A 70,903-nucleotide genomic window follows, 5' to 3' on the forward strand; every position below is an offset into this window, starting at 1 on the left:
TGAGTGAAGGGAAGACCCTCAGCTGATAGTGGCAACAGGGTAGAAACACACAGAGAGGCCAAATCACAGAGCCTTCTGGCCTTCACAAACCGCCAAGGCATTTTAGGACTTGAAAATCCTCACCTCTCAAGTCTCAGCTGCGAACCTAGAAGATGAATGAGCAGGCAAACCCACACACAGAGGTGAACAGCCTACAGACATCATGCAGCTGGTTTGTTTTCCTTCCTAAAGGACTGGGTACTAGGCACCATCCTGAGATGGATCACAGAATGTGGCTGTCTCTTAATTAGCCAGCAGCTGAGGCAAACTCCTTAGGGATGCTTCTGGGAGGCAGGGTGGGTGGGCCTCCTCGATCCCATCCCCACGTGGCCAGAATTTTGTAATTCCCACATGACGTCCACTGTGCTGGGAAGTTCCCTCACAGCAGAATGAACAATACTAAGGTCCCTTAGAAACCCTTGCTGTCTCTCCCTTGACTGTCATTTGAGTTAGCAGGTCAGCATTCTCACCCATGTTAACCATCAGTGGCTATTATCTTCACTATTTATTTCATCCTAAAAGCAACCTTCCCTAGGGTTTGAAAATGGAAAGGCTGTGGTTGTCTTTTGTATAACAGGGGAGGAAATATCTGCAAGGAAATAATTTAATTTTTGCAAATTCTAGATACCTGATTGTGTCCCTTTATGCAATTTTCTGCCATCTCTTAAGCATCATTTCCTGCAAAGACAGTCAATAGCTGACAGTCACCAGAAGTGCACAGAGAACAGCTCCCAAAGCAGGGTCAACATCAAGGAAAAAGCAAAAACCTAACAGACTCAGCCCTGAACCCCTCTCTGCCCTCAAATTTCACCCCAGTATGGCTGCATGTACACTCCAGCACCAGAGCAGATGATCTCTGTTGGAAACTGTGCAGAAACAATTATGCTTTGCCCTTGATGAAGCTGCTTAAACTATTTTCTGCTTTACAACATCATATACAGAAAACATTTTTCATGCCTCAGCCATGGCCTGAGGCAGTTTTTGCATCCTCCATCAAGAGGAAATTGATTAACGTGAATGTTTTAGCTGTGGTTGTTGTTTGTGTATAAACTTTTGTTAAAACAAGTATGGCAGAAGAAATGACCTTTATGTAGACACCTATTAAGGCACTAAAAGGCTTGGCTACATTCATCTGAGACGCATACACATAACGAGGGGGACAATAAGGGGATCAGCAGCTGCAGGGGTTGAATTGAATTCTTTAACAATAGAAAAGTTTTTCAGACCCAAATACCAGCAATCAAAGAGAATTTTTGCAGATAATCCAAAAGAAAGAAAAAAAATGCTAGCCAACTTTGCACAGTTAGCGTAAGGTTGCCATCTGAAACATGTCAGCTTAAGAGCAGTCCCTACCTCCATTCTTTAGCCCAACTGCAGTATTCAGAACTGTTTCCCCAAATAATCCCAGATGGCATGCCACAAAATTTCAATTCATTTTAAAAGCTTTCTTTGCTGTTATTATGTGATTGAAAGTGCAAAAGCAAGTTGCCATTCTCATGGCACTATTTGCATTGGCTATTATCCCCTAAAATCCCCTTTAAACAGCTACATTGTCAGCCCATAGGCCTCATTTAGAACTACAAAAAGGCCCAGATTAATTCGATCAAAGAAAGAGCCAAGTACAAAATGCACTTTTCAAACTGTATCAGAGTAGGTTCGCTTTACAGATCGCTTCGGGGCAAGAACCGCAGGGGAAAGAAAGCCCTGAAATAAAGCTTGGTTACCAAGCGAAATAACTCGGTTTGGCTCCCTATCTGATTTATCGGACCATCTCAAGGCAAAATCGCCAATTAAAAATTCTTGGAGGGAAATATATTTAAATATAAATGCTAAAACAGACTCCCACAAATTGCAGAATCCCATTTGTACCTTTGGCTCTTAGCCACCATTCTTAGATAGTTTGATCCTTGCAGGAGTAACCTGGCTAGTAGGAAGCATTTCGGAAGACTCACACTGAACTAAGCTACTTCTAAAAATTTATACCTGTTTTCTTTCACACCACCCCAGAGGAAATGTTTAATGTTACCACCAGAAAAAGTGCTGGTAAACAGGAAAACAGTGATGACCACAATTCTTCCCACAAAACAAAACATGCTAAGATTCAGGTAGAAGTCTGGGACTGTCATCATCGAGCAAATCCACGTTCTTACAGGGAGCAACTGTGCTGTCTGCTATTTGCAGGGTTTGTTGGTTTGCTTTAGTCTCACCTGAGGGTCTGGAGGTGAGGGAGAAAGCTGGGATGAGCCAAGCTGGAGTTTGGGGTTCTTAGGAATGCTCCATTACTTTCCTAGGCAGGGTTAGCAGCGAGATCCCCCTGGAGAAGGGGCGGTGGAGCCCTGCAGCCTGCAAGCTGCCCTTACTCTCAGTCCTGAGCCATTCTCTTCAGCATCTGCTTTTGTGCACCAAGAACGTTTTAACTGAGAAGGAAATGGCTGCACAAAGGTAGGCTGGCTGTGTGCAGTAAGATGTGCAATTCAGGGACTAAACAGGGCCAGGAGAGTGCTGAAAACACAGGCAGCTGCAGCAGATACCAGTCACCTGCAGGAGGGAGCAGCCAGGAATGATTTTAGTCAGTTGTTTGGAATCGATCTTTTGCTCCAGGAGAGAGGAACTCAAAAGACCTGGGCAATCTGCTACTCAAAGCCACCCTGGAAACAAAAGACCATCATGCTGCTCTAATCACATCACATGTAAAGTTTTAAAAGGGCATGCCTTCCAAGGGGCTCCAGTCATAATATACTGGTCGTGGGCTTCTTGGTCACATGCTTACCTAGAAATTTATAGAGCTAATAAGTTATGCAAATTGTGTATAGGTGTTCACCAGCAACAACCAAACCTCATAACCATTCTGAGGATTATCTAAAGAAAACAAATAGGATAGCAAAACTCTGTAACTTGGAAGTGTTATCCCACCTCCCATGGCTGAAGTCAGGAAGACAGTAAGAGAAGTAAATGGCGAACACACACACAGGAAAGGGAATATAATATCCAATTGTTTCCAGGGAAAGAAACATGTAATTGTCCCCCTTATATTCCAAACAATTTATTTGGAGTCTTCCCCTGGTGGTCCTATTTATTACAGCAACACTGTACAAAGAAAAATGGTTCTGATATTTTAAGACCTGTATTAACTATCTGAAATTCTGCAAACCTGTTCCCATCAAGGAAAGGGGAAAAACAACCATGTTTGTTGATTCATTAGGAGAAAAACTATTTCACTGCAAGAAAACACACCCATCATTGATTTCTAGTGAATCTCAATAGATTTAACTAGCTGAAATGAAAATGTTTTGGTGACTTTTTATGTAGATCTCACTGGGGCCCCAGATGAAAGTACAATGACCCCTTTGATGATAAATATTCGTTTGATGGGGAGTCAAGAATGTTTTAAGCAAAATTAGGAAGATTACTGTCTTCATCATTGTCCCCGCCATAGGATCCAGAGACCTATCGTGATTCCACCAGAAGTCACAAGGACAATCAGAACAATACATATAAACAGCTAAGAACAAACACAATTGATCCCCTGTAACAGCTCTGCTGACAGGAATTGAAGACTATAGTATCCTACATCAGCATCATCAAGGTCCCAGGAACTTGTTAGAAATGTAAAATTCTCAGGCCCCACTCCAGATGTACCAGAATCAGAAACTCTTCAGGGGTCTCTAATGTACATGCGATTCTGAAAACCACTGTCTTAGAGAACAGTTTAATAACTGAGAGCACACACGAAATAGTTACGGTTGGTCACTACTAAGGCAGTGGAAAGTGATGGCAATTTAATAAGTTCATTTATTGGAGTCAATTAAATAGCTTCTACGGGGCTAGGGATGTGGCTCAAGCAGTAACGCGCTCGCCTGGCATGCGCGGGACACTGGGTTCTATCCTCAGCACCACATAAAAATAAAATAAAGATGTGTCCACCGAAAACTGGAAAATAAAAATAAATATTAAAAAATTCTCTTCTCTCTCTCTCTCTCTCTCAAATAAATAAATAAATATTTTTTAAAAAGAGCTTCTACTATGTTTTAGTTAGGATAAGATTTGGTTTTGTAAAATCAAAAAAACTCAAAACCACATAGTTAATGCTACTAATCTATACACTTAAAAATACTTAAGATGGTAAATTTTATTATGTGTTTTTATCATAATAAAAATAAAATTTAAAAATAAATTTTAAAACAGTGGCTAAGAGGAGAAGGAGAGGGAAAAAGAAGGTACTGGGGAATGAAATTGACCAAATTATCTTAGGGACACATGAATGTAGCAGAATAAATCCCACTATTATGTGCAATTATAATGTACCAATAAAAATTTTTCAAAATAGTGGCCTAGGACTGGGGTTATGGCTCAATGACAGAATGCTTACTTGCACATGTGAGGCACTGAGTTTAATGCTTAGCACCACATAAAAATAAATAAGCAAACAATAAAGATATAAAAAAAAATGGCCCAAACAAATTAGAAATTTATCTCTCTTAAATCTAGAAGAAATCCAGAAGTAGATAGTCCACGACTTATATGATACTCCCTGAAGTAACCAAGGACCCCAGGCACCTTCTGGCTTACTATCCAACATCCTGAAAGGATGCTCTTATCCTCATGGCCCAAGAGGGCTGCTAGAGCTTTGGCTACTGCATCCATATCTCAGACAACAGAATGCAGCAAAGGAAAAGACAGAGGTACCTCCTGCTTGAAGAGAAGTCTTCACAGAAATCCTACACATTTCCTTTTAACATCTTATTGTCTATTAGTCATATGATGATGCACAGCTGCAAGGCAGCATGGCCAATGCCTTTTAGATTGAGATAGCAATTTGCCCACTTAAATACTGAGATGCTATTACCAAGATAGAAGAGGAGAATAAATATTTGGAGATGACTGGCAGACCTATCAAATATGGTAACTATAAAATCTTACCTACTCTGACTCAACCCTAAAATGAAGAAATCTTTTGTGTAAACATTTCTATATGTTGCTATATTAAAAATACACACAGATTTCACTTTCTCCTGCAAGATAAGAATTCACATTTCTCATGAGATTTTAAAAGGAAAAGGGAGAATAAAAAATACTCTTTGCCAAGTCCTGTTATGCACCAATTGCTGTGCTTCTGCATCTATCATCTCCTTCCTTGTCCACCACCAGGTGAGATGGGAAGTCTATGTTCCGTAATAGGTAGGATGGGCTAGATTCAATACAGTAGAAGGAAAACTCACTAGTCTCTTGTTAGAAAGGGGAAAAGAAAAAGAGAGGAATACCACCAGGATCACTGTCTGCTATAACTGATTAGTTTAGCCTGAGTGGCTTAAACAAAAAAAGATTTACTGTTCATAGTTCAGGAGGCTAGATGTCTGATATCAAGGCACTGGCAGATCTGATGCCTTCTGAGGACTTTCTTTCTGGTTTGGAGACAACCCCTTCCTGATGGTATTGTCACATGGCAGAAAGAGATGGAAGGTGAGGGAACAAGCTCTTTGTGTCTCTTCTTATAAGGGCACTTATACCATTCATAAAGGTCCCACCCTCGTGACCTAATGACCTCCCAAAGACCCCCACCTCCTAACACCGTCACATGTCAACATGGGAATCTGGTGAAGACACAACATTCATCCATAACAGTTCCTATAGGTTAAAGCAAAGGACATGGTCAGACCTAACTCCAAACAGGTGACCAAGTGCCCAGGAGGAAAACGGAAGACATCAGTGACTAATGGTCCAGGGTTACAAAGAAGTTCCTTAAAGCTAGCAGCAGAATCTCCCTACCTTTGTGTCTAGCATCCAGCCCACATCTTCACACAACCAAGGAGCCCAGTAAATTTTGAATTGTTTGCTGAATGAAAAATTTAAAATCCTTTCAAATCTCTCAGATGAACTTTAATTATCTTTCTAAAACCACTCTTCCCCCAAAAGAATTAACTTATGCAGCTCGAATTCATCCAACTGGTGAAGAAAGAACTTGCTGAAGTTAGATCTGATCCGCTGCCATCAGGGGAAGGACTCCTGGTGCGGGCAGCAGGTACCAGCCCCCTAGTGGAGGAAACACTTATTTTGGCTTTTGTGCAGCAGTGCAATTTCATGTGTCAAAATTCTGTCTTTAATCTGCCCTTTAACAAGGCAGTAATAACAAATGTTGTTATGGGAATTACATTTTTCAGATGATTAGGTTATATAGCAGACTAATCACTTTCGCTTTTATGAAGAATAAAATGCCCCACACTGCTGCTGCTGTTATTAGAGATTGTCGACTAAATAATGTAAGCTGGGCTGTTTACGTAAGTCCCTAATTACTGCTGGGACTTGTACAGTAAGAGAGAGTTAATGGTCTTTTCTGTCATATCTCTTTTGTAATGTGATGACTTTTGTGAGCTTCTTCCCTCTAATTGCATAAAACAACCAAATACTCTGTTAAGGAAAAATGAGTAACTAAATAATGATGAGTCAAAAACCCATCTAATTAAGACCAAAGTACCAGAAATAAGCCCAGAGCTGCTGAGGGCACATCTTGAATCCTTACTGGGTGTCTCTAAAACAAGCTGTGTGCTAAGGTACCAAGGGAAATAGCTAGTATTATTCAGCCACATATCTTTATCAGTATATTCTAGATCCTCAAGCATTAAGCCTTCAAGATCTTTAGCAATGGAATACTAAAATTAGATAATTATACCACATGAGGAGATAGATCTTATCACGTGGGTTCTAATCCACCCCTCAATTCCCCAGCTTACTTCTGGGCCCTTAGATCATTGCAGACTTAGGAGCTTCCTTATGATTTCATGGACATACTTACTGGTCTGGACTCTGAAGTAAGGGGATGGACATGGAAGTGGGATGGCCTTAAGGTACAGTACTCAGAACCAGTGGACCAGATAATAGGCTCTAAACAATGCATTATCTGCCTCCTAGAAGGTACCAAGAGCAATGTCAAGAGGAGAGGGGAAGGGAAGGGAAGGGAAAAGAAGAGAGAAAAAGAGAAAGGGGATGGAGACAGAGACAAGATACAGTCCCCAAGGGCATGCCCCAATGACCTGCTTCCTCCAATTATGCCCCACCTGCCAACAGTTTCTATCTCCCCCCAGTAGTCCATTCAGCTAAAATGGATTAATCTACTAATGAGGTCAGAGCCCTTGGGATCGAATCACTCCCAAAAGTCCCACCTCTAGACATTGTTAAATTGGGGCCAAGCCTTTAACACATGAACTTTTGGAGACATTACAGATCCAAGACATAATAATGTTGCTGCCAAGGAGAGAAGTTTCAAGAAAGATGGTTAATAGTGTCAGAGGCCACTGTGATCAAGCAGGTCAAGGATCTGAGAAGAGAGGGGCTGGAAAGGGAACCACTAGAGAAGAAGAGACAATGGGCACAAACCATGGAACCACGGGATGCTCTCTGTAGGAGAGATTGATGCCTTCTCTTTCCTTTAGATAATGATATAAGAATTTCACAAAGAAATCCCCCTGAGGAAGCCTTCATTGTGCAGAGTGAAAGGTGGGATAATCTATTTTATTTGATCAATTTCACTTTCCAGTAATTTGATGGGTTTTAGTGTTTTATTATATCCATAGAGCTGTTCGACCTTCACTACTATCTAATTCCAGAATATCTTCATCACTCCAAAAGTAGACCCTGTACCCATTAGCAGTCATTCCCTATTCTCCTTCCTGCATCCCCAGGCCCTTGCAAAGACTAATCTGATTTCTGTATCAATCAATTTGCATTTCTTATAAATGAAATGGTAAAATCATACAACATCTTGTGACTGGCTTCTTTTACTTCATGTAGTATTTTCAAGGTTTATCTATGTTGTAGCATGTATAAATATTTCATTCTTTTTTATGATTGAATAATATTCCATTGTATGGATATACCACATTTGCTTACCTGATGATTAAATTGATGGGTTGTTTCCACTCTGTGTACAAGTTTTTTTGTGTGGAAATATGTCTTCAATTATCTTGGATATAAGCCTAGGAGTAGAATAGCTAGGTCATATGATAACTATACTTAACTTTATAAGAAAATTGTCAAATTGCTATCCAAAGTAGCTGCATCATTTATTTCATGAAAGAATGAAATAAGCTTCTCTGCTATTTAACTCACAGTTCTTAAGGTTTTGTGTTTGTGCAATGGATCCTAATTATAATTGGTATAGTTGGCCCTTAAGTCTTCAGTGTTTTGTGAGTACATTTGGTTTCATCGCCCTCGTGTATCTTATCTGCCCTGTAAATCTAAAAGCAATTTAAGAACAGGGATCACATTCCTATCCTTCTGCATCTACCAGAGTTCAGTATGGTGTCATGCTCCAGGAAGAATTAACTTCAATACTTCTGGATGAATAAGCAACTGTAGGGGTTCAGAATAAATCTAAAGAACGTGTAGAAAAAAATCACCAGCCTTCTCTCTCTTTCAGCAGTCAGGATCTCCTTTTTTCATCAGTCACTAAGCTTAATTACAGAAAACCTTTAAGTTTTCAGTTGAAATTTATTTGGAGAGACACTAGGTGTTGCTGGTTTCCCACGAAAAAGAATACTGCTAGGATTCATTGAGTAGTACCTGAAGCAAGTAAAGGAGAATTTTAATTTTCCATTTTCACTTTTGCCAAAGTTCTTTCAAATGGAAAACTGACACAACATATGCTGTGGTAAGCAGAGAAATAGCCCCCACCACAGACACAAATGTTGGTGTCCCCATCTCCAGAACCTGTGACTATGACAGGTTACAAGGCAAAGGAGAATAAAAGTTGTTAATTGGATGATTTTAAAATAAGGAGATTATCCTGGATTACCCGGTGGGCCTAATGCAATCACAAGGGTCCTTGTGAGTGGAAGAAAGAGGCAGAAGAGATGGGAAGGGGTGACAATGGAAGAAAGGCACAGCCTTAAGGATAGAGGAAAGGACTGCGAGAAAAGAAATGTGAGTAGCCTCCAGAGACTGGAAAAGGCAAGGAATCAGATTCTCCCCCTTGAACTCCAGGATGGAACACAGCATGGCCAATACCTTGATTCTAGCCGTGAGACCCCTTTACACATCTGACTTCCAGAACTCTTAAGTCAGTAGATTTGTATGGTTTGAAGGTCACTAGGTTTTTGGTAATTTGCTATGGCTGCAATAGAAAATTAATGCATATACTAAGAATGTTTTTCACACTTCTTTTGAAAGTCTTAACCTACTTCTTTAGGAAGATAATGGGACGGAGGAACAAGAGGTGAAGGTGGGGGTTAGGTGACAGTGCACTCATGTACAATTTATTTGTCATTGGATTATTTGACCCAATATACATGATGGCAGGCATTAATAATCATTACATTTTATTACACTTTGCACTTCTCCAAGGACTTTAAATACATTGTTTGTTTGATTCACAATAACTCTGAGAAGCTATGTAAATACATTGCTCCCTTTTTTAACAGATTAAAACAATAAGTCACAATGATGATTCCAGAGACAAGTAATGACAGAAAGAGTCCTCACCTTTTTTTTGTTTTACTCTTTCAAAGAACTTGGGTCCCACAGTGCTAGAAACAAAAAGCCCGCTTTGCTAAGGAGAGCTGCATGTTTGCAGGTCTTCTCCTGCTTCACCATGGAAAGAGATCCAAGATACCAGGTTAGTGGAAACTTCCCACCATTAGGCTTTTAGAAAGTGACCTGCAGGGTTGGGGATGTGGCTCAAGCAGTAGCGCGCTCGCCTGGCATGCGTGCGGCCCGGGTTCGATCCTCAGCACCACATACAAACAAAGATGTTGTGTCTGCTGAAAACTAAAAAAAATAAATATTAAAATTCTCTCTCTCTCCCTCTCTCTCTCTCTCACTCTCTCTTTATTAAAAAAAAAAAAAAAGTGACCTGCAGTCTGGTAGGCAGCCAGGTCCCCTGTACTCTAGACATACCCTTGACCCACACATGCTTCTCAGGGGACAAGGGAACTCTCAGGAGCTGAAGGCTCTTTCCTGGGGGATTTACTCCTAACTTGCTCTCCCCTCCCACCCAACTTCTACCCTCTCCTAAACTCTGGCCAAGCCCTGTAGGTCAGGGGTTCACCACTTGATCGACACTAACGCTCACTGGCTTGAGCTCATTCCTCTGGTGCACACACTCTGAACTCCTGAAATACAGGATCCTACCCTGTGTGCAGCTCCTCAAAGCCAACCCTCCCTGCCATTTTACACATTCTATAATTTATCATCAGTCTTCCCAGTCTCCAATATATGTCCCATGTCCCACCCTCCCTTTCTTCCCTTTTTTTCTTCAATTAAATATAGAAGGGCATATTCATTTTATGCCCTATACAAGGCATAGGGATGTCATGGTGAAAATAGGCTCCCTCCCCAGCCTCCAGGCCCTAACAATCTACTGGTAAATACACATATACATTAAATAATTAATCCTAGAAGAGGAACACAGGGCACTGGTGCAGTAGGGAAGCTGGTTCCCACTTCCTTTACAACATTGGCTTGGTTATTTTAAGCTTAGCCATGAGAAGCATTGCAGCATAATAGTTAAGAATGCGTGATCTCCAAAACCAGACTCCCTGGGCTCAAATCCTGCATCTACCTTTGCTAACTGTGTGATCTTGGATGAGGTATAAGGTATTTAACTGTTTCTTGCCTCGGTTTCCTCAGATGTCAATGGGGATAATGATACTAATACTTACCCCATTAGGTTATTTTGATGATTAAATGAGTTTATACATGTATATACAGTACCTGGCATATATTAAATTGGAAATCAGATGGCATTACTATTGTCATTGGTTGATATAAGCAACATCATGTTTCCCTCTTAGCAATCACTTTATAAGTGTTTGTCACTGTCTTTTCAGCAGGGTGGAGGGGGAGTAAGCAGATGTGAGGGGCAAAAGAGGGAGTGGCTAGTGAAGACATAGAGACAGGACAGAGAAGCCTGCTTCACTCTCTTTAACCAGTATAGCCTTTAAACAGGCCAGAATGAGGGAATACAGACATGGAAAACAAACACGTATTACAAGATAATCTCAACTAAGAGCCATAATACTAAGTTATGATGTATAGTTTCACATTTAGGCAGCACAAGGAAAAGTGTCCCTGTAGACAGACATCCAAAGGGAGCATCAAAATCAAAACTGTTGCTGAATTAGACATCAGGAATCATGGTGGGTTTAAAAGATTTTTAAAACACTATTATAAAGTGGTTTTAAAATTTGCTTTTTAAAAGAAGATGCATGTTTGTGAAAGGAATTTGAATGTAGACTGAGGAATTGGGTCTATTTAAGCTCCACATAGACAAAAACCAGGATTCATAATTCTGAAGTGAGATAGCCTGAGTGCAAGTGTCAGCTCTGAGATCTGATGTCTTGCGACCTTAGACAAGTCACCTAACCCTCAGTATCTTGGTTTCCTCTTCTTTAAAAGGAAATAATAATAGAAACTACCACTACCACTCTCCAAAGTACCAACTGAAGTACTGTGACACACCTAGAGCAGTGCTGCCATCTGATGTAAACTCTTAGTGTCACCATTCCCAGAAGCTAGCCAAAGAGCAAAGGAAGTCTCAGAGCACATCACAGGGGTGATGGTTTAGTGCCAGAGACAAACAGGTGGTAATAACAGTATTAGTGTTATGACCTGAATACGAGGTGTCACCACAAAGCTCCTGTGTTAATCCAGGAGGTAAAATAATTAGATTATGAAGTTCTGTAACTTAATCAGTGGATTAGTCCACTTGGTGGGTTATTTGAAGGGATTACTAGGCAGGCAGGTAGACCGTGGATAGAGGAAATGAGTAACTGGGGACATGCCTTGGGGATTTTGTATATTTTGTTTCTGGCTCTTACCACTCTCTCTGCTTCCAGTTGCCATGAGCTGAGCAGCTTCCACCCACCACACCTTTCTGCCATGATGTTCTGCTATCACCTCAGGCCCAGAGCAATGGAGTTGGCCAACTATTGACTGAACCTCTGAAACCACGAGCCTGAAATAAGCTCTTCCTCCTCCAAGTTGTTCTTTCAGGTATTTTGGTCGCAGCAGTGAATAGCTGACTAAAGCAATCAGCTAACACAAACTGCTTACCATGTGTTTGAATCTTAACTGTTCCCCCAAAGGTGTGGCCCAAGGATGGTGCTACTGGGAGGCGGTGGAACTTTGGGGAGGAGGAGGCTTATAAGAGGTCCTCAGATCACTGGGGATATATCCTTGAAGGGGATTGTAAGACCCTCATCCTTTTTTGCTTCCAGACTGATTAAGGTGAGCAGTTTTACTCTACCATGTAATCCTGTCACGGTGTACTGCCTTGTCATAGGCCCAAAGCAATGGAGCCAATCAATCATAGAATGGAACCTCCAAAACTGTGAGCCAAAATAAAACTTTTCTTTCATAAATTAATTATCTCATATGTTTTGTTATAATGTGAAACTGACTAGCATCCTACTAAGTTATATTTATGACTTTGCTCATTTAGTTCTTGCAACAACCCTATATACTCTCATAAGTCAGATGATATAATCAAGGTACAGAGAAGTTAAGTAACTAACCAGAGATCACACAGATGATGATTGATTGATTTTTTTTAATATTTATTTTTTAGTTTTTGGTGGACACAACATCCTTATTTTATTTTTATGTGGTGCTGAGGATCGAACCCTGCGCCCCATGCATGCCAGGTGAGCGTGTTACTGCTTGAGCCACATCCCCAGCCCAGTGATGGATCTTTTGTGATTTCAACATAGCATGGAAAGGACCTTAGTGAGTGAATTAGGAGGGGCTCTGAAAATAGTCTATCCTCTTTATCTACGGATTCTGTATTTGTGAATTTGCCTACTTGTTAACATTTATTTGAACTCTCAAGACAACATTTATGGTGTTTCAAGGTCATTCATGAATATACACAGAGTGGTGACAAATTGGAGTCACCAATGTATATGTCCTCAGATGAAGCCGAACACTCTGCTTCCCCTCAGCTGTCATATTGTAAAAATGATTTTTTTTTCAAGGTATATTTAGTGGCATATTTTTTTGTATTCTTGTGCTTTTGTTTGTGTGTGGTTTTACTGTTTAAAATGACCACCAAGTTTAGTGCTAAAGTGCTAACATTTCTAAGCACAGAAGGCTGTGATGTGACCTGTGGAGAAAATACGTATGTCACATGTGTTTTGTTTAGGCTCAACTCCTGATGCTCTTAGCCAAGGGTTCAATTTAATAAATCAACAATATAGATTAAATAAGAAATACACATAGCACAAGGTCAGGTATTGATCAGTGGACAATGTTATGACCAAACATTCACAGGAACCTAGCCCTGTATTTCCTCTAGGAGCAATGTTTCAGGATTCATTAGTGCAATGTTCACAGTGACTTTCTAGAATGTAACAATGGTGACTAACAAAAATCAGCCATGCTTGGGAGTGCACTTCTCCCTGACTTGAGAGTCAAGGAGTGTTTCAAGAGATCTGAGGTAGTTTCCAGAGAAAGCAAGAAAGAAAGAGAAAGAGTGTCCCAGGCAGAGGAGACAGCAAGAGCAATACACTGAGGCCCCAGCTGGTGCAGAGCCTTAGAAAGGCTGAGCAGCAGGTGACTGGCAGGGACTTGGAGCTGGAGGAATGAGCTATGGGAAAAGCAAGCAAGGGGTGCTGGGATTGTGGCTCAGGGGTAGAGCGCTCACCTAGCACGTGGGAGGCCTTGGGTTTGATCCTCAGCATCACATAAAAATAAATAATAAAATAAAGATATTGTATCCAGTTACAACCAAAAAAATAAATATTAAAAAAAAAGCAAGCAAGGCCCTACAAATCCTATTAAAGCAATGGAGCTCCAACAGAAATTGAAGCATCTGAGTTCTGCAAAGTCATTAGCACTCAAACATGTTTAAGTTTGCTGGTTGCCAATTCTAATGGCAGTTCTCAGTCTCCCTCTCCTGAACTTCCCATAGCCGTTTACACAGTGAGCTCTCCTTCCGTGATGTGCTTTCTTTGGGCTTTGGTGACTCCACACTAACATGGTTCAAGTTCTACTTAATGGGCCTTTTCTCACTGGTCTCCAATGACGACTCCTCCTTCCCTGTCCAACTCTAAAAGTTATGTGCCGAGACCTGTCCTCCGTGGCTTTCACTGAGGCCCATAATTTTCATATCATCTATATTTCATTGACTCAAAAGTCAGGTTCCTAGAAGGAAGTATATGGCACCATCAAATTGGGTCATGGGAATAGTTTAATAAAAGGACTTTTTACAGGACATTCTTCAGGGCAAGTGTAATGATCAATTTGAATTGTCAACTTGATTGGATTAAGAGATATAAAAGATTAAGAGGCTTCTGGGTGTGTCTAGGAATGATTGTCATGTGGAATAGTGAATTGAAGTGGAGATCCTCCCTAAGTGTGGGCAGCACCATCCAATAGGTTCGAAGCTTGGATGGATTAAAAGTTGGAAGAACAAGGAAGCAGCAGCAGATGCAAGCTCCATTCTTCTTGAACAGGTTCTTGATTGCTGCTGTGATCACCTGAGGATATCAGATTCCAGCTTCTTCACTCTTCCAAAGCAGACTCTGCCAGTGATTCTCCAGGGAGTTTTGAGAAGCCTTTGGTCTCTTACTTGGGTAGCATCATTGATCCCTCTTATTCTGAGTCATCAGCATCTTGAACTGTGCAGCTACTGTTCCTCCAGCTCTCTGGCCTGCAGATAGCCATTGTGGACTGTCCAGCCTCTGGCTGTATAAAGCAATCTAATAAATCCCCTTTTTATAATCATACTTCCTATTGATTCTGTTCCTCTAGAGAACACCAAAACAGCAAGATTTAGGGAAAATTTAGTACTACTAGGCTGGCAACAATAAGACATGTTACCACTGCTAGGCTTGATGGAGCACAGAGGGAATAGTTAATGTAACCCAGAGACAAAATCTGACCTCCTACTTCATCATTCAAATGGTAGCCAGAGAGGGTGTCTTAAAGGATAAACCAGAAGGTAGTGTCCTCTGCTGTAAAGGGCTTTAAAATTAAAAAAAAAAATCCAAACTCCTTACCTTTACCCCAAGGCCTCCATGAGACTAATTTCATGACTTCATCTCTTATCACATTCTCCTTCTTTATTTCCACTGGGGCCACTCTGGTCTACTTTTGTGTCTCTCAAGAAACTCTAGTCTGTATCAATCTCAGGGGTTTTATATTTATTTCTCCTTCTGTGTGGAATGTTCTTCCTAAAAATCTTCAAATGGCTGCTTCCTTATGCTCAAATATTTATATTTTAGCCTAAGTGTCACCTTTTCAAAAATGTATTCCATTGTGATTAAAAATAACCGAGCCAGAAGTCAGGCAGGAACAAGAGATTCAGGTACAAATGAAACAGCATGGCCTAGTTAATAACAGTTGATGCTGGATGATGGGTACAAGGGTACTCATTATTCTGTTCTCTTTATTTTTAACACATTTGAAACCTTCTGTATGGAAAGGGTCTCATTTTCTTTTAGTGATCTGTCCTCTCTGCACTCAGGCCTCCCTTTGTTCCTCCCACATTCTGCTGCTTCCACTGCTTGAGGCCCTTGGGCACATACATACTCTTTCCTCTGCCACCACTTTTCTAGTCATCTTAATTCCTACTCATCTCTCAAGTCTCATGTTATATGTCCCTTCCCTAAGAAAACTTTCCCTGACTCATTTATGTTCCAAATCATCTTGGTCATATGTAACAACCCAAGCAGGCTCAGGTAATTACAAAGTCCAGAGTTAGCTTAAGGCTTGATTCTGGCCTTGAAAAGTATCAAGACTTACTTCTCTTACCAACTCTTTGCCTCATCCTTTCCATGTTGGCTCTATCCTCAGAGAAGCTTATATTTCATGGTGTCAAGATATCTGCAACAGCTCCAGCTTCCTCTTTTATATTCAAATAAAATAGGAAGAATGGATTTACTTCTCCAAAAGTTTAGTTTTATTGGTTTGGATGACCTGGCTCCAGGCATAATCCTATTTTAAAACCAATCTTTGGTGCTATGGAAAAGTAATGTTCTGATTGGCCAGGCAGGACTGAGTCTCCCCTGATGCTGAGAGTTATGTATAGGATGTGTCACTAAGCCCAAATCCAAACCCAAACTGGGATTATAGGAAATGGACCAAATGAGTCCTGGAGAGATAAGCCACAAAGGTCCACCAGGAATTTCTTAAATGATTGCATAGCAACTTATCCTTTTCTTTAAATATTTGTGATAATCATTCCTTTGATTATTATTATTCATTTATGAATAATAATGTCTTCTCCATATGTCTACCCCATAATACAATGAGCTTTAGAGGAAACCTATCTACTTTTTTCCCTGTTCCCTGCCCAATGCCCAGCACAGTTCTTGGCAAAGAATACATGCCAAATAAGTACTTTATCAATAACTATGCTTATATATATATATATATATATATATATATATATATATATACATACATACATATAATTGAAAGATTTTTAAAAGTTTTTCCTTAACAAAGATAAGTAAGCACTGAACCATCCCATTCATCCCTCATTTATCTCTCATCAAATGTTCTGTTTTATTTTCTTCAGAGTACCTATCACCATCTAAAATCATATCCGGTGCAATAAATAGACAAGCTTCATGACAGCTTTTTCTTGTTTATCACTTTATGCATCACCAATGCCTGTCAGAATACGAGTCTAATAAATATTTGTCCACTGAATGAGCAAAGGCTCTAAAATTTACATCTATGGTTGTGAACTCTCTTCTGAGTTCCAGATTTATACTTGAGCCTGCTCCCTGGACAACTTCACCCACAGAACCCCTCTCAAATAACATTCTATGGGATTGTAACTTCATTCTCCCTGGGCTTGACACACACTCCCTTCCTGGTTGTTCCACATCTGTCTCTATGTATTTTCACTACCTAATTTTTAACTGTTAATGAGATGTTTAATATTAATGAAACACTGAAAGGACTTCATCTCAGGGGTCCTGCTATGGAAGCAATGAAATCCAAATACAGAATGAGAGATGGTAAAGAAGAGCCCTACTGAAGTAGGTTACAATTGTAGATATTCTTAATTCATAAACTCATGATTTCTAAAATGTGTATGTATATAGCTATAGGGAAGCATATGTATATACATGTATATATACAGTACATGCACACATTTCCTAGTTCTGTTCACTGTAAGTACCTGTAAACAAAGACACCTTACTAGCAGTGTGCTCATACAGTGTCCATATATTGGTTTCAAATACTAGTCACTATTAGAAGGAGTCAGGGCTCTCTGGACAAACAGGTGATTTCGTGGCTGGGGGACAGAAAGTATGAGATGAGCCAGAAACATGTATTTATGCTGGAAAGTAAGAAAAGACTCCCCAAAATGATGGAGGCATGTGACAAGAACACAAGAGTCATACTCACAAAACCTGGGGAAATTTGAGCAAGCACCAAAATAATTTTTGTGGGTTTTTTAAAAATATTTTTTAGTTGTCAATGGACTTTTATTTTATTTATTTATATGTGTGCTAAGAATTGAACCCAGTGCTTCACACATGCTATGCAAGTGCTCTACCACTGAGACACACAACCTCAGCTCTTGTGTTTGCTTTATTTTGTTTTTTTGAAGAGGAGAACTCCAAACTTTATTTTATGCTGATGGACCCAGAGGAAAACAAAACTCCAAATTCTGAGTCCTGATCCACAACATTTATAGGTTATTTGGCATCATCATAGAGGAGGAAATCCTACAAAGGATATTATTGGGTTAATTAATAAATTGGAATGCAGCTGGGTTCAATGCTCAGCACCAAAATAAATAAATAAATAAATTGGACTGAAGATGGTAAATTATAGAATTATATAGATACTAAATTTACTGACCTTGCTAACTGTACTTTGGTTATCTAAGCAGATATCTTTGTTCTTAGGAAATATGGAAGCTTTAAAGGATAAAAGACATGATATATGCAATTTACTCTCTAACTGTTCATAAAAAATATGTATGTGCAAAGAGTGCATACAAAGGCTAAAGCAAATGGGACAAAATGTTAACATTAGGTGTGTGGGTAAAGTACAGGTGAGTGTTTTTTGTACTACTCTTGAATCTTTTCAGTAAATATCAAATTATTTCCAAAAATTTTTTTTCTTCAATGGGACAGATACCTCCCTTGACCTACTTCATTGCAAAATGAACTGCACATATCTGCTGAGTGATGTCATCACACTTTACCTATGGCACATTGCTGGACCCCAACTCTTTACTCCAAGCTGTGCTCTAGAATTACTAAACTATTTTCAACTCATTTCTAGACCTCTCCACCCAGATATGCTCTGAAGGCATTTTTTTCTCCTCCGATATGGGGACCATCCCTTCCCTGCTGCTCTGCTCAGAGTCTGGAAGTCACACACCCTTTGCCATGATCTGGGGAGCAGTAAGACACAGTGCCTGCTGGCTTCTGAGCCATGTGCTTCTGGTGGATCCACACCAGCATGTTGGAGGCCTCTCATGCTACCCACTTTCTCCCGTTCAACTCTGTTCCTAATTCTAACCTCTAGTGAAGCTTTAATTACCTCCATTAACTAGTTGCAAGAGGAAATTACAAACACTGTTTTTGAAGTCCTAATTTTTGCAGTTCAGGAAGCTGAATCAAAAGGATACTGTAAAAAATAAGCTAATCTGCTCTCTCTGTTACACATGCCCTCCCCATTCTCACCACTGCTGCTCATCTATGTAGCCAAGACCAATTGATCCTCATCTTCCAAAGTTTGGTCTAAGCATCACATTCTCATTAGTTTCTTGACTCCTTACAGACTAAGTTCAATGTCCTGTATCTTTCTTGTAATCCTCCATTATACTTGCCACACTGAATTATAATCATTATTTTTTACCTATATTCTGTGCTTAACATTGATCGGATGCATTTCTAAGGCCTGGTACAGTCTCTGGATATATTAGTTCACCAAGTCTTTTGAACAGTGATATAACATAAGTGCTCCAAGCTTCACCTATGGGTAGGTTAAAATTTTGGTTTATAAACTAGCACTCATAGGTGGAAATTTCTGAGTAAGTTGTCCTTAGTTGGCTCTATTAACAGCACTATCCTTCTGGTTTCTCCCTTTCCCTTCTGATATCTCTTAAAGAGACCTAGGGAAGATTCACACATCCATGGAACTACCACCTGCAGTCCTCCTGGTGTCTAGTGTGGCTCTGCTAGACCAGGCCATTCAAATCTGATGCCCCACTCTGCCTGCCACCCTGCCACTTCCCATCATCCTAGATAAGAGCCTTTACTTCACTACTAAGCCCCACTTGTGATAGAGCCAATCCGTCATGTATAGATCCTGCTTTCCTCTTCTGTTAAGGGAGGAACCTGACCAAACCAGCTCTAATATACCTTTCAGATCTAATATTCTGTGATTCCATAAAAGTTGCCCTCCCATCAAAGCTAACTGGGCTTGTGCTGTGCAAGTCTTGGCTCCATGCTTTTCTTCTGTGTGGGATGTATTTCCCCACCTAAGCCACTGTCAGGTTTGGCCATCATTCATGAGCAGGTTCATGTCCTGGAGTCTTTTATCACCATCTTGGATCGCCCCAGTCTCCTCACCCTCATGATCCACTGGCTATCCCACTCTCAGTGTACAGAGTTTAGAGCTGAAATAAAGACAGAAGCATAGAGGCAGCATGACTTGTGCCAATCTAGTCAATCTTCTCTGATTAGCAGATCAGGCTCTGATTCCTTAGGCCTTTGGGCCAAGGTGGACACCGCCACTTGAAATATCACAAGAGGGGCTGGGGCTCAGTGGTAGAGCACTCGCTTAGCATGTCTGAGGGGGTGGGTTTGATTCTCAGCACCACATAAAAATAAATAAAATAAAGGTATTGTGTCCAACTACAAAAGAAAAAAAGAAATATCACAAGAAAAATCATAAGATTCAACTTTATGGCTTGCAGATATGACCTGAGTAAATCAATGGCTGAATGACCTGGGGTTGCTGATGTGAGTGATTTTGGAACCAGGTGCCTCCACAATATGGTTCACTAATTACTGAAAATGCTGTTTTCTTCCATATCAAGAGGACTCACTGACCCTTAGCCATCTGCAAGAAATGACCAAGATGTGAGAGGAAGGCCCAGAAAGCTCATTGGAAGACTCATCAAAACATTGTGCCACTCTCTCCTCTTACCTCATTCCAGGCAAGCATATCTTGGCTAGTTTCTCTTTAGAAGTTAGGTGCTGGACTAAAGAACCAACTCATTTTTAAAAATTGACTTTTTTGTTGGTTTATTTCTAAGCCTAGGCATCAGAGTAAAGACAAAATTCCAACTGCCAAGACCTTTACTACATCCATGGAAGAATTTGAGAAGAAAGTCCTTAATTCTCTTGAGATCAGGTTTAGTGCTGGGTCTTCATCAAGAGTAAGTCCTTAGAGTGCTCACTTCAGCAGCACATATTCTAAAGTTGGACTGAAACAGAAAAGATTGGTATGGCCCCTGTGCAAGGGTGACATGCAAATATGTGAAGTATTCCATATTATATGTTTATAACAACAACAACAAAGAGAAAGACCTTAGAATGTTTTCTCTGATATGCAGAAGCTAGTCCAAAATAAGGGGGAAAAGAGACTGAGAGAGTGAGTAAAGAGGGGTATGGGGTTCCATCAAAATAGAAGAAAGATCAGTGAACTAAATGAAGAAGATTAAGGAGAGAGAGGAAGAACAGGATAAGGGAAGAACAGTGGAATGAATCTGACCTATGAATATACCACAGTGAATCTCACCATCAATGTACATTCACAAGACACCAATTTGAAAAAAAAACTATAAATAGCAGAAATATCAGTAAAATAGAGGGAAGGAGACTAGGGAGGGAAGAGGGGAGAGAAAGGGGAAGTACTAGGAACTGAATTAGAGTAAATTATATTCCATGTTCTATAATTATGTCAAACTGAATCTTAATGTTGTATATAGTGAAAAAGAACCAATAAAATAAGACTTAAAAAACCAAGTGTATAGTTAAACAAGAATTAAAGAAATTTAAAACTAAAAAACAAAAAGGAGTTACAGTAGCCAGGCACCGTGGCATATGCCTATAGTCCCAGTTACTTGGGAGACTGAAGCAGGAGGATCACTTGTGCCCAGGAGTTGGAGACCAGACTGGACAAGAGAGCAAGACCCTGTCTCAAAAGAGACCTGAATCCCATAGTTGGCTTTGCATCTGAGCTTCAGCACTTCTCACATGCTATATTCTCTTTTTCTCAGCGATCTTCCTGTTAGCTCTGAAGAGAATACAATGATGGTACCATATCTAGTTCCCCAACTCCTCTAACATCCAAAGGAAATAATTTTACCCAAAGTTAACTCTAGGCATAGTCCTAGAGACTTAAGGAAACAGCACGTCCATGAATGTTCCTGAAGAATAACTAGCAGGAAATCAGTCCAGTGGGTTAAGCAAGTCTAGAAGTATTAAATCTCTCACTCTGAAATATAAGACTGGAACTTTTTCAGTCCCTTGGCTTTTGATTTGGCTATTTATTGAACACTTATTATATGCAAGGATATAAAACATCCTGAGAACAAGATGAATGGGACATGAGATATACATGGTTCCCTGGCAGCTGAGCCACACAGCCAGCCCCATTACTCCCCACCCTAGAAGCAGTGGTGAAGCAGCAGCCCAGGAAGCCTAGAGGTGGAACAGCTAGCATGGGCCAATATGAGCCTGAAGCAAGCCAGGGCTGAGGTAAGCCAGGGCTCACCAACCTGTTTTGCCTGAGGCATCCAGGCCCAGGCCAGTGAAGATGCCCACTCCACACAGTACTAGCAGTCCATCCAAGAACGTCAGCCTCCCACTTCTGATGAGCTATGGGAAAATGGGAGCAGGGCAGACCTGAACAGGATTGCAGGGCTAGCCAATAGCATTGGCACTATTCCAAATCTTGATTGGCATAAATTTGGGCCAATAGTATTAACTCAATGCCATATAAACCCCTAGACCAACACATTTAAGCACCAACATACTATGGGATCCCCTTTTACCCCTTTAGGAGCTCTGTTTCCATTCTTCACACTTGAATAAATCCTATTCCTTTCACTGTTGCCTTCTGTTGTTACATGAATTTCATTCTTTGGATCTGGGAGACAAGAACCTGGAAAGAAGTTGGCAATAAGCTGCTGTTGTCTCCTGAAACACTGGAGGGCATAACCACCATTTAGAGCTGCAACACTAAGAGCTGCAATAGCCACTCCATAGAAGTGGAGAAGAATCAGGCTTTGCTGGCTGTGACCCTTGAAGCTGATGCCAGCAGGCATTCCCTGCTATGATTAGTCACTAACACTAAAAAGGGCTTTCTAGGCTGCAGAGGCCTGCAGCTTACATGGACCTACCTGCCAGCAGAAGCAAAGAATCAGGTTCATCTCAAATTCTGGTTTCAGCATGACCTTGAGAGATTTATTGGGAGTATAAGAAATCAATTTTGCGCATAAGGTCAGGATGGACAAAGTGTTGAAGTACTTCAGAGGATGAAGTACCCAAACATCTCTAGGATCAGAAAAATCCACATGAAGGAAGTGATATTTTAGCTGACCTTTAAAGGACATGGTCATATTATTGACATGGCTTCCTGGCCACCAAGCTGTGCAGCCAATCCACTGATCCCTGCCAAGAAGTGGCAGGGGATGGGTGGAGCAGCAGAGCCACAGCATAGAGGGCTGGAGTGCAGGTGCCAAGCATGGGTCCCAGCCATTTGGAGCCTGCTAGGCCAGCGTGGGGTTGAAGCACAGCAGGCCTGAGGCAGGGTGGTCCAGTGCCATGCTGAGCCAAGGCACACTGATCTGTCATACCATCATGGCTCTGCCTGGACCCAGTATAATCAACCACTCCCCACAGCTCTGCAGACCCCCACTGAGCATACACAATTAAATGACTTCAATTTCTTGCTTTCCCAGGGGAGAAAATGTAAGTAAGGCAAACCTGAATGGGATTCAGGGATAACCAATAGTATTACTTTTCCAAACCCTAATTAGCATATTTTTGGACCAACAGCACAAGAAAACTTGCTCTTGGGTCCCCTCCTACACTTCAAGAGTTCTGTTCCTTCTTCTATTCTCCAATAAATCCTACTCTTACACTTACTGGTCCTGGTCTGTGGTTTTCATTCTTTAAATTCACGAGATAAGAACCCAGAAAGAAGAAATTGACAGTGAGCTGCTGAGGTCTGTGGCAACACTTCTCATCTGCAGAAACCTGCAAACTTACACAGACCCCAGCAAAAGCAGGGAATCAAGTTTTAACCTCAAAGTTAGGTTTCACTATGGTGGGCTGAAATATAGAGAAGGACCATTGATTACAGAGATAATGTGCCTAGAATACTCAATTTGAAAAATTAAAACTCACCAGATAATAGAATGTAAGCACTGAAAAACAATAACCAAAGTAATCTGGCCCTCAGGCTCATCTTGTATTCCATCTCAGCTTTCTGAGGCTCCACATAGGACAGATAAACAAGTGGGGTAAACAGAATACCTGGGCAGGACTCCCTGAAAGGGCCTGTATGATTATGGAGACTGAAGGCTCTTTTCAAGGCCTGATAACTGTTGAAGTGGGTAAATCAATGCACTCTATTCTAAACACTAGGAATAGTATTTAGATTACCTCAGTTGACATAAAATTTATGCGTAATCTACACAAAACATTCATATTCATATTCATGTAAAGCAGTGCTAGTATTCAAATTCAATTTGTTGAATACAAAAGAGACACCATTTGGTCTCTTGCTGGTAAGCCAAAGGGATGAATGGATTTACCCTAAATCTTGGCAGGTCTCCATGCTAAAGTTAAGGGACAGGGTTTTTCTTCTTATGATGGTCATTGGCCTCAAGTGCCCTTTGCTTTTCTGGTACTTTTGGAACCTTTGATATTTAGGTTTCTCAGGAAATCTGGGTCCTAGGAAAACTGGGGGTATCACAACTCAAATTCACAGTTATAATTTTTATAGTGAAGTAGCTCTGCTGCTAGGAATATAGAAGGCTTCTGAGAAACTGTGAAGCAGTCAGCTGCCACTGAAGCTGTCCCTAAAGTTCTGAGTGTGATACTTTTTCAATATTCCAGGTGGCCCTCACTGGGGAGACAGCCCAGACAGCAGAGAGGGCCTGGGTCATAGGGTTCATATACACGTTTGATTCCTGATTCTGCCATGACCAGCTCTGGGCCTTGGCCAATTCATTTCACCTTGCCAAGCTTCCATGTCCTTACCTGAAAAACAAGACTGTTGTGAGGATTAATAATCAGGGAAAATAATGGCAGACTGCCTCATAGCAAAGACAGCTATTTGTCCTTTTATTTACAGCAACATTTTGTCTAAGAAACACTGGATTTAAATCCAGATCTCAGTCTGATTCCTAATTCTGCCACTTACCATTGTTGGGGAAAAAGAAGCAAATGTGTTCTAGCACCTATTTCACTTCAGACTGTGTGCTAGCTCTGTGTGCTTAGTTTTTCTTTAATCTGAGTATATAACCATGAAACAGGTAGAATTATCCCCATTAGAAGAAAAGTAAACTCAGAAGTGATTTGCCAAGGTCACACAGCTGTAGGAGATTGGACTGGGATTTCATTGTGTGCCTTGCTACAAAAACCACCAGGCTGCCTTGGAGCAGGGGTGAGGAGGAGGAGGAAAGTAGGTTGAAGATTGAGTAAAGTGCCTATTTATTAGGATTCTGTTTCTAATTCCCAAACTATTTCCCAGAGATTATCCTTGAAACACATGTAGCAATAGCAGTACCCACTCCCACTTTTATTGTTAGAATGATCAGAGTTCTAAAATTAGCAATTATCGATAAACTGGGGACACAGCAGTATTGGGGCTCTTATGAGGAACCACTCTTGCTGCTCAAATCTACAGTGTAGCAATTTTCATTTTTGAATACTTCCAGCCAAGTTTCGCCTAGAGATCAATCTCTCCAGCCCTAGAAATCTATGTAGACAGGCCTTGACCCTCCCAGGCGCTGAGGAGGCAGGTGCATGCACACCTAGGCTGAGCAGGCTTTGGAATTAATCAGACTTAATATCTACTAGTTACATAATCTCAATATCTACTAGTTACACAATCTTCATCAAATTTAACATCTGTAAAAATGAGGAATGGTGGCACCTATGAGGAGTAAATGATTAAACAGGTGTACATGACTCATGTGGAGGCTGGAATACTGAAGAGGAATTGGCAAACCCACCCTGGAATAGTAACTTCAGGAAACAAGGCTTGGAGTTTGGGTAACTGATAGGAATTTCACTGCACCTACAGCAAGACAGGCATGCTTGTTCCCCTGACTGGAGAGATCCAGCAGGGACAGGAAAGGAGAGCAGAAAACCCTTATCATTGAGAGATCAGACTGCCTTCCCTCCACTTTCACCCTCCATCTCTTTTTCACAGCCATCTTGCTCTGATTTGTATGGTAACAGTTAAGTTCAGTCTTATTATCTTAGGACACTCCTCATATATTGCCTGGCATTCTGGGATGACAGTACAAGGACAAATTAGTTTTCTCTGACTCCTTTTGATCCCAGTTCTCCCTCTCTCTCCTTGAGCTCTCCCTCCTGTTCTCTCTTCCCCACCTCCTTTTCTCCCTACCCTTCTTAATGTACCCATGACAGGCAAACCAGTCAAATAACTGGAAAACTTATTTTGGAGAAACAGGTGCAGAGACAAGGAGCTCTGAAGTTATGTATCTCTTAATGTTGTCTGTCTCTAGGCTCTAAATGTCTTTAAGGGAAGGAAGGAACACAATGTCGTAGTGCAGTTGGGAGCACTTGCAATCTTAAAATAATCAGAGGGAGGTAAAGCAAGATGGCAGCTGAGATCCTTCAGCAACTATCTCCCCTCAAACACACTAATTTGAATAGCTACTCACACATCAAATTATCTTCACAAGAGCTAAGGAAGACAGCATAATATAAGAAAAGATGAAGATAACAGTAAGGAAACATTTGCCTGCTTCACTTCTCCAAGCAGCACAGTGCAGGTGGAGTGGGATGCCTCCTGCTTTGGGAACAGAGAGGGAATTAAGTCCAGGACTTAGACTTGAAACAGTACCATCTCAGCCCCACAACCCCTCTCGCCAAGCCTATGCTCAGCTGAGCTGCTGACACTGCCTTATCCAGGAGGCTGACTGGCTCCACCACTACTCCTCCAACCTGGAGGAGGGTCCAGGAAGAGTGAGCAAAATTCCATCTGCTGGGATCAGGGCACCAATATAAGCACAGGGCTTTATCTTGGAGTCTAGTGCCAGGCCCAGCACAGTGAGACACAGCACTCAGTTAAAACTGAAAGCCCCAAACATAGGCCAGAGCTCACCGAGAAGCCTCAGACCTGCCCATATCATCAAATGGAAAACTGCATGCAGGTGGGACTGCCTCATTGCCAGCCTTAGAGTGGGTCTGGGCTCCCCTCTTCAGATTGTGCAGGTCCCTGAGGGTGTGAGACTCAGGTGCAACCAAGCTTAGCATCAGCCTCGGCAGCCAAAGAACTGCTCCATCCCTACCCCTCAACCTTGGGCAATACAACTATCCTCAGGCCAAAGATGGAGCCTCCAGACTTGTGCCAGCACCAGCAGAGACCTGCATCCCTGTGGGACACACATGTACTTCAGTCTGCATCGCTACCAACTATGGCATGAATCTTGGCTGCACCCCTGAGAGTGTGCAGGTCCTTGTGCCTGTGAGATTAAGGCACAACCCAGCTTAACGTCAACCTTGGTAACCAAAAGACTACCTCCACCAACACTACTCCAACCTCTGACAGAAAAGCATGGAGCAAGACTTCATTACTGGCAGTAGGATAGGGTTCCTTAGAAGTCAGAGCTTGGCTGGTGAAACTTAATACTGGATAGATCATGAGCCCAACCCCAGACCAATGCCCACAGACAGAGCCTCAGTAACAGGCCCAGTGCAAGGCAGAGACATGCAGCCCTAGTCTACTGGATTTCTATTCCACTACTGGTGGCAGGCTGCAGCAGTCTTGGGCCACAAGTCTACCTCAGCAGTAGGCAACCCATACTACTGTCCTGGCCCTGGGAAGTACCAGTCATGGCAGGCTATGGGTTCAGGGTATGTAAGATTTCATAGTATTGATGGCCACAGGCATGGCACAGAAACCTAGGATGGTTCAGGCAGGGTAATTCTGCCCAGAGCCAGAAAGAATCCCACAGTGCCTGATCATAAGCTGATGGCTGTGGAAAAGGTGTCTGAGCCTACCCAAGCCCCAAGGAGAGACCTGGGAATAAGGACTACCCTTTTGAAATATGACCCTGGTTCATGTCCAGCAACAAACCAAATGCAGATATGAGACAAACCTGTGCTTGGATCACCCTCTTATGCTGAAACAATAACAACACACCTACAGTGGGCCTGGTGGTAAACCTGCACCTGCACTAGTGCTATCTAGGCTAAAATAGCAGAAGTGACTACAGGCTCAGAGAAAATAAGTAGCCAGTTTAGAATTTCTGGAAAGACAGGCATAGTCAAAGTTAGATGACCAAGACTGGAATAAATACCTAATCCTTCAGTGCCCTGATGACATTGCACACCAAGCATAAAGGGCTTTCCAGAAATCATGACCTCATTTAAAGGTCAAAATAAGGCACTAGAAACCAACCAAATGGTTACCAGTATGGACAAACTCTCAGATGAAGAATTTAAAACAGATGTTTTCCTGAAGCTCAACAAGCTTCAAGAAAACACAGAAAAAAATACGTAATACTCTAACCAGGAAACTTAACAAAGAAATGGAAGCAATTTCAAAAAATCATTGAGTCAAAGAAAACACCAAGCAAAATTTTTAAATGTGATAAGTCATCAGTAGTGGTATAGAGCAAACAGAAGAATGAATGAGTTCAAACAGGTTATTCAAAATTGCACAGATGGAGGAGAAAAAAGAATGAAGAAAGTTTACAGGAATCTTGGGACAGTGTTAAATGAGGAAATAGTTGGGTTATTGGGGTTCAAGAGGTATTTGAGAATGCCAAAAAAATAGAAAGATTATTCAAAGAAATCATAACAAAAAAACTTCCCCCCCAAACCTAAAGGATACAAATATCCAGTATATAGAATAAAGAAGAGTCATTACTTGGAGATTTTTTTTTTTAATCTTGAGATGACTTGAAAGAAAATATACTTTTGTAGGAAGATACTTCTTCAGTTTTCTAATTAATTTTCATTTCTTACATAATTTTTGTACATTGTAGAGCAAATTTCTTTTTAAAAAAAAAAAATGCATGAATTTGCCAGGTGTTGTAGCATACATCTAAAATCCCAACAGCTCAGGAGTCTGAGACGGAGGATTGCCAAGTTCAAAGCCAGCCTCAGCAACTTAGTGAGGCCCTAAGCAACTCAGTGAGACCCTGACTCTAAATAAAATACAAAAATAGGGCTGAGGATGTGGCACAGTGGTTAAGCACTCATGGGTTTAATCCCCAGTTCCAAAAAACAAAAAGCCTGAATTTCTCAAAAGGTATACTGTTGCAGGCTTCTCGAAGAATGAAATTTAAGAAAACTAGTTTGTTGTTTTCTCTCTAACTTACTTTGTGGCCCACCTTAAGCACAATGGTGAAAGAAGGGAAGACGTTACAAATGGAAAGGCACTAGAAAAAAAACAAATGGTAACTAGTACAGGCCAACTGTCAGGTGAAGAATTTAAGGCTGCTTTGCTACCTTTAAAATAAATACTTTACATATGGTCTTTCCCAATGGAAAAAAAAATTATATCCAAGGATAGAAATATCAAGGGTAACAGTCAGACTTAATTCAACCAAGTCTACCCCAAGACATATTATAATTAAGTTTTCAAAGGTAAAAGATAAAGAGAAGGTTCTCAAGGAAGCAAGAGAAAACAAGACATTTAAGTGTCCTACCTGACAGCAGACTTCTCAGCAGAAGCCTCACAAGCCAAGAGTGATATGAAGGGGGGAAAAGTGCCAACTGAGAATACTTTGCACAGCAAAGTCATCCTTTAGAAATGAAGGAGCGATAAATACATTCCCAGACAAACAAAATCTAAAAGAATATATCTCCATCAGACCTGGCCTACAAGAAATACTAAAGGGAGTCCTTCAAACTGAAAGGTACATTAATGAGAAGAAAACATTGGAAGGTATATAACTCACTGGTAAGAGAAAGTATACAAATTCAGAATGCTCTAAACCATTCATATCTTTGGTAGGAAGACTAAAAACAAAACAATTAAATAACATAACAATGTTAAGAGATAAGCAATATAGAAAGATGTGAAATGGGACATAAAAATTCAAAATATGGGAAGAAATGGAAATCTAGAGTTTTGGTTAATATATATTCCTTCTTTGTTTCTTAACTTTACAATCATGTTAAGTTTCGATCATTTCAAAATAGTTAATTATCATCAATGATATATTTTTAAAGATTCAAGGTAACCACAAAGTTCATTCCATAATGAATATGGAATCAGGAGAGTAAATCAATTAACTACCAAAGTAGACTGTAAGAGTAAGAAATGAACTATGATAATATTAAAAATAAATTACAAAATGGCGATATTAAGATCTTGTCTATGATAATTACTTTAAATGTAAATATGTGCAATTATCTAATTAAAATCAGAGTGGGCTGCTGGGTAGTTCAATGGTAGAGTGCTTGCCTAGCATGCCTGAAGCCGTGGGTTCAATCCCCAGCACTGGGAAAAAATAAAAAAGATGGTTTTGATTAAATGGATGAAAAAACAAGACCCAACTATTATGCAGCTTATAAGAAACTCACTTCCTCTGAAGATATATAGACTGAAAATGAAGGGATAGAATAAGACATTCCATGCAAGTGGAATCAAAATGTAGAAATCACCATATTTAAATAAAATCAACTTTAAATCCAAAGCAATAAAAAGAAACGGGGGGGGGGGGGGGGGGGGGCGGGGGGCTGTGGCTGTGGCTCAGTGGTAGAGCACTTGCCTAGCATGTGTGAGGCACTGGGTTCGATTCTCAGCACCACATATAAATAAATACAATAAAGGCCATGTGAAACAACTAAAAAATATTTTTTTAAAAAAATGAAACAAGGAAGGTCATTATATAATGATAAAGGGGGTAATTCTGCAAGAGGAAATATAATTCGAAATATATTTGCACCCAATATTGGAGCATCAGTATACATAAAGCAAATCTTATAGATCTAAAGTAAGAGGTAGACTCCTATACAAGAGGACAGATCATCCAAACATAAATTCAACAAAGAAACAACAGAGTTAAATCATATCCTTGACCAGATAAATGAATCTACCAGATATACAGAGAACATTCCATACAACTACAGAATACGTGTTCTCATCAGCATGTGGAACATTCTCCAGCATAGGCCAGATGACAGGTCACCAAAAAAAGTCTCAACAGGTTTTAAAAAGCTGAAATCATACTGAGCATCTTTTCATACAATGCAATAAAACCAGAATTCAATAATATGAAAAACTGGAAACTACACAAATACATAGATATTGAACAACTTACTCTTGAACAACCAATGAATCAATGAAGAAACCAAGAGGGATGGTTCTTTGAAACAAATGAAAATGGTAATGCAACATACCAGAATCTGTGGGATACAGGAAAGTTTACAGCAATCAAAACCTACATGAAAAAGCAGAAATATCTCAAATAGCCTATTACTGTACCTCAAGCAACTACAAAGTAAGAAAAATAATTAGAAGAAATAAAAAAGATCAGAACAGACATAAAAGAAAGAGACTAAAACAATTACAATCAACAAAACAGAGAACTGGTTCTTTCAAAAAAAGTAAATAAATAAATAAACAAAATTGACAAACCCTTAGCGAGACTAAGAGAGAAGACTAAGTAAAATCAGAGATGAATGGAAACATTATACATGCTATCACACAAATACAAATGACTATTTGTTGATCTACAATCAACAAAACAGAGAACTGGTTCTTTCAAAAAAAGTAAATAAATAAACAAAATTGACAAACCCTTAGCTAGACTAAGAAAGAGAGAAGACTAAGTAAAATCAGAGATAAAATGGAAACATTACAAATGCTATCACACAAATACAAAGGACTATTTGAGACTGTTATGAAAACCATACACCAACAAATTTGAAAACCTATAAAAATGCACAAATTCCTAGACATGTACACTTTACCAAGACTAAATCATGAAGAAATAGAAAATTTGAGATGGGCATGGTGGTTCCCAGAAAGTTGGGAGGCTGAGGTAGGAGGATCACAAGTTTGAGGCCAGCCTCAGCACCTTAGCAATACCCTAAACAACTTAAGAAGACCCTGTTTCAAAATAAAAAATTAAAAAGACTAAGATGTGGCTCAGTGGTAAAATGTCCTGGGCTCAATGTCCTCAGTCAAGAAAAGAAGGAAACTTGAATAGACAAATAATGAGTTACAAGATTCAATCAGTTAAAAAAAAAAAAAAAGTCTCCCATCAAAGTAAAGTCCAGAACCAGACAGCTTCATGGCTAGTTCTACCAAACATTTAAAGAAAAACTAATACCAATTCTCCTAAAATTATTCCAAAAAACTGAAGAGTAGTGAATTCTTTCAAACATATTCTATGAGGCCAGCATTACCCAATACCAAAACCAGACAAGAACACAAGAAAGAAAGAAATGAACTATAGTCCAATATACTTGATGAACACAGATGTAAAAATCCTGAACAAAATATTAGTAAACTGGGTTGGGGTCGTAGGTCAGTGGGAGAGCGCTTGCCTAGCACGTGTGAGGCACTGGGTTCAATTCTCACCCCCCATTTAAAAAAAAAGTAGTAAACTGATCCAACAGCACATCAAAAACATTACTCACATTAATTTCACCTTTATATATATTTATAAATCACTACTTTTAAAAAAAAATCCATAAATAGAAGGAAGACCAGTAGAGTAGAAGGCAACGAAAAGGGGGAGTGAGGAAGGAAAGAGGAAATGCTGGGGACTACTGAAATGGAGGGAATTATATTCTATACATGCATGATTATGTCAAAATAAATCCCAATATTACGTATAATTACAATGCACTAATAAAAAAAACACATAACAGATTATTCACCATCATAAAGTGGGATTCACACCAGGGATGCAAGGATGGCTCAACATATACATATCAATAAGTGTGATACAACACATTAACAGAATGATCACAAAAACCAGATGAAAAATATATCTGCACTCAATATTGGAGCGGCTATGTATGTAATAGATTTCAACAGATGTATAAAAGGCATTTGAAAAATATTAGCATCCCTTCATGATAAAGACACTGAATAAATTAGGCATATAAGGACAGAATAAAGGCCATATATAGTAACCTGACAGCTAATTATATTGAATGGGGAAAAGCTGAAAGTCTTCTCTTTAAGACATGGAACAAAATAAGAATGCCCAGTTTCACCATTACCATTTTTATTCAACATGGTAGTAGAAGTCCTAGTAAGAGCATCAGGCAAGAGAAAAAAAGGGCATTCAAATTGGAAAAGAAGTCAAATTGTCATTGTTTGCAGATTATACAATCTTATATTTAAAATAATAATAATAATAATCCACACAAAAAAGAAAATATTGGAATAAGCAAATGTAGCCAACTTGCAGGATACAAAGTCAATATACAAATATCAGTAGCCAATAGCAGATTATCTGAACACTAGAAATCAAGAAAGCAATCCCATTTGCAATTAGCTATAAAAAATAAAATACCTAGGAATAATTCAAAGAGGTGAAAGATCTTTACAACGAAGAGCATAATCTCATCAAGCATGGTGGTATAAGCCTGTAATCCCAGCTACTTGGCTGAGACAGAATTGCAAATTCAAGGCCAACCTGGGAAACTCAGTGAGACCCTATCTTAAAATAAAGCAGAAAGGGCTTGGAATGTAGCTCAGTAGTACAGCATTTGCCTAGCATGTGCTAGGCCCTCGATTTGACCCCCAGTACTGCTCTCTGGGTTTAGACCTAGGTCATGCAACAAGGCTAAACACAGCAAGAAGGTTAGAATTGTTGGTAAATAGGGGATACACTACGATGGCTCCCTTCAGAAAATGGTGAAAAAGAAACTGAAAATCAGCCAGCACACGAAATTCAATTGTTTCTTCTGGGGCAAAACCAGGATGAAGAGAAGAGCTGTAGGGACCTGGCACTGTGGTTCCTGGACCTACAACACCACTTATGCCATCACTGTCAAGTTAGCCATCAAAAAGACTGAAGAAACTGAAAGACCAGTAGAAGCTCTGTCATTTGAGACATCCCTGGCCTATAATAAGTGGGTTAATTTATGTTAAAAGAGAGCGAGAGAGAAAATGAAAAGTATAAAACATTGATATAAGAAAGTGAAGAGTATACACAGAAAGCCCATGGATTGGGAGAATCAATACTGTTAAAATGTTCACACTACCCGAAGTGATATATAGATTCAATGCAATCTCTATCAAAATATCAATGACATTCTTCACAGAACTTTAAAAAATACTAAAATTTGTATTAAAAATAATAATAAAATCATCAAAGTAACCTTGAGCAAAAAGAGCAAAGCAGGAAGCATTCTACTACTAACTTCAAAATACACTACCAACTTGTAATCATCAAAACAGAATAGTACTAGCATAAAAACAGACATATAGACCAATGAAACAGAAGAGCCTAGAAGTAAACCCACACATGTATGGCCTACTGATTTTCAGCAAAAGTGCTACAAACATGCATTGAAGAAAGGACAGTCTTTTTAATCAATGGTGCTGTGAAAACTGAGTGTACATATGCAGAAGAATGAAACTAGACCCCTATTGCTCACCAACTCAGAATGGGTTAAAGACTTAAATGTAAGACCTGAAACCACTAGAAGAAAACAGGGAAATGCTTTAGGACATTGGAATGGGCATCAGTTTTTAGGATAAGACTTGAAAAGCACAAGAAACAAAAGCAAATGTAGAAAAGTGGCAATATATCCAACTAAAAATCTTCTGCCCAGCAAAGAAAACAATCAACAGACCATAAAGACAACCTACAGAAGAGTAAAAACTATTTGCAAATTATACTTTGATAAGGAGTTGATGTCCAGAATACATAAGGAACGTCCCCAAACACAATAGCAATAAACCAGATAGCCCAATCAAAAAATAGGCAACATACCCAAGTAGATGTTTCTCAAAAGACATACATCTACAAATTCAATGCAATCTCTATCAAAATATCAATGACATTGTTTTTCATATATCAGGTATATGAAAAAAATGCTCAATACCACTAATCATCAGGGAAATACAAATCAAAACCAAAATGAGGTATCATCTCATACCTGTTAGAAAGGTTAAAGATAAGTGCTGGTCAGGGAAATACAAATCAAAACCAAAATGAGGTATCATCTCATACCTGTTAGAAAGGTTAAAGATAAGTGCTGGTAAGAATGTGAAGAAAAGGGAACCCTTGTACAGTTGGTGGGAATTTAAATTAGTATAGCCTTTATGGAAAATGATATGGAGGTTCCTCAAAAAATTAAAAATAGAACTGCTACATGATTTAGCAATCTCACTACTGGATATACATCCAAAAGGAAATCAATAAGTCAAAGAGATACCTGCTCTCCCATGTCTATTAAAGCACTGTTCGTAACTGCCAAGAAATGGAAACAACCTAAGTATCCATCAACTGATAAAGAAAAGAAAATGTGGCACATATACACAACAGAATACTATTCATCCATAAAAAAAGAATGACATCTGTCACTTGTAACAACATGGATAAAACTAAAGATTATTAAGTAAAATAAGCCAGACATGGAAGATAGAATGATGGTCACCAAAGGCTGGAGAGTAGCAGGGAGGGAGAGGCAGGGAAAGGTTGATTGGTGGGTACTAAATTAGAGAAGAGTAATAACTTTTGGTGTGCTGTTACATATTAGCTTGACTATAAATAAATATACATATACATTTACTGTATATTTTAAAAAAGCTAGACTTTGTATCTTTACATCACAAAGAAATGACAAATGTTTGTGGAAACAGAAGTTTAACCCAATTTAAACATTACACAAAGCATACATGTACAGAATTATCACATGGCATCCTTATTAACATGTACAATTTTTATGTTGTTTTGTTTTTGTGGTATTGGGGGACAGAACCCACAGGCAATCCACCAATAAGCTATACCCTAATCCTTTTTATTCCTTTTTTCAAAATTTTTTAATTTTTTTTGAGACAGGTCTCACTATTTCCCAGGTTGGCCTTAAGCTTGTAACCTTCCTGCTTTTACCTCCTGAGTGGATGGGATTACAGACATATGCCAGTGCACCTGACAATTTTTATATTTTGATGTACCAAATTTTTTATTTGGTCTTTTTAAAAAAAAAACAAAAAATACCACACAAAATAAAAAATAACCAATGGCTTAAACTTGGATGTATATATTAATGTTACTAGTTATTAGTTATAAGACTAATAGTAATTAAAATCTTTATTTTAAAATAAAATTAATTTTGTCTAACAAAAAATTATTAATCAGGGCTGAGGTTGTAGCTCAGTGGCAGAGAGCTTGCCTTGCACACGTGAGGCACTGGGTTCAAGCCTCAGCACCACATAAAAATAAGTAAACAAGATAAAGATATTTGTGTGCATGTATAACTAAAATATATTTTTTTAAAAACTACTAATCAGAAATTGAACTGAATCTTTGCCTGGTTGATATTATTTTAAAAGTCAAAAAGCACAGGAATTCAGTTCTAGAAAAGCAGCCATAACTTTGGATCTTTTCTATTCTGACCACAACTACCTGGAAATAACAACAATCCCAGATACAGAGGGGGCAAGGTAAGGAAATGAAGATAATCTATTATTATTAGCTTGATATCCTAAGATACTTTCCTGGGATATCATAAATTCTGATTTGTGTGGGTAATAAAGCATTCATAGAGAGATTACTTCTAGGGGCTCGGGATGTAGCTCAGTAATAGAGAGCTTGCTTAGAGGAAAAAAAAAAAAAAAAAAACTTTACTCCTACACTTTGAAGCAGTAATTTTGTAATCATCAAGCATGCCCATTAAACCCTGGAGAAAGCCTCTTCCAATGTAGCTGCTCACACCCAAAAACACACAATTTGAGGCCAAGAAATCTGTGTTATAACTAAAGTGGTTCATTAAAGCACTAAGATATTCATTCCTGGATTTAAGTTCATGAAGTAACTCTATTTCCAGGCTTTTCATTCACATTTATATTCATACTCTTTGTGCCCTGATACATAGACACCATAAAGGAACACACACATTAAGTGACTCAGGTTTAATGATTTTATAGTTTATAATCATTACTTGAACACATCACTTCTGCTCACTGTAGATAATCCAGGTCATTTGCCCTCCCACTAATAACATTGTTACCTGTTTTGCACACCTCAAACTCTCACAATACAGGCCTTTATGACCAAATAATACATATATATCAGTCCAGTTAGCAGCCAACCATTGGTCTTTCAGGTCCAAAGACCTCTATATACAATGAGAGCAGAATGGGGAGTTGTTACTGTTTGGACCCAAGTTTTCTGAGAGCCTCCTTTCCGTTGCCTGAATAACAAGGCATCTTTCTTTAAGGGGCAGAATTAATCTATTTATGTCAAGATCCAATGGGAAGAAAGTAACCCAACCCAGCATCAATTGAACTTCTACACTTTCCTGTGAGGGTCATGGCATTCTTTTGGAATCTTCTGCACATCTCTTCCCTGTCCCTACAAAAGCAAAAACATCTGGAAGCAACTCTTAGCAGGAAACCTTTTTATCCAAGCAGGATCTGTAAGAAGCTAGGTTTTATTTCTTAATGAAAATAACAACATTGAAGGGAAGATAGTAGTTATTTGCTCAAAATCTCAGTCCAACATAGAGTAAGGCAGGGACCAGGGAGAAAAGTCTATTTTAACCCAGCCCTGGCCCAAAGTTGGTCATTCAGAAAATCTCTAATCAAACTAGTGCTCATAGTCCTCTCCAGGTCTCTCTAGGTTGATCTAGACAACAAATGGTGTGTTGTCTAGATTGCATTCCTATCTAGATTAGACTTTCCAGTTCCAGGATGAACTCACTATTCCTTGGCCCTTTGGACTCTTAGACAAAACCTGTCACAAACTTTCCAGCCTGGCTTTAAGTCCCCAGAGAATCGGGGCAGTAGTGGACCAGACTCAGACTGTGATGAGATGGAGAGAACAGCTAGTCGCTGTACATGTTCAGAAATTAACTGAACTCCTCTGGAGTCACACTTACTCCTAGCCCTGGACTAGGATCATAATATTAAGACAAAACATATTATTTTAAAAGTTCTTAACACTTTCCCAGACTTGCACCTCTGGTCCTAACCTCTCTCTCACCTTCCACTTCCCCTCACATACACACCCCCAGAAGATGCTGTCCCAACACTTTCCAATATCTCCTAGGCCCAGGATAAAGCAGCATTAATGGCATTTGGCAGAGAATCCCATCCCACATTGAAGACTCCTCCTCGGAGTTCAACAAAAATAAGTAAATGATAACACAAGAGGCAGTAGCAATCAGAACCTGCCTATTCCCACACAAAAGAGGCACAGAGATTTCAGGTGTTAGTGAAAATGGTATCATCTCTTGCCAGAAGGCCACCAGCTGCCACCACTTGGGAGCCTCATTATCACTTGTTTCTCCTCCGGACTGAAGTGTAAGATGGTCAGTATGGCTGTAAGAGTCTGCTGGCGGCCCAGGCTGTCAGGCAAGGTCAGGAAGCGGTAGATGATGTTTTTGAGGTATTCTAGGTTAGCTCCCTCCCTGCTCCGGTCCCTGATGTTCTTTTCAATGTGGCTCTGCAAGGCTCCCACCTCCTCTCGATGCCGCTCCCCTTCCTCCAGCAGCCGATCCTGCAGCTGGTGTGTCTCTACCTCCAGCCTGTGCTTCTGCTTCCTCAGGGATGTGATCTCCACTTCCTTACGGGCCAACTGCTCAGCATACAGGAAGAAAGTGGGCTCATTGGCTGCTGCAAGCTGCAGTGCTTGGGTCAGGCTATCTGGGGAAGATGTGTCAGTTGAATCCCTGGAAACCCCACTGACCACAGGGCTTCTGCGTCCTGGTAACCCAGCAGACAAAGCCACTGAACGCAGTTGCTCCAGCTCCAAGTCCTTTTCAGCAAGCACAGCAAGGGCCCGGTCCCGCTGCTTGTGCAGCTCCTCCTCCAGTTTCAGCGTTCGGTCCCTGAAGTCCAGCTGGCTGCGCTCCATCTGCTGCCGGTGAAGCTGCTGCACCCGAGCCAGCTCCTGCTTCCAGTCCTCAGCCTCCTGCTGGTGCTGGCGCTCAAGCTCCTCACAGGACAACCGCAGGGAGATATACTTCTCCTTCAGCTCTGCAAGCTGTTCCTGTGCTGCCTCCAGTTCTTTAGCCAGATTCCCATCTTTGGTATTCTTGCTCTTCAGCACAACCTGAGCCCTCATCTTATAGCGCTCAAACTCTTCCTTCAGTTGTTTTAGCTCCTGTTGGTAGTAGAGTGCAGTGGCCTTCTCCCCATCCGCGGCCTCAGAGCTGGGCATTATCTCCAGGTCACAGAGCTTCTCCACATCCAGGGTCACCTGGCTTTTCCTGGCTGCAACCTGCAGCAGCCTCTTCAGCTTCTCCATCTTATCCTTGAGGACATTGACATCCAGACTGGACTCATCTCCATGGCTATCTAGAGGGGACCGGCTAGAGGCTGCAAGAGCCAGGGTCTTGTTCTCCAGGTCCAGCTGCAGAATGCGCTCCTTCAGCTTCTGGATAGTCAGCTGGTCCTTCTGCTTTGCTTTCTCATAAGTGCCCAGCAATTCAGACACCTCAGATATTTGATTCTCTAGGGCTGCAACTCTCTGCTCTTCCACCTGAGACTGCTGGCGGAGCTGATCCTCTACAAGGGCTGTCTGCAAAACAAGGGAACAGACAAAAATGCATCCAGAAAAGCCATAAAGCCCTACAGCAAACTTTGGGAGAAAAAAGCAGGACAGGGGAGAAATAGGATCACAGGATTGGGGTGGCCTGATAAGAATGGCAACTGGAGATTTTTAAAGCTAAGCACTTTTGTATAGCTTCTGCTGTTCTGTTGAGTTTTCCATTTTCCACAGAGCTCACATATAAAGTATGTTCCTGTTGTCTATCATGTGGTTCCGCAAGTTCTATTAAGAAATCATTAACATTCTCTGTTTTTGCAACATTCCTGGAAGTTCAACAATGAGTTGGATTTCTCTCTACATTGAAAGGAAGCAGTATAAAGGAGCCCTTTTCCAAAACAGGCAAATGATGACTGAGAGCAATTACAAGAGGTTATTTCTTCTGCAAAAATCCTCTTTGCCCCCTTCAGTCATTCTGCCTAGAGGCAAGTAGCTCTAGGTATATATACACACTACCTTTCACTGTACAGCTGCCACTATATTGCTTCACAGAGAACAACTAACTGGTAAGTTGCCAACACTCCAAGGCTCAAAACTGTCTGGCTTAGACTCAGCCACACTCAGAACCTCCACATCCTATTGGATACTCCACACACTCTGGATACTATCAACACCACACAGAACAGGATTTCCCAGGACTCACTCCTGGAAGCTTTTAGATAGCCATCAGAAACGATAGTAGTTGAGAAGACAAACAATAATTGAATTAAATGACTAACATTTGAAGAGGATAGTTACCTTCCTTATTTCCTGCTGCAACTGAGCCTGGAAGTGGCTCTTAAGGCAGGCAGCCTCTTCCTGAAGCTCTTTCAGCCGGGGATCTGGCTGATTCCTCTCATCTCGAATGGCCTGCAGCTCACCTTTCAGCTCCTCCACTTCACGAGTCAGCTGCTTGGTCTGCAGTTCAAATCCTTCCATCTGATCAGCAGCATACGCCCGCCCTGCCAGGGCTTCTCGGGTCTCTTCTAACCGAAGCTCCAAATCCTGGCGCTGCGTCCTCTCCTCCTGCAGCAATTTCTGGAGCTCACGCAGCATCAAGGCATGGTCAGTCTGCTCTTGGGCCCGATCATGCTGCTGAGTTATAAGTCTGGCTTTGGTTTCTGCTATCTGTTCCTGCAACCCCTTCAGTTCTCCCTCCAGACGGCCCCTCTCCTCCTCTGCCTTTTTATTGGCATCCTCCAAGTCCTGTTTCATCTTCTTCTTGTCAGCCAAATAAGAAGCCTCCATACGGGATTTCTCCTGGGTGACTGTGGCCAAGGCGCTGGTCAAAGTAGCCAACTGAGTCTTCAGCTGGTGCAGTCTTTTGTCCACCTCACTACCAGCAAAGAGCCCATCCCCACTGCTACTGCTAACGCCACTCTCTGATCCACTGGCCTCTTCAGACTTTGGAACTGGTGGTCCACGGGCTGATCTGTCATCTTCTACCCCACATTCGCCCTTGGTGCTAGTGAGACTGGCTGCAGTATCTAAACTGGTGGCGGTCCCAGTGCTATCCTCGCTGTGAGTGGAGCATCGGTCATCCACTGAGTCAGGAAAGGTGAGACCTGAAGGCTGGACACCTGCAAGGCCTACATCGGCCTCGTGGGATACCGACAGCACCTTGATGCTGGCCTCTAGCGCCTCTTTCTCCTTAAGCAGGCTTTTATAGGCGCGGACCACATCCTTTAGCCGAGCTTGGTACTGGAGAAGCTGCTTCTTCTGCGTCTCTATGATTTCCAGTAGGTCCTTCTTGCTCGGGCCACCCCCGAAATTCATCCCAAACTTCTCCATGGGGGTTCCCAGCAGGTTGCTCCACGTCAGTGTTAGGGAAGCCCGGGAGAAGGCCGCGAAGACGCGAGCTGGGGCTGGAACGCAGCAACAAGGGCTGTCTGACCACAAGCCACACACGAGTTCCACCGGGCGGTCCGCGACTCGACGCGGTCCGGGGACAAGTCTGGCAGAAGCGCCCGCCGGGTCCCAGGCGGCGGGAGCGGGAGCGGGTCCGGTCGCGTAGGCGGGGCGCCGCCGGCACCACCCGAGCGCACAGCCCAAATTCGCCCTCACTGGCTAAGAAGCCGCTCCGCCCTCTCCGCTGGTCCGGGTCCACCGCAGCCCGGGCCCGCCCCCTCGGCCCACCGTCCGCCAACGGTTTACGCCACACTGGGTCCTATCGTGACTTCTTAACTACCACAGCCGGCCGACAGCGGCGCTTCCGGGTCCGCTGGAAGTGACGACAGTTTGACGCCAAAGGCTCCGCCCCACAAGGGCGCGAGGTGGGCGGGGCTCCTTCAGCGGGTTAGTGGGAGGCGGCCTGTTGAAAAACCAGCCCTAATGCGAGCCGCAGTGGACAGGCTTTGGGTAGAGTAGAGCAAGCAAAGTCCAGGACGCTGGAGTGATGGTTTGGTAAGGTCGACCAAGCTTGCTCTCGGGCTACGATCAGCAAGCGACAGGGGGCGACGTCGCACTGCGTTCTTCCCAAACACACGTGTGAACTATCCAACTATTTGGAGCTGACTCTCTTTAAGACCACAAAAACTGCATCTCTTTCTTGTACAACGTTTGGCATCTAATTAGCAAATGCTGTAATAGTACTCCTACTTAGTTTTGCTGAGTTGATTCAACAAATATTTATAGAGGGCACTCTGTACCTCTAAGGATCCATCCTGAATGCCAGCTATATGTCCAGAAGCCTCATAAGAGTTTTGCTGTTTAATCTTCACAAAATAACAATTAGCACTAGTAAGGAAACTTAATGCACACAGAAGATAAGTAACATGCCCAAGGTCACACAACAAGTAAGTTTAGAAATCCTGTCTGACTGACTCTCAACATACTAAGTTTTGTGCCAGGTGACAACATCATATGCCCTTGCCCTCAAGGAGCTCACAATCTAGTGAGGATCCAGACATGCAAATAAGTAGGTCCTGCTATCATATAGTATGTATGGCTATATTCAAAGAGGGGGAAGGTTTATCTAGGGGAGGCACAAATGGTCTCAGGGAAAATATTTGGGGATTTGAAAGATGAATAATTATTGCCCATCTAATTAGAGATGAGGGAAAGCAGCATTCTAGGCGGGTAGAAAAGACTGCAAGGACTTCTGGGCTATAAGAGAACCTGACTCACCCAGGAAGCATTAAGAATCTTCTCAAAGAAGTAGCTTAGGGTATGGGAAGGAGGTGACAACAAATAGGGCTGCCACTCAACTTAAGGCATTTAGATTTTATCCTGGGTAAGGCATTAAAGGATTTTGACTCTCAAGAAGTGGACATCACCAGACTTGTATGACATCGTAGGGGCAGGAGACCTGTGAGGAGGCTTTTTCAGTCCTGGAAAATGATGGTAGTAAAATAGGGTAGTGACAACAGGAATGGAAAAAGAGGTTGATAGAGCTTAGGATGTAAAATTGACCTGATTTGTTGGCTGCTAACTCTTAGATTGGGAATCTTTGAAATGTATACTTTGACTTTTATAAAAGCCTTCTTCAGAATTCAAGACTATGACTAAAGAGTGAAAGAAAATTATGCAGTCACACACCTGGTTCCCTATAAGGATGGGGCAGGCCCTGGAGGTCTGTTTAGACCCAGGTTTTTAATAGCCTTGATAACATCCAGCGGTGTTATACAAAACATTCAGTGGCATCATTTCCTCTTTTTAATCTTCACCATAACCCCTTAAGTTAGGACAAATATGTCTCTTTTTACAAATGAGAAAATGGCAAAAGTTGTGGGGATCATTGAATGCAAATCCTCAAAAATATAGCAGACTTGATATTTGACCTAAGGCCTGAAATAGTGCCCGCACATAGTGGGCAATTAGTAAATATTTGTTGAATAAATGAAGAGTTTTCAGACTCCCAGGTCAGCTCACCTCAAGTTCATGAGCGATTGATCCTGGGAATCCAGAATAGGCATAACACACGCCCTTGCTCTACTGAACAACCTAATAATCCAGTTCAACCCAACAATTACTGGTGAAGCACATAAATGTAAATTACCATGCTTAGATGTTAAAATAACATTACATATGAAGCTCTTTACGACTAGGGAAACAAGATCCTCAAAAAATCCTGGATAGATGTGCAATAATAATACAGGTCCCCAAGTCTGGCAAAGAGAACTTCAGAAAGGCTTCCTGGCCCCAGATGGAAAGGAAGTGTTCCCAGGGAGATGAAGGCAAGGTGGAGTTCTCCAGTAGTGGGTCTGCAATCACTCTGTCCAAGTGTGGCTTCCGCTGGTCCTGCAGACCGGGGATTTATGAACTAGGTGGTTTAAGGAACCATGATAGCTAGCACCCAGGCACAAGTCGTGGAGGCACCTACTGCACACAGAACACTCAGCCGGAGCCCAAAGGGCAAGAGAATACTAAGATCCCTGCACACAGCTTTCAAACCCCCCCCAAAGAAGGGGGTGCAAACAGTCGTGCTACTAGTTCCCAAAAACTTAACCGGAGCACAGAGTGGTCTGGACGCAACAATTCCAAGCCCAGCGGCCAGCCACCAAATATAGGGGTGGGGTCCGCTGTCAGCCTTTACTCAGCTCCCCTGGAGCTGCGGATCGGACGACTTCTGTTCCGCCCGGCTTCCGGGCCTGGGGGCGGGGCTGAGGCGGGCCCGGAGGGGGCGGAGCCGCGTGACGTCCACCGGGCCGGGACGCGCGGAGGCGGCGGCGCCTCTTCCTGCTGCTGCTGCGCCCCATCCCCCCGCGGCCGGCAGGTTCCAGCCAGTACCCCGCGTCCGCGCCCGCGCCCCCGCCCCCGGGCCCCGCCATGGGCCTCACCGTGTCCGCGCTCTTTTCGCGGATCTTCGGGAAGAAGCAGATGCGGATCCTCATGGGTGAGGCAGATCGAGTGCGCGGCCCGAACCTGGGCGCCGGCCTCGGCGCAGCCCTCTCGCCCCCGCGTCCCTTCCAGCCCGGCTCACCTGGCTCTCTGACCTCGAGTCACCACCTCCTAACCCTCCGAGGCCTCTGCTTTGAAGCGGTCCGGGTCCGCAGCGCCGCCTTCGGGGCCTGAAACCCGGAGCTGCGGGCCTGGGTGGGGTGAAGCTTCCTCCGCCCCAGCCCGGCTGCTAAGAAGGGAGGATTCCGCCCTTGGAAATGACTTTTTAAAGGAGCTCGGCCTTCCTCCCATGTCCCTCACCTCCCAGTCCTGTCCCGTCCCTAGCCCACTCTGTGGACAGCAGTTGGTACAAGCCACCCAGACTGCCCTGAAGGCCCCGAAGGTAGAGAACAGCGCGCACCTGGAGGCGCTCCCGCTCTCCGCCCCCATCACGATCAGCTGTCCAGGCTTCTACCTTTCCCTCGTCTCTAGGGGGCTCCCTCGCTCCCGTCTCCATCTCTGTGCCCCTCTCTGTTGCAGTTGGCTTGGATGCAGCTGGCAAGACTACGATCCTGTACAAACTGAAGTTGGGGGAGATTGTCACCACCATCCCCACCATAGGTGAGCCCCAGGGTGAGGCAGGGAGGATCTGGGAGCGCTGCGGCGGGCCTTCTCCGGATCTGCTGAGGCCCTTATCTGGAGCTGACCATGACACCAGATATTGCTACTTGAGAAGTGGGTCACCATATCTCTACATTGCCGGATGGTGAGGGAGGCGGGATGGATGTGGCCTAGCCCCGCTTCATCTGTTGACAGCCAGTCCTCCTGGGTCCTGTTTCCCTTGGCCTTGATCATTGCCTTCTGGTTTTGTAACCCTGTTGAGATCTGAGTAGTTTTTAGTGAATTCCTTCCTTTCAGGACTTTTTCTCACCCACTTCACCCCACCCCCATTATCTGCAGGCTTCAACGTGGAAACAGTGGAATATAAGAACATCTGTTTCACAGTCTGGGATGTGGGAGGCCAGGACAAGATTCGGCCTCTGTGGCGGCACTACTTCCAGAACACTCAGGTGGAGTATGGGAGGGAACTCCCCAACCCCAAGAAAGGAAAAACTGTTAGGACTAGGTGAACTGAGCTTTTGGCTATAGGCAGGGTCCATAAGACAGGAAGACCCACTGCCACCCACTTTGCTAGATTAGACTCTGCTCATCCTTCAGAACTCACCTTAGTCTTGTTCTTAGGCTTAGCTACCTTAGACTTCTGGGAAGCAGTATTCTGAGGCCACACTGCTTGATTTAGCTCCTTAGTATCTTTCCCTGATCCTTGCTCATCTTTTAGATAGACTGCCTCCTCTGAGATTGGAGGCTGTATCCCTCACAGGGGTTTCTCTAGTTTGTGGCAGGACTTATGCAAAGTCTTAGTGGAAGTTTACCAGATGAGAAGAGCTGACGTAAGTAAAGATGGGAGAAGAGAGAAAGGGCCAGATTACACAGTGTGACCCAGGAGGGAGTGATTGCTTCTCCTTCCTTTCTTCCTTCTCACCCAGGGCCTCATCTTTGTGGTGGACAGTAATGACCGGGAGCGGGTCCAGGAGTCTGCTGATGAACTCCAGAAGATGGTAGGTACCCAGAATCCTAGGAACTGAGCCCTAGGCTTGGGGACAGAACAAACTCTGTGGTGGTATGGAAGTCTGGGAACTCCCAAGTATCAGAGGCCAGAAATGTGATTTTTTTTTTCTTTGTGGATATAACATGTTGTGTCTCTCTCTCTGTTGGCATAGGACAGAATTTTTTTCATGAATTTTCATGCCTTCACATCTGAGCCTAGAAGATGGTGGAAAGAGGTGGCGAAAATGGCACCTCACATTCTTGCTTTTTCCACTTGGAAATTGTGTTATTTTGCCTAGGGCAGGTTCTCAAATTAGAAGACCTTTTCTAGACTTAAGTTTAGGCATCCTCAAGTTTATTTATAGCTCTTGATCTTGTGTTTAGCAGTAGACTACCATGCTACTGTGTTTTTTCAACAGAGAAGCTAGAAGGTAGAAAGTGGGGGCTTCCCAACACACCCACCAGAAGAGAACCTGTGGACCCAGTGGGGCCACCAGTTCTACCTTCTCTCTTCCCCTCCTAGCTGCAGGAGGACGAGCTGCGGGATGCGGTGCTGCTGGTGTTTGCCAACAAGCAGGACATGCCCAATGCCATGCCTGTGAGTGAGCTGACTGACAAGCTGGGGCTACAGCACTTGCGCAGCCGTACGGTAAGGATCCCGCTCTGCTTACACTATACCCTGCCTCTCACAGGAGAGCTACAGGCTGTGGCAAGGATATAAAGATACCCCCTTTCTTCCCTGCTGCTGACCTCTTTCTTTCCTTCTTCCCACAGTGGTACGTCCAGGCCACCTGTGCCACCCAAGGCACAGGCCTGTATGATGGGCTGGACTGGCTGTCCCATGAGCTGTCAAAGCGTTAACTCGCCAGGGGCAGGCCCCTGCTGCCCGGAAGCTCCCGCGTGCATCCCCGGGATTACCAGACTCCCGGGCTCCTCAGGCAGTGCCCTTCCTTCCCACTCTTCCCCCCCACAGACAGGCCTCTGCTCCTGCTCCTGCCTGCATGTTCTCTCTGTCGTTGGAGCCTGGAGCCTCACTCTCTGGGCACAGAGGGTTCCACTGTCCTGCCTGCTGGGACCTGCGGAAGGGCTTCCTGGCCAAGGCCCCCTCATCCAGAGGAGGAGCAGGGATCTGGGTTTACTTTTGTTTTTTCTGTTTTGGGTGTACCCTTGGGGCCAGGTTGTGGGGGTGGGGGGAAGTGAGGGCTCCGGGTGGTGCTATGATGTGGAACTGGATATTGAGTAATAAATTTGCTGTGGTTTGTACTTTGTGTTGTCTGTAACCTAGAAGCTGGATGCTGGTTCATTGGGTACAAAGAGACAATATGGGGGAGGCTCAAAGCAGCTGTGGCTGTAGGGCCAACATATATATGCATACACACACTCATCAAGCTCAGCTTCTCCCTCCTTATTCTTGGACTGGAAATATATAAGGTTTTCAGTAGAGGGAATTTCATTCCTTCCCCTATTCCGAGGAATGTCAGCTGCCGATAATAGAATCTACCTTCTTGGTTCTGTAAACTACCCATCCTAGCTATACAGAGTAATAGTTTTTCACAATTGCTTTACACACAGTGAAGGGAATGTGTGTTAAAAATATTGGTGTGGGTGTGGTGGTGCATGCCTGTAATCCCAATGTCTCTGGAGGCTAAGGCTAGAGGATCACAAGTTCAAAGCCAACCTCAGTAACTCAGTGAGACCCTGTCTCAAAACTAAAAATGGGCTGGGGATGAGGCTCAGTGGTTAAGTGCCTCTGGGTTCAATCCCTGGTGTGTGTGTGTGTGTGTGCGCGCACGCACGCAAATATATATATATGTATATATATATTTTTTTTTTTTTAATTTGTATACATGTATATATATGTCCCAAGGCACATTTCAGAAAATATTTCATCAGAACTGGTCTGAGGCCCAATAATATCCATCTCTAAAATTAACTAGATGCTCTGGCACTGGCCAGAATCAAATTGCCTTATTTTACAAAACACTGATAGAGTCTAGGGGTTACATACAGTTCCTTGCTCAGCACCACTGAACTCTATACCTAAGAAGTCCCCATCTACAGGGACTCAAAACACATGTGAGGAATTGGGTTGTGGGCTGATTCTGACCATCTTCCCTTTCGATTCCAGCAAGGCTTAGAACCCATCAACACTGCCATCATTTCTTGTTGTCTTTCTCCCATTTTTCTCCATGTATTTAGTTTCTCCAGTTTCTGGGCTAGGTTTTCTCCTTGAGTTTTGCAAGAAGTATCCCAAAGACCATTGGACAATAGAGCCTCTGTGGGGAAAGACTGGTATCCTCATGGGCAGCTCTGGTTGTCTGCCCAGCCAGCTGATCTGCCTGCTAGTGCAGCTGGGAGTTGGTAAGGATGGTGCTGGGGGCTCCTCCACCCAGACCCCTTATGCTGTCCTGAGTCAGCCCTTTCAGACCAATAGGAATTATTCCATTTTCCCTGGTTGTCTATCTAGGGTTTCCTCAAACTTCCTATAAACCAACTTCTGAAGACATTTTGGCCTCATCTTCCCAAGGGCTCTAAAAGATGATGGATTTTTCTTGGGTATCTTGAACTTAAAAAAATACTTAAAACCACAAAAGAGTCAGACAGAACACACTTTCTGGGAAGAAAGCAGTTGATTTCTATCCCATTAATGAGAAACAGGTAAAGAAACGGAAGGACATGGCTAAAGTTGCAAGTTATGGTTCTAATTCCCAGTTAGCTCAGCCTACCTCATTGCCTGGAATGACACGGGGAGGCAAATGCTAGAGGCTTTAGACCCTCCTCCTCTGGACCATGGATTGATGGTGCTGGGCCAGTGCCCTTTCCCCACTGTGTTGGGATAAGAGGCAACCATCACAGTCACAATGCTCCCGGGTCACAGAGGTGCCAGGCCATAGGCCAACCTCTTTTGAGAAGTTCCCTCTGGGAACATCTTCTGGTGGGTACTACAGACCTTATTCGGGGCCCTATGGCCTGTGGAACCTCACTGCTGGGGGGAAGGCTGGGCCTGTGGGAGTCATCATCTGTAGCACTAGCCTCATGGATGAAATGGAATGGACAACCAGACATCCTAAGGCAGAGGATCTAAGGGTTGGGCTCCTCAACTGGGCAGGAACTTACCTCACTTTTGAAGCATACAAAAATACAGTCACAACTACTGCAAAGAGTTTGGGCAGAAAACAGGTAACAAGGCAAACTTTCTGAACAGCCAATCTGTGTGTGTGTGTGTGTGTGTGGCAGAGAGGGTGCACTCTCGACCTAATCATCTTTCCTAATCCTTGCCATTGCCTAGCCAAGACCCTTCTACTGCAGGCTTCTGCTCATGGGTCTGCACTGCTCCATCTCTTTCCCCAAGGTGAAGCCTCAACCCTGGCCTGGCTGCCTTGCCCTGTTCTGCTCCCTACCCTCTATCCCAGCCCAGGGTGGTTGTGTCATCACAAAGAGAAGTGGAGAGCCCAGCTGAAGGCAGAACTGTGGGCATCCAGGGGAAGTTGGAGCAGTTGGACTGTAGTGCAAGGCCTGTTTCTATTCTGGTTGTAGTTTGAAAATGGAGTATTCTAGAAGTACTTGCGGAGACTCCATTTCCACTTTAGAAAAAACTGTAGGCATCTCTGGAATGGGGGCTACAGTGAGGCAGGAGTAAAATATTCTACCTTATAATAAAGTTGACCACAGTGAACCAGGCAATTGCATCTTAGTGGTTTACTCTTGGAGCTGGGCATATCTATAAAAGCTCTTGCTTTTCTCCTGCCCTGTTGGGGAGGTTGCCTGTAGGGATGGAGGTTTAGTTGAATGTGCTATCAAGGGGCAACAGTAAGGACAAAAAAAGTAAAATTTAAACCAAAGCTTTTCTTATAAAATTAGGTATTGAAGAATGGAATTAAGGAAGGGAGAAAGAGGTTTACCTTTGGTTAGCTGGCGATGAGCATCTAGAACTTCTCTTTAGATCTTGAGGAACCCTATAGTGGAATGGCCCAGAGATCTTTCTATTACTATTAGTTGGGAGAGTGGAAGAGCTGACAGCAAGGAGACACCAGGGCAGACATGGAGGGGAAGGTGGTTGGTCTTGGTAAGTGCAGGGGTGATAACAAGGGTTATGGTTGTGGGATTTCTCAGTGTAGTTACTTGGCAGCACTGATTTCCCTCTTTTTGCACCATTCATGCCTCCAGACCTGGGAGCTCCTGGTTAGCAATGAACATGAGGCACAGGCTGTGATACGACTAAAGAGCTTGCAGGGTCTCTACCTTCTCTGTGAGGCAGATGGCACTGTGAGCTATGGCCGGCCAAAGAACAGCCACCATGGATGCTTCCTACTCCGTTTCCACCGGAATGGCAAGTGGACCCTCCAGTGCATAATCTCTGGTCGTTATCTGGAGTCCAATGGTGAGGATGTGTTCTGCAACTCCCAGGTCCTCTCTGCTTACCATATGTGGACCCCCCGGCCAGCCCTGCATGTCCACGTGACCCTGTACAGCCCTGTCTACCACAGCTACGCCCGGGCTGACCACACTGTGGGCCGCATCTGGGTGGATGCAGCAGTCCCCTGCCTGGAAGAATGTGGCTTCTTGTTGCACTTCCAAGATGGATGCTACCACCTGGAGACCTCTACTCACCACTTCTTGTCCCATGTAGACCGGCTGGTTGCCCAAACATCACCACAAACAGCTTTTCATATGCAAGTACGGCCTGGAGGGCTTGTGGCACTGTGTGATGGAGAAGGTGGTTCATTATATCCACATGGTGCACATATGCTCCTTGGCCTGGGCTCCAATCCCATGAAGGGCCAGGAGTGGTTCATCCTACAGCACTTCCCAACCTGGGTCAGCCTCAGGTCAAAGGCTCGGAAGTTCATTTCAGTCATCTACGGCAAGTGCGGGCTCCAACACAGCCATGGAGGGAGGAAGGACCTTCTGTTGAAAAGAGGAAATGAATCTGGGCTCTATAAGGGTGTTTTGTTTTGTTTGTTCCTTCCAGTAATAAGATTGAACCCAGGGCCTCGTTCATACTGGGCCAGCACTTTACCATTGAGCTACATCTCAACCCTTTTTAAATGAATTTTATTTTGAGATATGGTCTTACTAAGATACCTAGGCTGGCCTCAAACTTGTAGTCCGCCTTCCTCAGCCTCTTGGAGTAGCTGGGATTATAGGCATGTGCCAAGGGTTTTTGAACCTGCTTATCAGGAAGATCCTGGTGTCCCAAAGGAGGTCTCTTGTGGAATAGAAAAGGACAAAAAAAAAAAAAAAATCAGGGATATGGGGATTTGGAGAAAAGTCACTTGAGTTAGACTATGGTCCAACATAGGTGATGGAGGTTGAGGAGGGAAAGTAGGGGGAAGTTCAGCAATAGGCATGAAGGAGGAGCCAGGCTTGAGTTCTAATGACATGCACTTCCTCTACAGATGCTGAGGTGTGTGCTGCCTCTGAGCAATTGACCCCAATGTCATTGTTCCAGTTTGAATGTGACTGTGAGATCCCCACTTTGCAGCTTCGTTCAGCCAATGGCTACTACCTAGCCCAGGTAAGACTTTGGCTTTCAAAGCAAGAAACCATAAGCTCTGTGCTCTCTCTTTCTAGACAACTTCCTCCTTCTCCAAGGCAGATAACAAGATGGACAGATGAACAGTGAAGGGCCTTGCCTCATAAACATTCATTTTAAACCTCTTTTTAAAAAATCAACTTTATTGAGGCATAACTTAAATATACAACATATATATATATATATATATATATATATATATATATATATATGATGTATACTTAATGATGATATATATAGTGTTTAATATGTAGCCTATATACTTTTATTACATGAGTTAAATACACATCCAATTTAAGTATAAAATTCAGAAGATTTTAACAAATGTATACACCCATACAACCATGCCACAAGTTACAGGATTTTTGTGGGTGTTTTTGGTACCAGGAATTGAATTTAGGGACACTCAACCACTGAGCCACATCCCCAGCCCTTTTTGTATTTTATTTAGAGACAGAGTCTCACTGAGTTGCTTGGTGCCTCGCTGTTGCTGAAGCTGACTTTGAATTTATGATCCCCCTGCCTAAGCCTCCTAAGCCCCTAGGATTACAGGCATGCGCCACCACACCTGGCAAAGCTTCTCACTCAAGTTATAGAATATTTCTACCACCATAAAACTCATTTCTGTCCCCTTCCAGTCTGTTTACCTCCACCTGTGACCCTCCCACACCACTGATCTGTGTTCTGCCATTATGGATTAGACTTGCTCACTCTAGAATTTCATATAAAGGAAATTATATGGTATATATACCTTTTTTTTGGACAACACAAGGTTATTAAGATTCACCCATGTTGTTGCACTTATCAGTAGTTCATTCCTTTTTTTTTTTTTTTTTTTTGCTGATTAGTATTCTCTAATACTACTCATAAACATAAACATGATTTGTTTATCCATTCATTTGTTCATGAACATTTGAGTTGTTTCCAGTTTGAATTGTGATGAATAAAATTGCTATGAGAACCTGTAGACAAGTCTTTTTTGTGCCTATTTATTTATTTATTTGGGGGTAAATGCCCACAGATAGAATTACTGGTTCATAAATCTGCATTTAACTTTATGAGAAAATGTCAGCCAGCACAGTGGCTGGCAAAAGTCTATAGTCCCAAAAACTTGAAGGCAAGAGGATCACAAGTTCGAAATCAGCCTCAGCAATTAAGGGAGACCCTGCCTCAAAATTTTAAAAGGGGAGGGGGTTGGAAATATAGCTCAATGGTGAAGGGCCCATAGTTCAATTCCCAGTACCACAAAAAAGAGTTAGTTTTCTAAAGTGAGTATACTATTTTGCATTTTTACCAGCAATTTATGTGAGCTCCTCTAATTGTTCTATATTCTCACCAATACATGATATTGCCTTATTTTTAATTATAGCTACTCTAGAGGGTGCATAATGACATCTATGATGGGTTTAGTTTGAGGGTACAATTACAATCAGTCATTCTTAATCGGTCATGTTTTTGTTGGCCGTTTGCATATCTCCTCTGTGAGGTGGCTGTTCAAATCTTTTACCCATTCATTGCTGGAATAATGCCAAGTTGGAAGGGGTCTTTATAAGTTCTAAATTTAAGTCTTTTGACAAATATATGTATTATAAATATTTTCTCCCAATATATGGCTTTTCTTTTCATGTACTTAATGGTCTTTTAGAAGCAAGTTTTTAATTTCAATGAAGTCAAGTTTGTTAATTTTTAAATATTTACTGCTTTTTTTTTTTTTTTTTGGAAGCAAGAAATCATTGCCTGCTCCAAAGTTACAAAGGATTTCTCTAAACTTTTCTTCTAGATGTTTTATAGTTTAACTCTCTTTTATGTCTATGATCCATTTCAAAATGATTTTAGAGTCAGGGCCAAGATTTATTTTTCTCCATATGATATCCTGGTCCCTCTTTTTATGCTGTGATCTGAGATACAATACAGGCTAGGGGAAGTGGAAGAGCTGAGGTCACAATATGCCTTCCAGAAGGATCTGAAAGCATAAAGTATGCTCTGAGGTAGGATGTGCGAAGAGGTCCAGGAATAAAAATATGGGAAGAAAGCTGAAATTGTGGGTTCTTACTTATGGTTCCTTTTCTCTGGTATCTAGCGGCGCCACAAGTCAGTGATAGCTGATGGGCATCCAATGGAGTCTGACACCTTCTTCCGTGTGCACTGGAATTGTGGCAAGATTATCCTGCAGTCTTCCAATGGGCGCTTTTTGACTACTGCTGCCAATGGCCTGCTGATGGCCAGTGCTACCATTCCAGGTGAGCTGAGCAGCCTTATTGCCAGGTTATTTCAAGCCAGGGATGCTTTATCAAGGAGCTAAAATGTGACTTTTTTTTTTTAAGGCATTGGAAGCACTGGAGTTGGGTCATAAGATTTAGGTCCACATAACCACTCAGTCACTGAATTTTTGTTATCTCTTGAGCAAGTCACCAGTTTGAGCCTCAGTTTTATCATCTGTAAAAATGAACATGATATCTACTCTGCTGCCTCATAGAGTTGTCATAAGCATTGGATAGATTAACAAATCCCTAAGGAAGGAAGAATATTCAAATTTCTTGGGCTCCACACTGTGTTAGGTGCTCTCACAAACATTGCACAAGTGCCCTAACATAAGACAAAGCAGGTGTTCACTAAATATTAAGATAGTAACAATAGCCTTGTTCAGTTAGGATTCCCTTCCTGCTTCCATCTTAGAAAACATTTAGAGACATCTCAACCAGATTTCTCCTCCCTGTTTCTTTCAGGTCCAAATGAGGAGCTTGGGATTCGATTTGCCAACCGCCCTTTCCTTGTTTTGCGAGGTCGGTATGGGTATGTGGGCTCCTCATCAGAGTATGACTTCATACAGTGCAATATGGATGAACCCGACTGCATTCACCTTCTGCCCTGCCGTCAGGGCATCTACCACTTCCAGGGTGGGTGGTTGCTTTTCCCCACTCCAAGGTTCAAATCCAGCTCCTGCTTTAGCCCTAGCCCAGATTTAAGGATAGCCACTTAGGGCCTTCTCATCATTCATCGGAAAGGGGAAAACCAAGCCAGGCACAGTGGCACATGTCTGTAATCCCAACGAATTGGGAGGCTAAGGCAAGAGGATTCCAAGTTCAAGGCCAGCCTCAGCAACTTAGGGTGGCCCTAAGTAACTTAATGAGACCCTTTCTCAAAATGAAGAATAAAAAGGGCTGGGGATGTAGCTCAGTGGTAAAGTGTCCCTGGGTTCAATCTCTGGCACCAAGAAAGAAAGAAAAAAAGATAGAAAGAAAAGGGAAAACTGAGTTTTTGTTTGTTTTCACACTTCAAGACTCCAGAGTGGGTTGGCAGACCAGGAACATGTTGACCTTCCTGCATTTCTGCAGAAGGACTTGCCAACCCAGGCAGGATAGGGCCAGTAGGGGAGGGTAGCATGCCTCCAGGAAGCCCCCTCAGAGGCTACACTGCTGGAGGACTCCCTTCCAAACAACCCACCGACCTGAGCTCTTCCCTCCCCAGCACAGGGTGGATCCTTCTGGTCAATAACATCCTTTGGCTCCTTCCGCCCTTGGGGAAAGTTTGCCCTCAACTTCTGCATAGAACTTCATGGAAGCAACTTGCTCACAGTGCTGGCACCCAATGGCTTTTACATTCGAGCCGACCGAAGTGGCACCCTAATGGCAGACAGCGAAGATGTTACCAAAGAGTGTATCTGGGAATTTTAGGTAAGGGGAGAGTAGGTAGGGACTTGGGACTAGGGGAGCAGAGTGGGGAGGTGGATGGGGACATGTGTAATGGAGACACCAAAATGCACTACTGGGCTGACTTCTGTCCAAGATTTGATTAACTTCAGACATATTCCAAATCCATGCCATTCCTTATGGACTTCTAAACTTGGATTATCTAGAGAGGAGAGAAGAAATCATATCTCGATTATGGCATACTGAAGTGTGCTTCCAAGCAAAACTGGAGGGAACAGAGTGAGATGTGCTTGCCTACTTCTCCTATATAAGATGCAGAATTTGTCTTATTTGGGAGATAAATGAGTGACTTTTAAGGATGTGTGAAGGTGGAAAAAAAAGATATGCTTTTTATTCTATGCACTTTTTATCCCTATCCCATGGATCCCTGGCTCTCCAATATTTATCTCTAGCCCTGATCCTCCTTGGCAACTATAATTTCACCTCTCTCCTGAAGGAACCAAAGTTAAGTCCACTTCACCCAGCCAGTCCCTCAAATTCAGCATAGCTGAAATCAGCTCCCCAGCCTCCTTTCCTAACATGATTCTCTTCTACCATCTTGTTTTCTTTCTGGTCATCTCAGGCACTGCCAAAACCCCAAGATGCTCAGGCTCAAGACTATCTCTGCCTTGCTCCTTTGGCCCCTTCATCAAACTCTGACAATTCTTGAGAACTTTCTTAGCAATGCCTCTTGAGGGCTTGCTGCTTCAGAATGACCCTGGCAGTCCCAGGTTTTTCATCAAAAGCCTGCCCTGTTCCCATCGCTCCTCAGCAGCACTCCCTGCTCCCAGATCCATCCCCACCCAATCTCTACACTCAGAGTGAGTTTACTTTCTTAAAGTGCAGCTTCCCTTTTACTGTTTTTCCTTTAAAACAATCCAGGGCACCTTGTTGTTCTTTGTCCTGAACCTTCACAATCAGTCTCACTTTCCTGGCTTGGAAAGTCACAGGATGTTGTAGAAAGCACTTTGGTTTTGCCATCAGACAGACCTTGAATCAAGAGCTAATGAGCTTGTAAGCTAGCTCTGTGACTTTAGGGAAATTACTTTCACATTTTTAGGTCTCCCATGTTCCCTATAAAATGGGAACTACTACACCAGAAGTATTAGGAAGGTTAAATATCAGTCCGCATCTATATATGGACCCTGAGTATGTATTCAATCTTTCCCATTTTCTGCCAGTTTTCTACACAAACTCTTTACTATGGCCAAAATGAGAAAAATAAAATGAAATTCCATCCAGCTTCAGCTTTCTTAACTATTTCATGAAGAGTTTATTGAACTTAAAAATTTCAGGATCCTTCCAAGCCTAATAGACAGTGTACTGTAGTGGTCATTTCTAGTCTCAGACCTGGACTATAATTAGGTGTTTTATCAATTAAATTTTGTTGCTTGATTTTAAGCAAATGAACTTCTCAAAGCCTGTTTCTTGTGGGTGAAATAGGAACCTAATATTGACTTGGTAGGATAGTTATGAAGATTGCACGAGAGAATGAATGCAAAATGCTTGGTGAAAGTTGGCACCTAGCACACCCTCATTCTATCAAAGTCTCTGATCCAGTTCAAATTCTTAATAAACTAGGGCCAGGGGTGTAGCTCAATGGTAAAGCACACATATAACATTCTTGAGGCCTTGGTATCTAACCCAGCAACAAAAGAAAACAAAACAAAATCAACAAAAGACAAATTCTTAGTAAATTATTTTTCTTGTTGACTTTGGTATTCCTCTGAACTTCTATGGGAAGTGTTTTGTTTTGTTTTTTTTCCCCCACCACTAAAAAAAAAAAAAAAAATCCTGCCTTTTCCTGTAAGTAAACTTCACATGTGTCTGGTGTTTATCTCTCTTGAAGGATGGGGCAAATCATTTTATTTCCTCTTTCCCCCCACCCAGGATCTTACCCAATAGTCTCCTAAAAGCTAGAAATGACTACAAATGACAGATAACTAAAAATGTTTGTTTCTTGTTCCCTCCCAGGCCAACAGGATGCCACCTGCCAAACTCCAAATCCTCCAGAAAAATACTACTGCACTAAACAGAACAGGAACCCGAGTCAAGACCCGAGAGAAGAATATCTGTTACACAACTTTTCCTACCCAGTTTAGCAAAACACCTGTTTTGAGCAACAATACATCACAACAGGCCACCGGAAAAAATTCTTGTGTGCATCTGACTCTGAAGAGAGTAGGGGTAGAGCTGAGGGTAGAGACTGAGTCTCCAGGCTGCTGTAAGTTCCATTAAGGAGAAAAGGAGACCAAATGGTAACCAGTTCTTCCACTCATCCTCTTTATCACTACCCAGAACCACTAATCTTTTCCTAGTGGTCCCACGAGGATCCAATCTTGCCCTGAAGGATTCAGAAATAAGATATGACTTTAAATGTGCTTTTTGTTCAGAACAAATGAAGAATTGTTAATCCTATGGGCATAGGGTAATGGTAATAACACTTTACACCTGTATGGCCCACCCTCTGGCCTCCCTCTTCTACAGTTCAACAGATTTCCCTGCCCTATCATCGTCTTTGATCCAGTGAAGTGGACCCCACTGTACTTCCTCTACCATTTCTCACCCTTTACAGGGAGCTGAAGTTCTTTGACCAAGGTCCTATGCCTAACGGCAAAAGAGCTTCACCTCTAACTCAAATTTTCTGACCCTGATGTTTGCTATTCTTTCCAGCAAAGCAGGATTTCTAAATATGTCCTTCATTCCTGCTCTGTCTTTATAGTTTGGGCCTTTATCTACCTAATAATTACCCTATTAATGTTTTTTGTATTGACACAGACTCAAACACATTTATTTAGAAAGCAATATGTTTATCACTATCATAAAGCAAAAAAATCCAAATGGCTTGCCATAAGTAGAAAGTTGACTATAAAAATAAATACAATGAAAACAAAATGTTATTATCAAATCCCAGTTAGATTCCCGCTCTCCACCCAAGACTCCCTTTTCTCCTTAAAAGGGAATTTAACAACTGTTAAAGAGGTGCTAAATGAATCAAAATGGAATTTTTGATGCAATTAGACTTGAAAAGAAGTTGAAAAGGGAACGTTTTCTCAACTTCTAACTCGCTGTTATTTAAAGCAGTGGCCACACAACTCCTAAAATATTTCTACACATCAGCAGTGATGCCTGTCTTCCACTTTGGGAAAATTGCCCCATAACATAATACATGTCTGATTTTTAAGTCTCTTGAGAAGAGAAGACTAAAACCAGAATATGAGAGAGATTCAGTTTGGATAGAAGAAAATTACCTAACTCTGTAAGTATATTTCTCCTCAAGAAACTTCAAGATAATTTGCGAGGTACAGTGGCACACTCCTGTAATCCCAGCTATGTGGAAGGCCGAGGCAGCAGGATGGCAAGTTCAGGACTGGCCAGGGCAACTTAGGAAACCTTGTCTCAAAATGAAAAATGAAAGGGCTGGGGGTATAGCTACTGGTAGAGTGCCCATGGGTTCAATCCCTAGTTCCACAAAAGTGAAAAAAAAAAAAAAGATTTTTTAAAATTTAATAAGTGAAGGTTGAAAATGCCAAACTAAAGCATCTACTTTCCTGGAGAGCACTAAGCACAGGACCCTGTGGGGCATAAGGAACATGTCTGTAGTTAGAGCACTTGGGAGGCTGAGTCAGGAGGTTCACTTGAGCCCAGGAGTTTGAGATCAGCCTAGGCAACCCAGTGAGACCCTGCCTAAAAAAATGTCCTATCTAGCTGGGCATAGTGACCAACTGTGTAATCCCAGTTGCTTGGGAGGCTGAGGTAGGAGGATCACAAATTCAAAGCCAGCCTTCGCAACTTAGTGAGATTCTAAGCAGTTCAGTAAGACTCTGCCTCTAAATAAAACATAAAACGGGCTAGGGATGTGGCTCAGCCCCTGGGTTCAGCCTCCAGTACCAAAAAAAAAAGTCCTAATAAAGAGATAGAACCTCAGAAGTCATCTAATGCGGAATCTCTTCCTCAGCATTCCATAAATACATACATATGCTCAGATGCACAGGCATGTGTGCACAGGGATATACATGTATGCACACACACACACACACACACACACAATCTTATACCCAGTTTCTCATAAGTGGTTATTGGTCTTTTGCCTAAAGGAGTCATAGGGACTCAGCTGAGGCAACTTCTTCATTGAAGATGTCTATCCTGTGCTGTGCAGATTGTCACCCCATAAAATCTTGCCTATTTCCCTGGGCAGTTCTGTCCAGCAGGACCACCCACTTGAAAGTAGAGAAGGCAGGCAGTGACAGGGTGTGCTCTATTATGCTGAAAAGTGCATTCTTGAACTATTATCCCATAGAACCTTCTGTACTGCTGGAAATGCTTTATAATCTTTTCTGTCCAGTATTATAACCATGAGCCACATGTGGCATTTGAAATGTGGGTAGTGAGAGTAAGAAGCTGAATTGTTCATTTTATTTGATGTGAATGACATTTAAGTGGCTACATGTTGCTGGTCACTAATTACTGAAAAGCATAGTTTTGGGTTATTTGTTAATAAAAAGATCTCTTGAGTGACAACTTCTGGATCAGTACTTATCCAAGGTGAGAGTAAACAAATATGACTCCACTCCCCCATTCCCAACCCTCTTGGCACTATTACTATTTATCTTCTGACCTTCAAAAGGGAAAGAATTTGGAGATATGAGCTCATTCATCTTTCTGAATATCCCCTTCTTCACCTTCTTTTCTCTGTTTTCCTCCCTTTCCCCACATCCCAAGATTCCACAGGAAGGACCTAGAGCTTTCTTTGCAAGGGGACAGACTTGAGAAAATTCAGAACTTACTGCCAAGAAGAACCAATCAAACATGCCCTTGAGCATGTATAAATGGAAAAGCAGGATATGAAAAATGCCATTTCTACTCTATTTGCCATGATGACAAAAATACACATGCATTAGGGAATCAATGTCCATTTTTTAAAAAATATTTATTTTTTATTTGTAGTTGGACACAATACCTTTATTTTATTTATTTTTTTATGTGGTGCTGAGGATCAAATCCAGGGCCTTGCACATGCTAGGTGAGCACTCTACTACTGAGCTGCAACCCCAGCCCCCTCAATGTCTATTTTTCAAACTAAGGAATTATAATAAATTTTCTTAGGTGAATATATGGTATTGTGGTTATTAAGAAAAGTTCCTCTTTTTTTGAGATGCTTGCTGGAAGACTTAGGAATAAAATGCCAGGATATAATATCAATGTGTGAATATGGACACATATATATGTAGACTTTTTTTTGGGGGGGGGGGTACTGGGGATTGAACCCAGGTGTGCTTAACCAGTGAACCACATCCCCAGCCCTTTTTTATATTTAATTAATTAATTAATTATTATTTTTTGTGTTTGGTGCTGGGGATTGAACTGAGGGCCTTGTGCATGCGAGGCAAGCACTTACCAACTGAGTATATTCCCAGCGCTATATTTTATTTTGAGACAGGGTCTTGCTGAGTTGCTTAGGGCTTTGCTAAGTTGCTAAGGCTGGCTTTTAACTTGCAATGCTCCTGTATCACCCTCCTGAGCTGTTGGGATTACAGAAGTACACCACCATGCCCAGTTTATATGTAGACCTTTGATTAGCCAAACACATAGATAGATAAATAGATAAGTAGATACATACATAAATGCATACATACATGTGGAAACATCCATGGAGTAGATAAGATATATAGATATGTAGACAAATACATTGATTGGATACATACATATAAACACTGGATAGGTAGGTAGATAGGTAGGCAAAATTATTAAATATAGGGGTGGGCATATTGGTGCTCACAAGGAAAACAATGCAACAAGAAATTACTGCTAATTTAAAATGTGTTTTTATTACTGCCAAGTGGAGGCCTCTTAAGGCCAGTGTGAGTAGTGGGTGGGTGCTGCCTCTCCAGCTCCTCCAATCACATGATGCGCAGGAGGGGCAGTGAGGCAGGGCCAGGCAAGGTCCACACAGGAAGGGGGAGCCACAGGAAGGAGGAAGGCACAGCAATCTATGTAGGCAAGATGGTAAGGACAATGGGCAAGATGGCATTAGATCCTGCCCCATCTTCACATTCTGGGTCTCTTGCCTAATTTCAAGTTTTATTGTAGCAGAGGGTTAGGCCCGACCAGAGCCTTAAGGCCACCAAGACTGGTGATGGGGACAGCAGAAGGATGAACAAGGAAGTAGGGAATCAGGGAATATAGCTGAGGGGGCAAGTAGCCTGCAGGACAAAGAAAGGGGGCTTGAGTTAACTGCTTGCCATCCTCTCCTCAAAATCACTGAGTGGGAAGGGCTGACACCTCCATTCCCTACCCTGAATATATACACTCAAATCCCAATCCCAGTTCCCTTCACCCACTGTGGCTCTCAGTGCTACTATAGATTCAGGGGTACTAATGTCCCAAACTTTGTGAATCATGCAAGGAAAGCTATATAGTGTCCCTAACTGGACATCCTTCAATGGCCCTAACTGGAGATCCATGCCTTCTGTGGGTCTAGAAGTCAATCAGCCCTCCCATACCTTGTAGGATTGAGGTCTGGCTTCAATTCTTACCCCAGCAGGGCTGGAGACAGGCTTGGAGAGGAGTGTCACTCAGACACCTGTCTGGTGCTGCCTGCAAACTCAGCTGAGACCAGGAGGGACCAGGTGGTTCCAGGGCTGGCAGAGCTGCTGTGGGAATACTGCCAGGGGGCTGCTAGTAAAAAACCAAAGGTGACCCTCAGCTGCCAATGAGGCTTAATGTTTCAAAGGCCTGGGATCCCAGGACCCTCTTTCCCACAGGCTGTGTCCTGCACAACTCCAGAGGGTGCCATTCACATAGTAGACTAGGGAACAGCACTAGCTGTAAGTGTGCACAGTGAGGGCTGTGGGGAGCTGTAGGTCCCAATTCAGGCCTTCACCAGATCTGGGAGAGGCAGTGAGCCCTTCAATCTTTCCAGTTGACAAACTCCCCTCTCTTCCAAAGTACCTGTGCAGAGATGATCCATGGGGACACCCTTGGTACAGTCAGATCCTGAGAAGCACCTACAAGGTCGGGGTGGATCCACTCAGAGGGAGGGATTGGTTGGGAGCAGAGGGAGTATGGTGAAAGATGGGGATTCAATGCAGGGGGTTCCAGGAAAGGCAGCAACTTCTTGCAGGGATGGGAGGAGATGGATGTCACAACCGTGAACTGCCTTTCTTTAGAAAGATAGACTAAATCCCAGGGATGGTTCTGGGAACAGTGCAGCCCTTAAGAGTAGGGACTATGTGTGCCCAATATCCAGCAAAGAGCCTGGTACATGGGAGGTACTGTGTAAAGGCTGGCTGGCTGGCTGGATGGATGGATGGATGGATGGGAGGGACTGATGGATGTGTAGATGGATATGCACAGAAATCACCTGGCAGTTGCATTTCCCACTTCAGCTTCTCTTGCCGGCGCCATTTGGCTCTTCTGTTAGAAAACCAGACCTGAGGGGAAAATGGGGACCATGCTACTGGCTGTTCTCTCTGCCACCTGGCACCTGCTGCTGTCACCTGAGGCACCTGGCACCTGGCCTGGACTCAGAATGTAGAACTTTCTTCGATCCTGATTTGTTCTTCCTCCCTATTCTGACCTTTGCTGTCTGTCCCCTTCTTCAACTCAAAGGCTTGGGCAGGAAAGAGAGAACAATCAGAGAACAAGGAGGGCTTCATCTCTGATTTTTGCTCCAAACAAGCTTATTCCCACCTTCTTGCCCACCTCTCTACCTCACCAGAATCCATAGCTCTGGCCAGTACTGGAGTCTTTACTGTACTCTGCCCAGTACAGACTCTTCTCCCCTGTGGTTGGTTCACTCAGTATGACATAACTCACCCTCACCGTGTCCGCAGGCAGAGAGGTGGCAGCAGCCAGTTTTCCACGGGCCACTGAATCAGGATACTGCCCACGCTGGAACTCTGCAGAGATGGAGGCTCACACAGCAAGGGCACAGGGAGGGAGCAAGACGTGGCCTCACTCTCCACCTGATATAAACCTAAACTACCTTCCCAAGCAGGAGCTACCTGCAGCCTGAACTTCTTAGCCTTTGGCCACAGGTCTCAAGGCTGCTGCCCCCATGTCACACCAAGGACCCACTGCCCCATCATCCACTGTAGCCCAATACCTTTCTCCAGTGCCTCTGCTTGGCCTGGGGAGAAGATAGTCCGATTTCGGTGGGTGGCCCCTGAGGTGGGACCTTGGGGATGCTCAGAGCCATGATGTGGAATGGAAAGAGCTGGAGCCAAGACAGCTGCAAAGGAGGACAATGTTTCGAGATGGTCTGTGTTGGTGATTTCTCTGATCATATGGGGTTCCTGAGTCCCTGGCACTGCAGCTAGGTGACAGCATGGGTACAAGAGGAGAGCCAAGGTGGTAAAGCATTCAATTACTTGGGGATTATTTCAGGGGCCCTTGATGGGAAATGTACTCAGTATATTGTTGTGTTTGGGGAAAATAGCAGAAGATATGGTCCCCATTTGCACAATCCCATAGAACATGAGGATACCCTGAGAAACTACGTATAAGGCAGAAGGAGGGTTTAGAAGACCCAGTCCTGCTTCTTCCTCAGCAGATCCTGTGAACCTACAAGCCTGGGGACCTAGATTTCATTCCATGACCTGCCAGCAACAGACTGATGACCTCTGGTATGTCACCCCACTTCTCTGAACTTCAATTTTTTTTTTCTGCCAAGAGAGAATAAAGCTCTTTACCAGGCCCTCCCTATTGGGTTGTTGAGAGGGTGATCCATAAAAGAATGAGAGCTGGGTGCGGTGGCACATGTAATTCTAGCAGCTTGGGAGGCTGAGGCAGGAGGATTGCAAGTTCAAACCAACCTCAGCAACTTAGCAAGGCCCTAAGCAACTTAGCAAGACCCTGTCTCAAAATAAAACATAAAAAGGGCTGGGGATGTGGCTCAGTGGTTAAGTGCCCCTAGGTTCAATCCCTAATACCAAAAAAAGAAAAAAAGAATGGTTGGGGCACAGAGCGGGAGCTGAGGCAGGAGGATCACAGGTTCAAAGCCAGCCCCAGCAAAAGTGAGGTGCTAAACAACTCAGTGAGACCCTGTTTCTAAATAAAATACAAAATAGGGCTGGGGATGTGGCTCAGTAGTTGAGTGCCCCTGAGTTCAATCCCCAGTATAAAACACACACACACACACACACACACACAGTGTTTTAAGAGCCATAAAATACTGAGGTTTTGGTTCTGATTATCCCTGAGGGGCAACTCCAAGCCTACCTGATGACCTGAGCTGTGGCCAGGGCAGTCCTTGGTTTTCCTGTAGCACCCTCAGGACTCGATTGATGGAGGAGACCTGGAAGTGTTGGGGTGTTGAGTGAGGAGATAATGTACAGACCCAGGACTGCATCTGAGGATAGCCCCCTAGTATGCCTTCTCTCTCCACTCACACCTCATTCCCAAGGGCAGCTTCCTCTCTCTCCCCATGCTTTTGTCTCATCTCTCTCGCAAACCATCACTTTTCAAAAGAGCAAGTTATGGGTCAGAATATGCAAGGACCCCACCCCCAGCTTGGGATTGAGTTGCCAATAAAAAGGGATCTTGAGCTCCCCGAACAAAAGCCTGTTTGCCAGCCCCAGTGCAGGGATGGGGGTCACTTACACTGGGAGTCTTGTCCTGCGTGCAAAGCCCTTCAGCACAAAGCTGACGTTGGATCTCCCAAGCAAAGAGAGCCGGATACTGGTCTTTAAGCTGGGCAATTCGAGCCACCACAGGGGGTGTGGCCAGACGTGGCTTGCTTCCCCCAATACCCTTGGGCTCCAAGATACCTGTGCGGTAGTAACGCCCTAGAATCTTGCTCACACAGCCATTTGATACCTGAATCAGGTGAAAAGCAAGGATAACTAAGACATGATGGGCAAAAGGAGGGTGAGTGACCCTGGGATGGAAGGAGTCTACAAAGCAAAGCAAGACTTACTGGACCAGATTTGAGAGTCCTACATTTTTTAGGAACACACTTATGTTCCTAAAGCTCCCCTTACCAATCAAAAGGGTCTTATAGAAGGTAGCCCAAGCCCAAAGACCCTCAGAGTCTGTAACAACTTCAGACTCTTGTCTTCAGAGGGGCTTTCTCTCACTAATTCATGCCTCACCATTGGGTGAAGGTTCTGGCATTACCTTAAGGCTCCGTGAGATATCACAGGGTCGCATACCGCTGACTGCTAGCTGCACGATCTGCTGCCGGGTGTCCAGAGGCAGGGGCCGACCATTCACAAAAAGTCCCCCCAGCTGATTCATGCTGCTGATCCCTGGGCATGAGAAGGAAGCACCCATACGTTTCCTCTTCCCACCTTGGCAGAGAGTCTCTCAGATCCCTCCTGCCTGTCTTGCCACCATAGAGTAAGTCTGGTCCCAGGAGACCTCTCCTCTCCTGATCCCAGGGACCTCAAAACATGCCACTCTTCTTGGAAGCTGGCTCATGGGTGAATCTTTGCTCTTTGACCAAATCTTAACTCAGGAGAATCTTGTACTGACTCTCCTGAGCTAAGCAAAGCAGGGTGGAACAGAGAGAAAATGACTGGAAAAAACTTCTTCCAGAACATTGGCCAAGGGCAGATGAAATCATCTTGATGAAAGCAAAGTCCTGAACTACTACTCCGCTGTCTCTGAACTTCCTCCTCCCCATTCTTCTCATTTTTTTAAAAGTTGTAGATGGACACAATACATTTATTTTATTTATTTATTTTTATGTGGTGCTGAGGATCGAATCCAGTGCCTCACACATGTGACGAGCGTTCTGTCACTGAGCTACAACCCCAGCCCCGTTCTTCCAATTTCTCTCAGGCTTCTTACCATCCTGCTGCATGCTCCAGGCTGACCCTCCCTGCAGGAAGACAGGAAGCCAACTTGGAAGATTGGGGAGTCCTTCTGGGAGCTTCTATTCCTATTTTGAGGCTGGGTCTGCAATAATAGGGGGTTATCTGGATAAGGTCTTTTTGAAATTTTGCTTGAAATGGTTTGGGATGTAATGTTTTGTGATAGAAGGTCAGGTTTCAAAAATTTGCCTGTAGGTTGACTCAAATCATAGCATTAGAATTCTCTTTACTTAGCCAGGCATGGTGGCACACACCTGTAATCTCAGCAGTTTGGGAGGCTGAGACAGGAGGAATACCAGATCAAAGCCAGCCTCAGCAACAGCAAGGCACTAAGCAACTCCATGAGACCCTGTCTCTAAATAAAATACAAAATAGGGCTGGGGATGTGGCTCAGTGGTTGAATGCCCCTGAGTTCAATCCCCAGTACTCCCACTCAAAAAAAAAAAAAAAGAATTTTTTTAACTTAAACTCTTATGCAATGAAAATCATAGGATTGGCTGAGGACTGGGTCTTTTTGGATAAGAAAGAATGAAAAAAATCTCATTTCCTGAATATCCATTACAGAAATTTGGGGAGGTTGAAAGCGATGATACTTCCCAATACTCTAGCTTTCTTTTTTCAAAACAGGCAACTCTAGTCTCTGGGTACTCATTAGTCTTCCCAGCCCCTGGCAAAAACACTTGAGCCATAGACCCCTGAGTCCCCAAGTTCAGGGCTTCACTTTCACTACCAGGCAGTCCTGGATTAATTCTCCAAACCACCAGGCAAATGTTTCCTTCAGAGCACTTTGCGGGAAAGGCTTGCTCCTGTTTTTTCATATCTTCTAAGAAGCTCTGGGGAAATGTCAGGCTCAGCTCTGCCCCACCAGGCAGTGAGCTCTGGTCCCACGCATTGGAAGTCATGATGAACAATACTGGTTATAACTGCTCATAGAAAATGCACTCTTAGCAGATTCTAATCTGTTGAAGTTGTTGGTTCCTGTTAACCCTGAAGAGTCTAGATCTCACAGTAGAACTTCACCTTCAGAGATGACTTTTCTGGGATCAGACATTCATTCATTAAACTAATACTTCTTGAACATAGAGAAGGGAGGGAGAGAGCTGTCTGCTGACAACCATCCTGAGCACAAGAGAGTCTCTGGGCAAGGGACATAAGCCATAGGCCACCATGTCTTTTTACTTTCATCATCCATTAATAATTAATGGGAGTCAAAGCTATTTGCTCCTCCTCCTCCTCTTCTTCTTTTTTCTTGAGACAGGGTCTCACTAAGTTGCTTAGACTGCCCTTGAACTTGCAAATCCTCCTGCCTCAGCCCCCTAGGTCTCAGGGATTACAGGCACTATACTCAGCTGAAACTGCTTCTTTTCATGCCTGGAATCATGGCTGGGATGGAGGTGATGCTTGGAAACAGTTTACACATGAAACTTTCCTGTAATAAGCATGCCATCTAAGCCCAGTTAACTCATCTGCAACTATTTACTGAATAAGGTCATAAGCATGAGCACATTGTTGGTCGTTCAGTAGGAAGGCAGTAAAAAGAAAAGGGGCAAGATTTATTCTCCCCAAGAGATTACCATGCAGCAGAGAAAGGAGACTAGCAAGGGTGAAAGAACAAATTATAAAGAGTATGGAATTCAGTCCCTATTGTTTTAAGTTCAGTAGCTAAATTAACTTATTTTTCTAAGTAGGTAGAGATACACTCCCCCTCCAGTTCTCATCTTCCCACAGGGTTGGGAAGGCAGGCAGAGGTTTTCCCAAAGAAAACAGAGGCACAAATTGGGTTTTCCACAAATCAGGGGCCACTCAGAGTAAGATTCAAGTTTTAGAAGCCAGTTCCTTGCCAGAAATCAAAATCTCTGGCTCCTAATCCTGAGACTCTTTGCCCCTACTCCTGCTTCATGTTTATCTAGTTGCCACCAAAGAAATGGAGAGAAGAGAGTCAAGCTGGGACTGTGAAGGGCAATGCCAGGACAGGAGGATGAGGGCACAGAATTTTAGCTAAACTCTCAATCCTTAACAGGGCTCTCTCTTCCTAGGTGACCTAGAGCTCAAAGCAGCTGTAGGAATGCAGAATCAATATTAAAATCTAAATGATCTCCAGACCAAAAAGAATCATGCCCCAAATTACAAACAGAAACCCCATTTCCAACAGCCTTCTCATACATGCCCAACATTCTCAATGACTTGTCTAAAAAAAATAACAAGATGGGAAAGCAGGATAGAGGGTTGAAACAGAGGGAGGGTGAATAGCTGCAAGAACAGAGAAGAGTTAGAATTGGGTTTGGCCACACAAAGACATGGAGACAGCATGGGAGGCAGAGCAGACAATGAGCCTGCAGGTGAGCTACCTGGGTGGAGGAAATCAGGTGAGAGCTCCGGTGGGAGGTCTAGGTATCCTGTCCTGGGCTCCAGAGACCCCTGCAGGCTCCAGGGATGCTGGTGGGCTGATCCTGGTAACAGCTCCACTTTTCTCCTGCTTCAGTCCTATCAGGGGGTCCAGAGCTACAAAGAGCCTGTGCTCAGGAGCAGAGGGCAGCCTTCTGGGAACAGCCAGTGATGTCACAGGCCATGAGCAGAGGAGAGAGGAGGAGGGAGGTGTGCTTGGGGCTGAATGACATTGGCCCTGAGGCAGGGCAAACCACAGCCAATGACCCACTGTGTCCTTCTGTGGGAGTCCTCAGAGCCCACCTTAGGTCCACCTACCAACCTGAAGCAGGTACAGAGCCATTCTCATGCAGGCCCCCTGACCCCAGAGTGCTCCCATGCAGGGATCAGCACCCCTGAAGAACATGAAGAACATGGAAAATGGGGAACTTCAGACTGGGTGGCCAAAGTTTTAAATGCATAGAAGCACAAAGGAGTCTGCCAGAAACACTGATATAGCTCCTGGCCAGAATGTACATGCCTGGGCTTTGGGGCCAACACCTGGGTCATGTGTGTATTTCTATAAAAGATAAATGGGTATAAACACAAAATGAGTTGGCTCTGAGAGAAAGAGGGTGGATGGAGAGCACGTGTCTCATAGCACAAGTTCTCTCCAGAGAGTGTTCTCACCAGTGCTCCAGCTGGCTGCTTGACTGAGATGACACCAAGGATGAGTTCTTTCATGGAAACAGGGGGATCCTGGACTTCAGAGCATTGAAAACCATAGTGGTGGTGAGAATGAGTCTCCTAGAGTTAGAGATGCATGCAGGGTGCTAATGAGGAGGCATGGGACCTGTTTTTTCCTTCTTCCTTCTTCGCATGCTATCAGGCTCTGTCTCATGAGGAATTTGGTGCCTTTAGATTCTCAGTCATTAATGATAACAAGCATCTCACAAAAGACACCATAGGTTATCTGGGTCACAGTTGGAATGAGGGCACCAGTGGCTGGGTAGGTTGTCCCTATGGAGTAAGTGTGTTGCTGGAAGTGAACATAGCCTCCAGCGCTTGAAAGTTTTGTTGCTATCATTGTCTTGGGCAGATCCCTGCTGGGTGTGCAGAAGCCAACATGCAAAGCCCTCTGGGTCCATTCCACACTTCAGATCTTGTGATTCCATTGTAGAAATCAGACTGAAATAAGCAGGGTATAGGGCAATAAGACTAGAACCAGAAGTCAGAGAAGGGAAGAATGGATCTTATTAGTTACTGCTTTGGGTTTGAGGGGGTAGGAGTAGGTATGGTACATTCATCTTGATCCTAGGGCTGGTAACTCTTGTTCTCAAAGGCCAAATGTTTCCCAGAAGTGGTTTTCCACCTTACCCTAACACATACTCCCCTCCTCTTCCAGTCTCCACCAGCATCCTCAGGCTGGTCCAGAGCTCTGGAGCACAGGGAAGACTGTAGCAGGTGGTTTCAGCACTGTGAGAAGGACAGCACATGCCCAGTGAAAGCAGAGCCCATTCCATCTCAGGGCAGCTAGAGACTGCTGGTCACTCTACTTAGTCATGCCTTAGTGAAAGAAGGTCCCCAGAAAGACATAGGGTAACCCTATTCTTAGTCCCCCTTTTCTGCCCATACCTTCCCCCCTGAATCTGCCCCTGCATCTGGAGGCTCAAGGCTCATGTCCTGACTGGCTATTCCCAGAGACAGCTGCATAAGGGTGGAGATAGGGGTGTCAGGGGGGAGAAAAGACAAGCCCTGGCAGATGGTGGTGGCAGCGATTTCCCCCATAAACTACCCTCTCCCTCCGCCTTTATGGCTGGCTCTCGGGTCTGAACAAACAGAAGCTTTCGACCCAGAGGTGATGGGGGGAGGGAAAAGAGGAAAAGGGCCCTGGCTGGGGGCCTAGCAAGCCCAAAGGCTCCACAGCTCAGCCCTCTGCCCAGCGCACCAGACTGTTTGAGAAGCAAATATATGCCTTCACTGTCTGACTCTCTCAACTGCCCCCACCGGGTTTGGGGCTAATTGTCCCTCATTAGCTAGGCCCAGGCCCTAAGCTGCTGTCAGCCCCCGCCATCTGCTCACAATTATACATTAACTCAGAGGTCTTGCCACCCGCCAGCCAGTCTGTGCGCCCCTCTCCTGAGCCAGCCCTGGCCATTCCAGCCTGTCCCTCACCCCAGAGGCAGAGCCCTAATCCATGGCTTCTTCTGCCCTTGGAAGCTTCTGGTACAAAGACTCATGGCTGTGGAAAAAGTCCTCCCCTCAGGAGAGAGGTAATTGGAGTTCTTCTGATTTCCTCTCGGGTCTAGAAGGTGAGCTAAGCCCGTGCGTAAAGCTGGAGAAGATAGGGCGCGGCTGGCGCAGAGACCTGCTGACTTTCCTCTGACACCTATTGGGGGAGGTGACACCAGTTCCAGGCTGTTTCTCCTCTCCCTATGGTGACTTTTTGTAGGCTGCGAAGTCCCAACCTCCATCTTCCCTCTTCCCAGAGAGCCCCATCTTATTCTAGTCCTCAGCCTTCCAGAGCGCACAAGTCACCTATCCAAAACCACTCTCTGGCAGCTAGTACCTCCCATTGTAAAGTCCAGGTGATTCCCTTGCTACAAAAGCACAGGGATTCTTTACATTCCCTGGATGTTCCTGAGCTCGGGTTCCTCATGCTAAAGCTGCATCTCCCACCCTCAGAGTTTTATGCAGCCACCTTACTCTCCCAGCCCATATTCTACTCCAACACCAAAACTATCTCTGTCTGCCAATTCCGTGATTTTCTGCTAAGCTTTTATAAGGCTGGGACCCAGCTCCCTCCCTTCGATCGCCCCAGGAAAGGAGTGAAGAACATACTCAAAGCCCTAACCAGGGCTATGAACTCAGGACACACAAAAATACCCCTCACACATCTTTTCTCAATGAGTTCCTGATCTCTGAGCTCAAGGCTGCTTCATGTTTGTTCCAGGACTAGGATGAGTCTAGTGGGGTAATGAGTCTGTACTGCCCTAGATGAACTCCCTAGGGAGCTGGGGGGCCAGAACCAAGGGCATAGGAAGGCCAGGCAAGAAGCCCAGAGAGATGTGAAGGGCACACTATGAAGAGCCAGCTCAGAGCCACCAGGAGTGTCACAATGCCTGCAACCACGGCAGACTAGGGCAGTCAAATGACACTCTGCCAGCCTCCTGTG

The 70,903-nt window shown here is 43.2% G+C and overlaps 4 protein-coding genes, 1 non-coding gene and 1 pseudogene across 5 annotated transcripts; 4 read left to right on the forward strand and 2 right to left on the reverse strand.

Moving 5' to 3' along the window:
* Positions 1 to 20,402: 20,402 nt before the first annotated feature.
* LOC114085352 (U6 spliceosomal RNA) lies at positions 20,403 to 20,509 on the forward strand. The gene has a single exon (XR_003581456.1). It is a non-coding gene; the product is annotated as a U6 spliceosomal RNA (small nuclear RNA).
* Positions 20,510 to 27,636: 7,127 nt separating this feature from the next.
* Positions 27,637 to 33,232, forward strand: LOC114085209 (large ribosomal subunit protein eL43-like; annotated as a pseudogene).
* A 3,032-nt stretch (positions 33,233 to 36,264) lies between these two features.
* Gcc1 (GRIP and coiled-coil domain containing 1) lies at positions 36,265 to 41,106 on the reverse strand. Its single transcript, XM_027926489.2, has 2 exons — positions 39,656 to 41,106; positions 36,265 to 38,890 (listed from the first exon to the last, which is right to left on the reverse strand). Exons 1-2 carry the CDS (start codon positions 40,685 to 40,687, stop codon positions 37,595 to 37,597), a joined length of 2,328 nt encoding a protein of 775 aa, XP_027782290.2. The 5' UTR covers positions 40,688 to 41,106; the 3' UTR covers positions 36,265 to 37,594.
* A 2,467-nt stretch (positions 41,107 to 43,573) lies between these two features.
* Arf5 (ARF GTPase 5) lies at positions 43,574 to 46,585 on the forward strand. Its single transcript, XM_027926426.2, has 6 exons — positions 43,574 to 43,730; positions 44,255 to 44,335; positions 44,675 to 44,784; positions 45,262 to 45,333; positions 45,846 to 45,971; positions 46,097 to 46,585. Exons 1-6 carry the CDS (start codon positions 43,664 to 43,666, stop codon positions 46,181 to 46,183), a joined length of 543 nt encoding a protein of 180 aa, XP_027782227.1. The 5' UTR covers positions 43,574 to 43,663; the 3' UTR covers positions 46,184 to 46,585.
* A 1,773-nt stretch (positions 46,586 to 48,358) lies between these two features.
* On the forward strand, positions 48,359 to 56,569 carry Fscn3 (fascin actin-bundling protein 3). Its single transcript, XM_027926504.2, has 7 exons — positions 48,359 to 48,502; positions 49,490 to 50,186; positions 50,722 to 50,840; positions 52,939 to 53,098; positions 53,585 to 53,755; positions 54,327 to 54,532; positions 56,522 to 56,569. Exons 1-6 carry the CDS (start codon positions 48,359 to 48,361, stop codon positions 54,530 to 54,532), a joined length of 1,497 nt encoding a protein of 498 aa, XP_027782305.2. The 3' UTR covers positions 56,522 to 56,569.
* A 3,828-nt stretch (positions 56,570 to 60,397) lies between these two features.
* On the reverse strand, positions 60,398 to 65,354 carry Pax4 (paired box 4). The gene is made up of 10 exons (XM_027926268.2): positions 65,342 to 65,354; positions 64,667 to 64,797; positions 64,151 to 64,366; positions 63,770 to 63,845; positions 62,655 to 62,780; positions 62,366 to 62,448; positions 61,911 to 61,980; positions 61,499 to 61,554; positions 61,084 to 61,225; positions 60,398 to 60,537 (listed from the first exon to the last, which is right to left on the reverse strand). The coding sequence occupies exons 1-10, from the start codon at positions 65,352 to 65,354 to the stop codon at positions 60,398 to 60,400; spliced, it is 1,053 nt and encodes a 350-aa protein (XP_027782069.1).
* Positions 65,355 to 70,903: the final 5,549 nt, after the last annotated feature.

Source organism: Marmota flaviventris, chromosome 1 (genome assembly GCF_047511675.1).
Source record: "Marmota flaviventris isolate mMarFla1 chromosome 1, mMarFla1.hap1, whole genome shotgun sequence".
Classification (NCBI taxonomy): Eukaryota; Metazoa; Chordata; class Mammalia; order Rodentia; family Sciuridae; genus Marmota; species Marmota flaviventris.

Coding starts and splice junctions, on each gene's coding strand:
- Gcc1 (XM_027926489.2), bottom strand. CDS start 40,687: ATGGAGAAGTTTGGGATGAATTTCGGGGGTGGCCCGAGCAAGAAGGAC. Junction 38,891..39,655: donor TGCAGCAGGAAATAAGGAAG/GTAACTATCCTC, acceptor CTTGTTTTGCAG/ACAGCCCTTGTAGAGGATCA.
- Pax4 (XM_027926268.2), bottom strand. Junction 61,981..62,365: donor TGCCTGCGGACACGGTGAGG/GTGAGTTATGTC, acceptor TTTTCCCCTCAG/GTCTGGTTTTCTAACAGAAG. Junction 61,555..61,910: donor GTGGGAAATGCAACTGCCAG/GTGATTTCTGTG, acceptor CCGACCTTGTAG/GTGCTTCTCAGGATCTGACT.
- Fscn3 (XM_027926504.2), top strand. CDS start 48,359: ATGGATGAAATGGAATGGACAACCAGACATCCTAAGGCAGAGGATCTA. Junction 48,503..49,489: donor AGAGTTTGGGCAGAAAACAG/GTAACAAGGCAA, acceptor TCATGCCTCCAG/ACCTGGGAGCTCCTGGTTAG. Junction 53,099..53,584: donor GGCCAGTGCTACCATTCCAG/GTGAGCTGAGCA, acceptor TGTTTCTTTCAG/GTCCAAATGAGGAGCTTGGG.
- Arf5 (XM_027926426.2), top strand. CDS start 43,664: ATGGGCCTCACCGTGTCCGCGCTCTTTTCGCGGATCTTCGGGAAGAAG. Junction 44,336..44,674: donor CACCACCATCCCCACCATAG/GTGAGCCCCAGG, acceptor CATTATCTGCAG/GCTTCAACGTGGAAACAGTG. Junction 45,334..45,845: donor CTGATGAACTCCAGAAGATG/GTAGGTACCCAG, acceptor TTCCCCTCCTAG/CTGCAGGAGGACGAGCTGCG.